At 28.3% G+C, this 61,581-nt stretch overlaps 3 protein-coding genes, 1 non-coding gene and 3 pseudogenes across 4 annotated transcripts; 4 read left to right on the top strand and 3 right to left on the bottom strand.

Annotated features, from left to right (window-relative positions):
• Positions 1-7,713: 7,713 nt before the first annotated feature.
• Positions 7,714-9,149, top strand: LOC126553435 (uncharacterized; annotated as a pseudogene).
• A 598-nt stretch (positions 9,150-9,747) lies between these two features.
• Positions 9,748-12,160, bottom strand: LOC126553431 (putative nuclease HARBI1; annotated as a pseudogene).
• A 3,116-nt stretch (positions 12,161-15,276) lies between these two features.
• Positions 15,277-20,515, bottom strand: LOC126553434 (uncharacterized; annotated as a pseudogene).
• A 3,826-nt stretch (positions 20,516-24,341) lies between these two features.
• On the bottom strand, positions 24,342-28,665 carry LOC114130656 (uncharacterized). The gene is made up of 11 exons (XM_050208600.1): positions 28,625-28,665; positions 28,427-28,540; positions 27,369-27,489; positions 26,993-27,232; positions 26,727-26,897; positions 26,441-26,651; positions 26,100-26,300; positions 25,927-26,013; positions 25,601-25,797; positions 25,090-25,541; positions 24,342-25,024 (listed from the first exon to the last, which is right to left on the bottom strand). The coding sequence occupies exons 3-10, from the start codon at positions 27,419-27,421 to the stop codon at positions 25,343-25,345; spliced, it is 1,359 nt and encodes a 452-aa protein (XP_050064557.1). The 5' UTR covers positions 27,422-27,489; positions 28,427-28,540; positions 28,625-28,665; the 3' UTR covers positions 24,342-25,024; positions 25,090-25,342.
• Positions 28,666-39,986: 11,321 nt separating this feature from the next.
• Trnak-cuu (transfer RNA lysine (anticodon CUU)) lies at positions 39,987-40,068 on the top strand. The gene has a single exon. It is a non-coding gene; the product is annotated as a tRNA-Lys (tRNA).
• A 435-nt stretch (positions 40,069-40,503) lies between these two features.
• Positions 40,504-42,490, top strand: LOC126553432 (piggyBac transposable element-derived protein 4-like). The gene is made up of 2 exons (XM_050208597.1): positions 40,504-42,153; positions 42,226-42,490. The coding sequence occupies exons 1-2, from the start codon at positions 40,632-40,634 to the stop codon at positions 42,336-42,338; spliced, it is 1,635 nt and encodes a 544-aa protein (XP_050064554.1). The 5' UTR covers positions 40,504-40,631; the 3' UTR covers positions 42,339-42,490.
• A 4,743-nt stretch (positions 42,491-47,233) lies between these two features.
• On the top strand, positions 47,234-49,670 carry LOC126553430 (ATP-dependent RNA helicase ddx23-like). Its single transcript, XM_050208596.1, has 3 exons — positions 47,234-47,573; positions 47,703-48,385; positions 49,467-49,670. Exons 1-3 carry the CDS (start codon positions 47,234-47,236, stop codon positions 49,668-49,670), a joined length of 1,227 nt encoding a protein of 408 aa, XP_050064553.1.
• The last annotated feature ends 11,911 nt before the right edge of the window (positions 49,671-61,581 follow it).

The raw sequence follows: 61,581 nt of genomic DNA, 5'->3' as shown, positions 1-61,581 counted from the left end.
AAAAATTTAAATTTCAAACACTCATAAAAATTTTTTATCTGAATCCGGTAGAGTTTTTTTTACAGATATTTGAAGAAAAATGTATGGAGAACCTTGTACCAAATTTTCAAAACTTAGTTATAAAAGAAAAAAATGTTATGATTTTTCAACTTCAAAATTACTTGCAAATTTTCGCGTTTTCGACAGATTTCGTAAAAATTTGAACTCTAAACTCTTATAAAAAAAAATTGTGACTAACGATTTTTAATTTTTTTTAGCTACAATAAAAACAACTCATAAGGAACCTTGTATTAAATTTTCAAAACTTTTTGGTCATCCAAAAATTTTTTATCGACACTCAAAAAAAAAATTCTCAAAAAAATCGAAAATTTCAGTGGTCTATAATAACTCAAAAAAAGTCAAAAATTTTTGAAAATTTAACTATATACAGATACTACTGACATTAACATTTGGTGAAAATTTCAAGTATTTTCAGTGATTAGTTTTTGAATTACAGCCATGAAAAAAAATCGATTTGGTCGAAAACTGGTTTTGCGTAAAAATCGCCGTTTTTCCGTCATTTTTTTTTTGTTTTTCTCGATTTTTTTGAAAACTGTTGGAAAATGTTAAAAAAAAAAAAATGAAAATGAAAATGTTAAAATGTTAACTTTTTACCTCTATAATGCACCAAGGATATTCACTTTTACATCGGAAACCACCCCCATAGTTTGAAATTGGAGCATTATTTCGACTAGTTATGCTGTACACAGACACAAAAACAAAAAAAAAAAAAAAAACACACACCATTGTAAAATCAATACATTCATCACTTCGTTCAGAATCTAATATATTTATATTGAAATATTTTATTAATCTCAATAACTCTTTATAAACAGTATTTTTGGTACTGCCTTTTGGGGCTAAAATAACCAAACTACTGGCAGAGCTTACTTTAGAACATGTGATATAGAACTGTCCATGTGAAAAACATTCTTCTCTCAAGTCAATCCCTGTCATGCTCAATGATTGTCCTTGAGACTTATTAATAGTTATAACAAAGCAAACTTTGAGTGGGAATTGTATTCTTTTTAATTCAAAGGGATAATCAGTTGGAATTTTTTAATTCTCGGGATTAAAACTATATCTCCTCTAGCGCTCCCAGTGATAACTAAAGCGTTTATTACATTTTTGTGCAGACCTTTAACTTGCAATCTTGGTTACTTTCTGATCCAAATTTTTCATATAGTTCATCATTGAGGTACACCTCAATAAATACCAACAATAATTGTCCGGCTGCCACCAGCTCACATTCGACAATCATATTAATTAGTTTTTATTAATTTGTAAGAATTTAAACAATTTTAGATAAGAATTAAAAATAACCGTACATAAACTGGTGTGTGCATATGAAAACGCATTAATTATTAATATTCGAAAATAATAAGTAAAACACCTTGTCCTCGTGTATGCGTAAATGCGTAGGGTATTTTACGACTTCATGTTATCATGTTTTTATACATAATAATTAGCTGTAATAATAAAGTGATAAATGTGTTAACACATAAATCAAGTTGTTATAGCAACCATTTATAAACAAAAATTAAAAACAAAATTTCCATCGTAAATCTCAAAATCCCCGTTTGAGCAACCCTTTAAAATGTGGATTTCGAAAAATCCTTTCTTAGTGCGCCCTTACATTGCTTAAGAAACCTCTGTACAAAATTTCAAGTCTCTAGACGCAGCGGTTTGTGTGTGGGCGTTGATGAGTGAATAGGGGCCGTCTCCTATATGTATATAGATTGTTACATTCTTATTTTCTCATTAATGCACAGCATTAATTAAAATATTACTATATCTTAAAAAAATCAAAAGTTTTAAAAATTATCGTTATACTTTATTATATTATTATTAACTTTATGAAAACTATTTTAAGTAAAGCATCTATACTATAATATACTAAAGTTAGGCTCTCCTAACCTTGTCTCTTTTTATAAAAATGTGTGATTAACAGTAATATAATCTATAATACGATAATAAATATTAAACATTTGTTTTAGTATCTATTCAAATTAAACTATTATTTTAAAATAATCGGTTTCGTTGTTTGTACGCAATAATATAGATCAAGAAAACCAAATCTGAGTACACCTTAAAACTTAAAGGAATAGCGATGAACAACTCAAGGACAGTGTACCAGACTATGCATAATGATTATTACAATAGTCGTCTGGGCAGAAATTTTAAACAATCATACTACGATTATTTCCCGGCCAAGGTGGATGATTGCTTGTTTGAGTATGTAGCTGATATAACGAAGACCTAAATAATAACAATAATTACATAAAACTTCGGTAATCTATATTTCACCAATACGCACATTATTTACAAAAATAAATTTGATGAAATTATGGAATATTTAAAAAATGGTTTTATTTAATTAAAAATGTTGATTAAAGAAACATTATACACATTGCATTTATAATAAATATTGTTATGTACTATAAAAATGTAAAAAAAAGCTTTATTATGTATTATTAAAAGAAAATAGTTATGAAATCGCTGTTATGATACAATAGTTAACGTAGGTGTATAGGAACTAACTTTTGATTTATTTGATCTGATTATGTTTGATTATTGACGAATGGTAAGTATAAAATATACATTATACGTCCAAACCGCCAAAATGCATAACTAGTATAATTGTCAAACTCGATGGACGATATTGACTTAGGAGGGAGAGTCTCGGGATCCAGGCCGAAAAAAAACAAGTACCCAACATAGAATTTTAAATTTCATTAAATTTTCATCATTGATAGTTTATACATTATAATTTGTTTATAATAAATGACGTGTAACTTCTATGTTTATTAGTGTGTGTATAATTGATATATGCCTGCCGCCTTGTATGTTTTTTAGATTTTAAATATAGCGAAGAAATAAATAATTTCTATTAGAGATATGGGTGTGATAATGAGTGTAATAGTAATTTAAAATATGAATTATAATGTTTGTAGGAGCCCAACAGTGTAGGCTAATCGAAAGACCACTATACTCCGTACCACGAGAGAACGCATACGACTCGCGCATCCTCCCGTGTCTCTCTGCTGTCGAAACCGATTTCCCTATGGCAGAGTAACGTTTGGGGATGCGCGGAAAAACCAATTTTGGTCGGCCGCCGTATGCGTTGTCTCGTGGTACGGAGTATAGGTGATGTCCGAGTACAAATTTTACAGTTTTCTTAACGATTTGTAAGGGGCATGGTTAGGCAACTAAAAATGACGACGTCTTATATATTTTGAGCATGCAATATTATGTGCATCATTGACAACGACGACGTAAAGAAATGGAGAACAAGGGAATTAGGATTCACCAGTTTAGTTATGAGGGCGATCTCTGTGGTCGAATCGATCTTGTGCAATGACCACAGAGCTTAGCAAACAGATGACTTGGTAAATCTTTACAACTAAACTTAATTCTACTAAAGTCTGTAGGCAGCAGACTGAAGTGGAAATGCTGACGACCTAGGCAGCCTCCCACACACCACGGCGAGTGCTGTAGGTCTGTCGCGGGAAGCATAATTTGACGATTTGACGGTGGAGTCCTGAAGTGATGTGCGTGATGACAAAGAAAAGACCAATTATAAAACTAGATGGATTTCAGTGTGTTGTGTGGATTGGTTACAGATCGTGTGACTATGTGTGACTACAGTCGCAAACGACAAATCGAAAGATTATTAAAATAATAAACCACCAATGACTATTTGCCGTAATGGCAACGAAGAAAAATACAATATGTATAATCTATATATATAAAACAGTAAACTGATTGACTGATTTTGCATAATTCATTTTTTCTGTGTCGCATCCTACTTACGGGAAATTGTGCAAATTACATTAAAACATAATATTAACTAGTAAGTAAAGTATGTTATAATGAATACCATTAAAATATATTTTTTATCTATACTTACTTATTATTATAAAGAAGAAAGGTTTGATTGTTTGTATTTAATAGGGTCCGAAACTACTGAACCGATTCAAATTAAATTTGGTGCTTTTATAGTTTAGATACTGACAAAGGACATTGGCTATTTTAAAAAAGTCATAACCCCAACCCCAGGAGGTGCTCAAATACACATTTTAAGATTTTGATGGAAATATTAGTTATTTTATATTTTAGTTTGGTTGCTATTAGTCGCAATAATAATATATTTTATAATTATTGTCGGCGCTAATACACTCATCTATATCTATACAGGGTGATTTTTTTATCGTGAACCAATTAATATTTCGGGAAGTATTAGGAATTTTAAAATAATTTTTTTTTTAAACTTTCTAGGTTTTTCTATTTTACATTTTGTTACAATTTTGATAATTTTAACTTCCTCCCTTACTTGATAAAACACTATCCACTTTCGATTTTCAAATGGCAATACCTATTTTCGATAACGAAAATCTTTAGGCATACTGAAAAAAATAATTTTAACGTTTATAGAATTTAATTTGAGAAATCCGTTTAAGACTTATTAATGCTTTGATATTCGTTCAGTTTACTGCTACTGGGCAATTCCTTAAGCCCAACAGTAAAAACCAGAAGTCAAAACGAAATTTTATCTCAATTTCACAATACCCATAACGGTCATAATCGATAATAACAAGATTGATAAACAATAATATTAGATAAAAAAAAAGCGTCCCAAATCTATCATATCTTCACTCCCACCTGAACACCAGCTACCGAGTGTCATTGAACGACTATCCAGCATTGCTGCAGTGCGGCTGTATGCCTGTATCAGCTATAAAGTATAAAAATAACATTTTACAATTTATAATTATGGTTACACAATAAAGCACTGGTTACTGATTCCTGGTATAAGGTCTTATCACGTATTAGTAGATAAACGATAATAAATGCCGGCATTCCGGCAAACTGTTTATTAAAACATGTGGTTTTTGATTAATCGTTAATGTTATTTTCCCATTATCAAATATGGAATATTAATCATTAATTAATTAAGTACTATTCTTTAAATGTTTAACCAAAGAATACGTTTTAAACAAATACTAAATTATGTGTATCATTTAAAATATAAATTTAAAGTTTGCGCCAATTATTCCAATGCATACAGCATACCTATTATACTTTTTGATAGTGTTTTAATGTTGTAATTTGGTTAATAAATTTGAATTTAATTAAAAATATACTTCTGTCCAATCAGCAATATTATTATGTATATGGGAATCAGATTTCATACTTTGCCGACAACTTTATTTGTATAATTTATTGGTAAGTTCAATCTAAAATTAATATATTAGAATTGCATTTTTTTACTAAATGATTTATACATATTATTATTAATAACTATGGTTCTAATATTTTAATTTTATTTCAATGGCAATAAGTAAAGTTTATATAATTAATCAAAAAATACAGTGAACTATATGACTAGGCAGCTCAATTTGACCAGCAATTAATGCAAATTTACATTGCTTACTGTCTACTGGTATCTGATGACTATAAAGAATAAAATATCCATATTTCTTTACATATTATATTTTAATTTTAAACAAGCTAAATAATTTATTATGTAAGTATGAATTTTTTTTCATAAAATAAATAATTTGATGTTTATCATAATTTTTGCTTATTTTTAGAAAATTAATTTTTTTCTTTCAAATTTCAACTGCAATTAGTAGTACTAACTTTTAATTCAAATATCTATAACAACATTGGATGAACAATTACAATACAATTCGTAATTTTGGTTAGTCACAGCAAAGTACATCTCAGCTGATAACTTCATAAGTATGAATAAATATTTTTTTTTTTATATGTAGAATAAATCACTTCTATAATTATTTTAATGTCGTTTTTTAGTTGCATTCAGATAAAAAAAAAACATCGCAGCATCAAGACCAACTATTTCTACATATGTACAATTTTTTGATTGTTATATTATTAGTTAATTGTATGTTTAAATAATTAGTTTAAGTTATTGATTTACTATTTTCCATAATTAGGGCTATGGAGTTTTTATTAACCTAAATTGGCAAATTAAAATTTTTTTTATATGATAGTGTCATTTTTATGCAATATTAAAAGATTTTTTTTTATTAAGAAAGACAATATTTACAATCTGTACACAATAATTACAATAAGCAAATTAGATAAAAAAAAAAGAATAAAGTAACATGAATATCGTGTTGAGGAAGAAAGATTTTTATAGCATAAAATATTAATTAAAAATTAACATAATTTCAAATAAAAGTATAAAAATTAATAATTTTTTAAAACATCCATAGCCCTAAAAATATGTTGTAATCTAGAATAGATATTATAAAGTATGTTTAATGTTCATTTAATTGTTATTAATTTATCTAGGGTAGTGGACATGTTAAGTGTTAATATTTTTTATTAGGTATGACCTTACCCAAATTCTGCAAAAATTTGCATTACGGAAATTTGTTCATACTCTAGTAAAATTATTGATAACTAATGTGTTTATTGCCTTCGATAATTTAATATTGAATTAATGTCCATTATTAATTGGTCTATTCACACACGAGATAGTTTTAAAAATGCAAATTATACATTATACAAAAAATATATCACACTATCACAGAATACCTAATATTTATAAAAGGAAAATCAGGTAGGTACTATGAACAATAAGCTTTAAAAATGTGTAACTAAAAAAAAAAAGAAATGTGTGAATAGACCTTTAACTACTTTAGTTTTGTCTTTAAATCCTGAATCCAAGTACATAAATTTTACATTAATTGTACCTATCTGTATTTATGAATTATTTTTCTAAATACATAGAAATTGTTGATTTACTTTGTTTTAAAATGAATAAATGTTTTCTGTTTATTATAATCATTTACTATACTACCTATACACCATATTGTTTTAAAAAAATATTTATTTTGTAATTTACTAGTCAATCTGATATAGAAATATAAATTATATTAATATGTATTTATTATGTATAATTACCAATTAATAAACTTAAATAAATTAAAAAAATTATACAATATAATATATAATATTTGATCAATGATATTTTAGTTGTTTTATTATAGCATTTGTATATTATTATTAATTAAAAAAAAAAAAAACAGAAATATTATGAACAATAAATCGAATATTTCGGTAAAAATCGATTAATTCGATTATCGATTAAAACCATAATCAATTGATAATTAATATAGATATCGATTGTTTGGTGAGAATGGTGTAGTAAACCACATATTCTCGAAAAGATCGAATAAACGTATACATAATTACTCGTATACGAGCAATTCGTAACCTTTGCTCGTCTACGTTCATTATCTCGTATTCTTGAACAGCATACGAGTAATCTAAACGACCAATTCGTATACGAATAAATCGAACGTACAAATCATTAAAAGTGTAGTTGGTAACTCTGTAAAATGTCAATCTTATCAAAGTTTTGGTGGGTTTTTGAAATATTTTGTACGTTATTACAGCCGACCGGCGTAGTCATGGCACAGCATTTTAGAATAAATGTGGTAAATGGTAATGATAATAGCTATAATTATGAATTATTGGCTCAATATTTTTTTCTTTGATAATTATTAATGATTACTGATTGACGCTTACTAAGCAGTAAAACTTTAACTCATCGTAAATTGTTCCTTGTTTTTCTATTATTTTTTTATTACATTTTTTGGTTTTACTGTACTATTTGATTGTTTTACTCGTTTTTCTACAATGGATACGAAAAAATACAGAAAGCCGAATACTACAGATAAACAAAAAAAATTACTAGTAGACGTCATGGTATTATCCAGAACTGGTGTCTGGGAAAAATACCTCGAAGTCTACAGTAAAACAAAGACAAAAGCTGTGGGAAAGAATTTCAGAAGTTTTAAACTCTGAAGTTGGTCCAAATAAATCTTGGAGTGAGTGGAGAAAGGTATGTATAATAATATATTGTAATTGTATTATATAGTTGTGTAATGATTTTTAATAGTTTTATTATTTTTTTTTTTTTTTGCTTACTCAGACATGGTGTGATTTAAAAACAAATGTTAAGAGTAAGGCAGGGTGTAACAGAAAGGAAAAGAATAAAACTGGTGGTGGAGAAGTAGATTTAGAAGTGTTTAGTGAATTTGAAAATAAGATATTGGAACTGATCGGTCCGACAATAGTTGAAGGACATAGTTCAGTGCAAGAAAGCACTGCTGATATTTCGTTTTTTGTACCACATTTGTAAGTTTATTATGTAGGCTAATAATGTACTAATGTAGTTGCTAATGTTATGTTAAATACTAATCTTGTGTATTATAGTAAATTGTATTTTAGTTAGATTCTTGTTGAGACAAAATGCTAAATTTCCATAGGTGTTTTAAAAGAACAAACAATATTAAATTATTTGGTAACAAATAACATTTATTTAATTATTAGATTAAATTGTATATTATTAATTATTTTAATATTAACTATTCAATTTTATAGTGTACAAAAGATCAACACAAAGCTTAAATGAGTCAAATATAGAATTGGTCAATGATATGCCTGCTATGATAAATGATGTCTCAGATGATAATATGTGGAATGATGGGTTTGCTATATTTAAAAATATATAAATGTATGTCGTATAAGTGTAATTTTTAAAATTATTTCTTTTATCTCAGTTGCTTGACTCAAGGACTTGAAGATCTTTTATCTAGTGTAGAAGATATAAATAAAGTGGTTGATGATAATTGTGCTAATGACCCTATAACAAATGGCCCAACCGTATCACAACCATCAATTAGGTTTGTATAGTTCTAATAATTATAATAAAATGTTCTTACATACTTACTTAAAAATGTAAATTAAATATTAAACGTATACATATTTTCTAATTAATTAAATTAATTTGTTCATAGAAATGTATATAGCGGTAAAAAAAAATCAAAAATGAACAACTTGCAGAATACTGTTGCTGCCACAAAATCATTTGCTGCTATAAGCCAAAAAAAAACAAAAATTAAGGCCAATTATTATGAAAAAAAATTAATATTGCTGGAAAGAATTGCTGCAGCTGAGGAAAAAAAAGCTGAAGCTTTAACGAGTATTGCTCAAAGTCTGGAAAGTAGATATAAAATTTAACTGCTTGTTAAGCGCTTATTTAAAATTGTTTATTTGTTTTCTTCTTCTCTTCTTTGCTTAACTATTATGCTTTATATGTTTTTTTTTATTAAAATCTTCTTACCTTGACTTTTTGGTTTTTATCTAATATTAATTATTATCGGGTGCTTGAGTATAAAAATATTGAGTTTATATGTTTTTAGGGTTGGTAGCTTTGAATGTCTAAATTGTATGCTTGAAAAGAATATTTAAGATAATTTAATGATGATTTTAACTATTTTTGAATTAACAGTTCAAATTATATATTAATATATGTTAAATACAGTGTTGGGTAATACAAATAATAATATACCTACTATATATTATTAGTCATTATGGACTGATTTTAAAATTCATTTTTAAAAAGTAACTTAATTTATAATGCCTTATTTTTTGTCTTTTGAATGTAAAAGTAACATAATTTTAATAGTTTTCTAAAGTAATTTACCCAACACTGGTTAAATGTTAATAATATATTAATAAATTTTATTTTATAATACTAATAATAACATAATATGTATAAAAACAAATAATTAGAATAAAAAACACAAATTTGAAGAAACATTGTTTATTACTAAGTAAGGGGTAAAGGGGCTTACTTGTTTTTAACAGTATTAGACACTGCATGCTTGTTATAAAATGTATTAATACATAATATAACAAAAAATAATGACATTTTTAATAGATTTTTATTAATGTTAGATTTTATTTTAATGTCTTGTAAAATATGAACGTATGACCAGTTGTTGCATACGACGACCAATTGTTAAATGTTGACCTACTTCAGGGTCAGGATTAATTTGTGCATCATACATTCCAAAGTCGACATTTGCAGGATCATCAGGTTCATTTATTGGAACAGGTATGTTTTCATTAATGCACATGTTATGGAGAATGGTACAAGCTATAATAATTTTTGATGCTCTCTCTGGGTGATAGTGCAAAACTCTATGTTTCAGTAAACATCTAATTATAATTTAATAAAATAAATGTTTGAATTATTTATACATTATTTATTTAGCCTAAAAAGAATATGTACCTAAAGCGCATTTTCAGAATACCATTACATCTTTCAATTGTTGACCTTGTACTTGTATGCCAATTATTATAACCAGCATCAGGAGAATCTGGCACTGGGTCACTTAGTGGCGTTAAAAGCCAAGATCTTAGTGGATATCCTGAATCACCAACAGAAGATATTTTACTGAATATATAAAATGTATCTTATACCAATTACAGAGAAGATTGGTAATTTATACCTAAGAGAAAATATGATGAATGACCATTACTATGTAAATTTTCCATGTACGTTGATACAAACTTTGACGCCATATATAGGAGTCATGAGTACTACCAGGAAAATTAGCATTTACGTTTAAAATTCTAGCATCTGAATCACAAACCTTGAATTGTATACTTTTTAATGAAATGTTAAAGTAATAGTATATAGTATTCAAGAAAGTATTATCTACCAGGTAAGTATTAGGTAAGTAGTAGGTAAGTATTACACTTTACACGTCAATAATAAATTTAGTTAATAAAAAATAGTGTTTTGTGTAATTATTTCAGTTACAACATACAAATAATAATTTTATGAATTTCCCATGTATACAAAAAGTTATTTTTGAATGTACAAAAATAAAGGTATCTGTTTTATTTTAATAAGATTCAAGCTTTTCATAACTTATATTTATTGTTATTTGTTTATGATTTAAACTAAATTTATTACTGTATTAATTATAAGGTTACTTTAGTGCCTATTTTTATTACTTACTAGTTGAGTGTTTATACTGTGATATCCTTTCCTGTTCACGTAAATATGCTCCGGATATAGTCCATTAGAATTAGGTGGAAAAATTGCTATATGGGTGCAATCTATGCAACCTATAACTCCCGGTACACCAGTTTTTTCGTAAAATCTAAATATTATTATTAAACAGTTATACATTTTTAGTATAACTGTATAGGTAATTGATATTCAGTTATTATGGATATAGGACATAGGTATGTCGTATAAGTGAAGACCGATATTATATTAGGTACCCATATTTAAGTATTAAATCATTTAAATTGATTTTTTTTTTGTGATTATTTAATTACAGTTATAGCCTATATAGGTATTAAAATAATAAAGTATTTATGTAGACCCCCCATGCCAGTACCTAATGCCTTAAATCTTGATATTTAAATAATTTAGGTATAATATTCACCCTCTCCTGATAGTATTAAGTTTTTCAAAACTATCTGGGAAATGGATGTAACGCTTGACAACATCAGATATATTCATTGCATCAGTGACCTCAGCTATGCATCGACTCACAGAAGCTTGGCTAAAGCCTGAAGACCTGTTATCTCCTATATCAAGTTGATAAGATCCACTTGCAGAAAATCGCAATGCTGTCAAAACCTATTAATAATTTAAAATTGTACATCAAATTGATTGACAATTTTTATTAGGTACTATACCTACACCTACTTTAAACGTAGAAAAATTACTTATTAAATTATACCTTTCTTTCTATTGAAATTGACGATTTTCTTGTTGGTTCAGACATATAAGGCGTTAATACTTCAATGAGTTCACCAGCCAACCCTTTACTTAGGCGGAATTTTTTAATAAACTGTTTATCAGATAGTTCTAAAATTAAATAAGAGCAATAATAATTAACAATTAAATAAAGGCTGTGTTTAGGGTCCCAAACAACCGTAGTTACAGTGCTGATTTTATTTAAATTCTTAACTTTTCCCGGGAAATAACGTCAAAAATCTAGCCGCTAAAATATTATATTTATTTTACTGCCGTAATATATATATAATTTATTTAATGAATATAGTCAATAGGTACCATATTCAATATGAAATAAATTTTAAATATTCTTTAAAATTAATTATAATTTTTGTAAAAAGGACATAATATATTGAACGAACCTTCAAAAACACTTTGAGCTTGGTAAAATCGACGAGGATGATTATCTACTGCGTCTAACTCTACAAATTCTAATTGCTGTAACATTAACATTTGTTCAAATTCTTGAAAAGCCATCGTTTAAATTGGGGTTTACACTACAGGTAGGTAAATAAATAACGAATAAATAATTGAATTGAAAAAATGATTCAAATTTAAACTTTTAAACTTTTAATTAACGTTTATTGTTTGGTAGGTGTAAATACGTTTTGATTAAAACAATAAAATCAGATAGATAATGATAATAAAACGTACGAACACTCTATTCGTATGGTGGATAAGTAACCGTAAGAGAACTACGAATAATTACGTATACGTATGTACGATAAAAATTCAAGAATACGGTTTTTTAATATACTACGTAAAAATGGTGGTTTACGTACGCTTTGGTCGTTCACTTTTCTTACGTTACATTCGAGAATAGACCAGTAGTATCAGTAGTATCGTTATTTAAGTATGTTTGCAGTGAGTGGTCATTCTATTTATCTCTTTTTCCGTGTTCCGGCGGGAGTGAAGATAGGATGCACTATTTTATCAAATAGTATTGTTTATCAATCATGTTATTATCGATTATGACCGTTATGGGTATTGTGAAATTGAGATAAAATTTCGTTTGACTTCTGGTTTTACTGTTGGGTTTAAGAAATTGCCCAGTAGCAGTAAACTGAACGAATATCAAAGCATTAATAAGTTAAACGGATTTCTCAAATTAAATTCTATAAACGTTAAAATTATTTTTTTCAGTATGCCTAAAGATTTTATTATTTTATTTTATTGTATTTTAGGTTATGGATAAAATGTGTGTTACCAATATGAGTTTTATTGAATACTATTTTTTGATATTTTTGATAATTCATGTGTGAGGTCAAAATTAGCAATAAGTTCCGAAATATAGTATCATACAATTTTATAATTTATGACAATGCTTTACACTAGATGGTGCTGGATCAAATTGTTGCTTAAAATTAGTTGAAATTTAAATTTATTTGTAAATGATTCTATACCTTTGGGAAATATTTAATGCAATTTGCAAAATTCTTTCATATAGAAATTATTCATTATATTATCATTCAATATATAAATCATAAGTCATAATCATTTACAGAATCGTGACATAAACATTGATACAGCTGCAGATGTGCAAGAGAGCCAAATTAAGATAAAAATTGAATCGATATCATTGGTAAGTATCAATAATTACTTGACCAATTAATTTGTTTTGTTACATTCAATTTTTGTAATGGCCCACGCTGCATTATGCCAGCAGAGCCTCAAATCTATCAGAAGTCTACTAAAAATACTCAGCTCGTAATTGAAATTTTCCATATAACTTACTTTACTAACTACTTACTATCTATGACGGTTTTCTCGGTAAACCGTTGGCCGAACGAATATTTTGCATAGAGGTCGATTTGTTCTCTGAGGGATTCTACACTAGGATCAGTTTTTCATTTTTCCAAAAAGATCAGATAGCCTGATTATATTAATTAAGTCTGTTAGCTGTTATGTTCATTAATATTTTTGAAATAGAACCAAGACACAGATTACAAATTTTAAAAAAAACTTTTGTTGTTTATTTATAATTTTTTATAAATATCTTAAATTCAAATATGACAATATTTATCAAAACCTTAAAAATGTTCAAATTGATTATAGTAAAAAATATATATAAATAGTTTAATTTTTATATCTTAAGATTGAAAAATTGAAACAAGAATTCTCATCAATACATTGATTATTTTAGTCAGCTATCCATATGGGCTACAGCATGTTTTGTAAGCTTTTCATTGATGTGTTTAAAAGTTTAATGATTCGTATTTATAAACCATACCTTATACCATATTATGTGTCAGTTCACCTGTAAATTGTTAGGGGTTATAAAGCCCTTCAGAAGCAAAAAGTATGTGATTCACATTCATACTGTTATTTAAAAATACTTAAAATATACTACTTATATAATAAAAATAATATAATAAATATAATACTTAAAACACAGTTTTTTTTATGGCCATTCACTTTTAATATTAATAAAAATAACATTATTTTTTAATTTCCAAATCATATTTTAAAAACAATGTAATAGGTATGATACCTTCTTAATTATACAATTTTTCTCTTAATAACTATTATATTTTTGAAAAAATGTTTAACGTTTTACTAAATAAAATAATTCAACAGAAATATAGTTCTTGAATAGTTAGATGATGTTTACAGCAACTAACAGCTTTTTTGTTTTGTACTAATATACATTGTTTCATCCTCATTGTAACATAATATTTTAAGAATTTGGAAGTGTCTCGTCTTAGGCGCCTTTATTGTTAAATAAACCAGCAGTAGTCTATAAACTTGCAAGAAGGATGTAGGTTGATCATTTGGACCAATAGGTTGGCATAGTGTACCGTAAGATTGCTACAATTGAAGTATAAACATTAATATATGAATTTATATTAACTATTCAAAAGTTATTTTACCTCCAAAGAATTTTGGTTCATCTTGTTTTGTTGACATATTTAAAAACCACACGTTTGCAATAAATAATTTGTTGAATCCATAGGCGACACAAAACCCATATAACATTGATTTCCCAATCATTGAGCCAGAAAATGGTTTTCTCTAAAACATAATTAACAAGATACCTATAGTGAGATATAACAATGTGATGTTAGGAAGCAACAAGTAAAATTATTGTTTATTAATATAGTTGAACAAACTTATCTTTATTACTGCTTCAGATGCCCTCGCTGGATATATGCGGTATTTGCGATTTATAACATCAGATAGTGAAATAAAAATATTTGAGAATTTTTCAGTATCTTCACTGTTTGAACTCTTCAACGCATTGATTGTTTTCTGTAAAAAAGTAATACATTTATTTTAAATAACATTATGTGTAGTAAGTAGATCTTAAGGTTATTATATAAAATATTATTTATTTCTTAACTTCTTGAACAGTTTCATGGGGAAAATGGTAAGCGCTGCGTATCCAGCAATAAAATGTTAACACGCACCATATCAAACACCAACCGACCTGTATGTTTTATGTGTAATAGTGTTATAGTTCAACTAGCAGTGGTTAGGTTCGCCGCGCAAATACTAGTGAGCTATGTGGTGTAATGATGTGTAAGGTGTGTATATGAGTATATGTGTGTGGTATAGATCGGTCATGAGAAATAGGCTGTTTAGTTGATCCAGACCCAACAATAACACACCTCCTACAGTGATAAGTACAATTAATGACATAGCTTATTTATTTTTCGTAAGTGGACAAGTAGAAAATTTACAACATACTCAGGGATAGGCTCCAATTTGTTGTTGAACATAGCCATCATTTCGGTGACCAGTCCTCCTCAAAAACATCAACAGATCACCGTCTCTGTTTAGTTGCTGTACAGATTCTGCAATAATCCTTGTTGAATTTTCTCTTTCAGATCTGGAAGTGCCATCTCTGATCTAAAAAAAATAAATACATACAGTTGATATTATTCAACCGCAATCAAAACAGCAATTATTTTTATTCAAATATTGATAATAATTAAACAATTACCATGAGATTATTGATGCTTTGTTGAAATTCTACAAAGAACTGATTTTCCACAATAGTCAGTCTTTCTGTTTAAAATATAAATAAACATAAATATTATTATTAAAAATATAATATCTTTGACAATAATGATAATTTAAAACAATTTGCCATGCTAGAGATACTTTTAAAAGCGACACTTATTTATCAACAAGCATGGTACCATGCACAGTCTAAGGTGACAATAAAAAAAATAAATTTTATTTCTGAAAGTCCCACCAGCTTAAATTGTTTATCAATCTAATAACAAGGTTCATAAAAAATTTCAATTTTTACTGGTTGCGCAACTTGTTTTAAAAATATAATAGATATTTCAGTGTATCAATAAAAAAAAATATGTATTAATATTAAAAATAATATAAAAAGTAGATAGATAGATAGATCATCATAATTGTACAAAAAAAAATCATCACACAAACTGTCAATCATCGATTGTAGATTTATTTGGATTTGGATACTTCTGTCGGTGTTGTTCAACTACTTGCAAAAGATACTGCTTTTGTTCTTCTTGATTGGTGATTATCCCATTGAAAGTTTGAATCAACGAAATCCCACGTTCAGCTGCATCATTTACTACTTTCAGATTTTGAACCCTTTTACAACCGTCAACAAAATCTTTGTTATTTTCCCAAGTATCTGGATTCTGATTTAAGAAATCTTGGGGGATATCCAAGGCTGTAAATAACTTTAGGGTATTTTTAGATACAAAATCTGACAATTGTACTGTTTGAACTGCATTCGTCTCAACTGTAATACGCCGTAAAAGAAAGTCAGCTCCTTTTTTCTCTAATGATTTAACCATATGAACTTTCATCTCAGAAGTCACTTTGCTGTCAAAAAAGGCTAATCCAATAAGTGTCTCACTTAAGTACCATAAATGCCTTGAGAAGCTTTTGGAAGCCGCGTCGTTTATAACTATATTTGATTATTTATAGTTGTCGAGTTCCTTTAAAAGATTAAGATCGTTATAAGGAGCTAGTTCTCCGCTAGAAGCAGTATACCAGTACTTAATATAAACTTGTATGACAAAAACGTTGAAGGCTTCAAGTGCAGATAATTCTCTAGCAGTTAGTTTGAACTGCGATCGAAATAAGAAAATTTTCAAGCTATAAATTAACTTTGCCATCCATCTAGCTCGATGTAAAGCTCCAGGTCTACGAATTTTAAAATCTTTAGCAGTTTCATCTCCTAGAAATATTAGGGAAAGTTGCAGCAATTCCTTGTAGTCATCTCTGGGCTGAAATGTCGCTAACTGGTCATTGATAAACTTGACAAGAACATATTTTTGTGGATTTAATTTACTAGCTACTGTATCTTCAATTATTCCACTTTCGTATTTTTCTACGTCAATTTCGTTCCACTTTTCTGAAAATCGTTGAAATATTTTGATATTAGGACCACTTGAAGCTCCCATTAACGCATTAAATACACTCTCAATAATAAGTTCCAGTATGTGGTGTCGACATGCTAAACTGAGGAGGTCTCTTTTCATTTTTTTTTCAAGAAGTACACACGCACCGGCCTTTACTCCACTGTTACTTGCTGTTGTATCAAAGGACATAAAATGAATGCGTTTAATTAAACTCCATTCTTCAAGTAACACAAACACTGCAGTTGCTTGGGCTTCCCCGTTCCATTTGGAATTGTTGGCACACCAAGTAATTTCATAATACCATCCCCTGATACTATAACTGCCAGGCGATCAACTTTATCTTTTGAAGTTAAATCTGGAAGTAATTTTCCATGTATATTATGCCCTAATGATTGTACCGTAGTGGATAAAACATACATTGCATTTCGGTCACTTACTTTTGTTCTATCTAGAGCAGATGCTACTCTAGAAGTTACAATATTTGAATTAATTAAAATATTAACCTTCGTGGGTCTATTATTTTTTTTTAACCTTTTGCTGGAGGGTACATACAACTCATCATTATCACTACTGCTGCATTGAGAATCATCACAATCAATATTATTATCATTTAAATTTGATATGTGTGCCTCTTTTTTTAAACGTTCAGTCTCTTTTTTTTTTTCAACTCATTTTGAAGCTGTCGCTTTTTGGTTCGCTCTTCTTTTTTTGAAAGTTTCATATCAATTGGACCCATACTTCCACGTCTTCCTTTCTCCCTCTAAGCAAAAAGAAAATCTTTGTCTTCTTTTATAGTTATGAGATTTAAAGCATTTTTATGAGCAATGTCAAATAAATTGTCAAAGTCACTGACGAAAACAGATTCCGCTTCTAATTGTTTTGATGTTCGTCGGGAAGCACTTTTTTTAATACTCTGCCACTTACAGTGTATTTTTTTTATTTTTTCAATAACGTGGCATTCTTTTTGCGTGGGAATTTTAGCTTTTTCCCAAAAAGCACCAACTTCCCTTGCTGTAACTGTAGCACTAGATTGAATAGACATTTTTTCGTATTTGTGCAAATGAAAAAACCGTTGAAGTATTTGTTTAATAGACGGAAGTTTACTGCCAGTGATGGATTCAAGTGTCCCCCCCCAATTAACCAAATTCCACTATCTTTACTAGTGCTAGACATATTATATTAATATCTTAAATATATTATATAAAAATGTAATAATATTCATTTAAATTAGTAAACAAAAAGACCAATAAAAACTCGAATGTACGAACTGGCTACTGACGTACTGTGTATTGACGGCACAACATACACGAGACGATACCAATAAAATATATGAGTAAAATAGTACGATAAAATAATATTCATTAATATAACAATGTTAATGTGTGAGCCGGTGTACTACGAATGATGTGTAATCGGCGAGTAACCGCCGATAACACGAGCGAAATTGCGATATCTATGCTATTAATAGCTTCGGAAAATAAAAGTGTTGCGCGACCTCTAAATTTCAACCGAATGAAATATAACTTTCATAAAATATATATTATATCAAAATAAACATTTTAGGTGGGTGGGAAAAAAGAAATATTAAAATTTTTTTTTTTCTATACAATCGATTGTCACCCTAATTGCACACCATTAACAAAGCACAAATATTCACAACACAACTACTATTTACATATTAACCTAATCTCTATAATGGTGTTAAATAAATTTTACACCAGGTTAAGCTTATGAAAGCAATAATAAAAAGATAGAGCAAATAGAAAAAAAATATTTATTAAATTAAATACAAATATTGATGACACTTAATAATTTTGTTTTTAAGAATTGATGTTACACTGTCGATTATTTTAAACATGTACCTAACAATAACACAAACATAAAACACATAATACATACATATAACACAAACATTTATGGGATAATGCAACATAGAGAACATAGTATGGTCAGTACAACTAAGATAACTCACGAAGAAAGTCCCAAATATTAGGGTGGCATCCAATTTGAGTGAGCAACGTTGCATGGAAGGATTCTAAGTAATTGTTGGTCCGGTGATCTTGACCAAAAACACTTAAAAATCGTGGACCAATTTGCAAAAAACAATATGGTAAATGTAGTCCATCAGGAAACGATTCATAACCTCATTAATTTCGGGAAATTGTAAGGTATAATTAACAATCGTATTTAATCCATCTTCCATACAAAAATTAGGGCACCCCGGATGACCCCTTTCAGCCGGTAGATGAGGCAATGCTAGTACCCGAAATATAAAATATAATTGAAATACAATAATATTAACTTGTAAAAGAGAAAATCAAATTTACCATTCTAAAAATACGAGCTGCTACATCATGCCTCTTCACCAAGTTCAAGACACCATTCACTTTTCGGTAACAATATCTAACTATAACTATAACATTAAAAATAAATATCATTAAATTTATCTGACAAAAATGATTAACAAAATGTGTTTGTTTATATTACCTGGGTATAATGGAACCAACAGCATAGTAAGTTACTGTTAGGGAAGATTTGCTGGACAGCATTCATAAGAGCACGCTCATAATCAGTAACAAAAGGATTCCATCTTAATTCAAAGGTAGAATATTGCTTATCACAGCGAATAACGCACAATACGTTTCCTCTGTCTCACTCCCCAAAAGGACAAAGACCATTGGAAACGCCTAAATTGTAAAAAAAAATATATATTTAGAGCATAGTTATAAGTAATAACAAATAATATAACTATAAACAATTGCTTACTACGCTTTTGTAGAGAATCTGAAATGTCAGGAAAGATCGCAAGTCCATTGGCACTTGAGGTAGCGTCTTATACGTACCATCTATTCCGACAATCTCTACTGTAGCCAACTGTTCACGATACTTTTCAATTGCCGAAGTATTCGCAAAAATAATTCCAACAGTTACTCCATTTACATTCAATTCTTGATTGAAAAAGGCAGTTGAACGAATTTGGAATGTTGAGGCATAATTTGCATTCCGGGGGTCTCTCAACATTTCTGCAAAATCGTGCATGTCCTGAGGTAATTGTGGGCGTCTCGATAGTCTCATCCTTTTTGTTCTGGCTTGTGTCTGGAGGAATGTATAGCGAATGGCAGCCTGGGGATGCCTACCAAAAGTTAAAAAAAATTATCATATAATTAGCATAATTTATGTATTTGTATTTCAACACAATAATTAAGTTAATTAACTTACCTAATTATTTCGCTATTATAGAGACCTCGAATTGATGGGGTTGTGATTGTCCGATCAATAGCGTTCCTCAGGAATGGCACATTTAAATCAATTTCATTCGGCTCATGATTGTGTGGAACTACAATCAAAATTTGGTTGTCCATCTCGTTTCTACTGATAGATGCTGAACCATGACATACAGGACGATTGGGATTTTTTTGACGCTCACAAACCAAAGTTATTCTATTGATGAGTAACTTTTTTTTATAATATTTAAATCCAAAATTATCAACATAAAATTTTGAGTTGAGCCGAATGCCAGGGATTGTCCTATATGTTTTTGCTTGTTGTTGTTGTTCTTCTTCTCCTTCTTCTTGTGGCTGATTTTCTTCTTGTTCTTCTGCCTGTGGCTGATCTTCTTGTTCTTCTGCCTGTGGTTGATCTTCTCCTTCTTCTGCCTGTGGTTGATCTTCTCCTTCTGCCTGTCGTTGATCTTCTTCTTGTTCTTCTTGAATCTGAATGGCAGCAGGACGTTGGGCGTAGTTGTGGTCTTGTAGGAAGAGGTTGAAATTTGGAACACCGACTTCTTCGTGATTGGCTGGAATGACATAGTCATGATCTCTCAATGCCATTTTACTATGCTAAGCAAAACTTAAAAAAATATTAAACAAACAAAAGAAATATATGTATAAATATAAAGTCGGTTGGTTTTAAGAAAAACCTTTTATATATACTTATAGGCAAGTCACAGAGATTGGTCTTGAGAAAAACCGTTTATTTCTTTAACTTACAGTAAAATCGCAGAAGTTAGTCTTAAAAAAAACTGTTTTTTTTTCTCGTAGGTAAGTGGCAGGTAAATGGTAGATATATCAGGCTATATAATAAATTAAAAAATTTGTATTAGTATCAGTCATTCACAGATATGATAAAATATCTAATTAACATAATTATTTATTTTGTTACATTTACATAATATTAACAACTCTTAAAATAATTCATTCATAATTATTCACTTTACATAAACTGAAGCTATTTCAGTTAGAACACATAGGTACATAATTTAGGTAATAAAAATAGAGATTAATTGTTAATCTTATTTTCAGTGTCTTCCACAGTTAATAATTCATGAATTATTAATAAGAAAAAGTTTTAAGTTATTTGATATGCTTTATAAATATTTATTTAACAACATTGCACATTCTTCCAGCCATAACTGCCATGCAATTTTCAGACATATTCAATTTTCCTAAACAGAATAACTGTATAGTTATTAAATATTCATAAAAATATGTGTAACTGTTTAATAAAAAAGACAAAGTTATGGTTAAGTTAAGTATTGCAAATTTTCAAGATGTCATCAAAATAGCTATCATCAACCAATGACCATCACAACAAGATCCATGGTGTTTACTGCATTCAATATATTTGAAGAGATTTTGTAAGCAGCATTCAGTATTTTCAAATCTGTAATTATAGAAAATTAGAATATTTAAACATTGTAACAATCAATCTGCAGAATTTTGTTCAAGTAATGATGACCAAAAGCACTGGTATTTAATTTAGATAGTGGCAACAGAAAAACTAAGTGATTAGTGATAGTTTTAAAATAATACATTATGATCTTTATTAATCAATATAAAATAACAATAATAATATTAATTTATTTATTTCCCAACTATAGTTTAACAATTTATAAGATAAACAAAATTAAATTGCAGTTGTTAGACACTTCTAAGCCATTGGCTGTGTTCATAAAAATATTAAAAGCCTAAACAATATAATAACAACAATAATTAATATATATAATAATGTTGGTTAATACATATTAAAGAATATAAGTAAAAAGATAATGAGCAACAGAGCATGAAAAATAATTTTTGATTTAAAATAATAGAATGACAATATATTTAATGTTTAATGTAGTTGGATAAACTTATGTTAAGCTAATTATATTAATAATAATAGTTTTTTTAAGATTATGAGGGTTAATTTTAAATTTAATAACACCTAATGGAAATTTGAAGTGTGTTATTTGTAACATGTAAAGTATTATATTATTTACATTGTAAAAATAAGGAAATTATTTACTTTATAAGTATAATGATATATATTAAGCTGTTAATGTACAAAATACAAATAAATAATTATGTTGAAATTGTTTTACAAAAACGTGGTATTTGAGTCTATAGTTACGTAAATGTAGTACTTCCTAGTCGAAAAACTTATTAATTAGGAGTTCACATGCTATTAAGAAATATTTAATATTATCTAATAAACAATAAGAATAAAAAGATATATTACAAACAATAATTCATCTAAGAACATATTATTAAGGTAAAAATTAAAAAAATATAAGTTTTACTTACGTTAAGATGAACCAAATACCAACTTCCTAATAAAAGCGACAAACGTAAAATGACCGTTAAAACTATTATAGACGATTATTTGCTATTTGAAATTTTAACGGACGAATAAATAATGTATCCGGTGCTGGGGACCAGGCTGAGGAATTCTAATACTCAAAAATTGTAGTTGAACTGTTTACAATGTCGAATAGTTGGTAATAATTTGAATTTTTGTATTTTGAGGTTAGTGTTCGAACTCTGAATAATCGAAAATTCCTTATCACGAGGCCGAACTGTACCGAGTGTGTAGCCGTTCTCTTACAACTGATAAGAGCTGAGAAAAAAAAAGAAAAACTTTTTTAGACCATGGTTACCAACACTAAAACTTAAAATCCCTATATTATTATATTATCATTATATTATATTATTATCATTTATAAATTTATAAATAGCCAATATTATTAACCCGTATAATATAATATTATATTATTATCCAAGTCATTAAAATATTTTATATAAACCATTTGACATTTCTAACAATACAATAATAACCAAATTTATTACATTTTTGAAGTTCCGATAACAGTGAGTTATTTAAGTGGTTTTAAATTTAATCTTTTAATCTTTAGGACATGATATTATATAAATACAGAACTCACATTTTAGTATTTCACCTTCACTATTCTATTTGTTAATTGTTAGTATGCCGAAAAGCCACTATGGGAACTTTGGACAATGCACAGACGATACAAAACAGGTATTTTATATTTTATAGTACAACAATATTATGCATAGTCGATTTTGCTTTGTGGGGGTGGCTATGCCGTTTACTATGTTAGTGGATGGATGTTTTTTGTTGATAGTTGGGTAAGGTTAGTCCTACTAAGTCCTAGGGTAAGCTTAGTTTTTTAAAGGTCTGTCCAAGTTATGTAGTGTATGGGTTAAGTTGTAGTTTGGTAGTTGGGGGGGGGGGAGTAAGTCTTGCCAAAGAGATGGATAAGGTCGTGGTTTGAAAAGGAATAAGAAAGTTAGTTATGTAAAACATTTTTTTTGGCTGGGATTTTATGGAGTCTTGTATGACTATTTAAAATATACAGAAATGAGGACAGTTTTTGGCGATGGTGGGCCAATTAGATCCAAAATAATAGAATAATAATAATAGTATTAGAATAAATAAAATAGATGAACAATTAAATTTTTTTGGTAAAATATAATATCCAATAAATTAAATTAACATGTTTAGATTTTGGTTAAGTGTGGTTACTTTTTAACGTATTATAGATTTAAATTTTTTGACTTTGATTATTTTACTATGGCTATACTATAGTTATACATATTATTTACTTACTTAAGTTTAATTATATAAACATAGTGAAGTTAAAATACGGTATTTTATTTATTTTTTGTATTATACCGTATTATACCTTGTATTATGTGTATTAAACTTTGTATAATATGTAATACTATTGTATTTAAATATGGTATATTATTTTTTTGTATTATACCGTATGTCGGTATTGTACACATTTTATATGGTATAAAATCCTGTATTAAAATATATGCAAATTTGAAATTACATACATACAATTTAAACTTGATTACTCAACCATTGTCCATTTCCCATTTGAAAATTGAATCTTATTAATACAAATAAGAAAAATAATATAAATTAAATTCAAAAGTGATAACAAAGTCAACAAGTAAAGTACCTAATAATTAACAATTTTAATAAACATAAATTACTCTTTTTGTTTTTTTTCTAAATAATAAATAAAATAAATGTTTAATGTTTAATGTTTAATGTAAAAAAAGTAACAATAGTAAATAGTAATACTTAATAGGTAATAGTAACAATTTTAACACTTTAGTCTTTTTAAATAATAAGTAAAATATTAAATAAGTAATAACTGTTTAATATAAAAAAGGTGGGTAAGTGGATGTCGCTCTGCTGTACAGTAGGTAAAAATTGTAAAAAGTCTTGATGTATAAAAATTAAAAGTTCTAATAATAAAAGTGGTATAAATTTACAAGTCTGAATATAAAAATATTAATAAATAAATAATATTATAAAAAAAGTAGTATAAGTTATATTATTTTTACAAGTCATGATTCTGTATAAAAATTAAATAAATAATAAAAGTAATATAAATAAATTATTTACAAGTCAACTAACCAAGTAACTTGCAATTGTCAAACATTCATTACCGATCCTAATAAAAATATAAAGATTATTATAAAAATGATTACATAAAAACACGGACACTCTAATGAAATACAAATAATATCTTTTATTGAGGTCGAACTTGTTTTCTGTAATAACCATCCATCAGATGGCCTGCTGTTCTCAAAAAAGTTAGTAAATCTCCATTCGCACTTAACAGATTTATGTACCCTTGTATTTTGCTGGTGACTTCTGATCTATCTACTCTAGATAGATGACATCTTATCTGAAATCATATTTAATCTTATAACTAATATACTATGTTTCTATATATTTTGTTTAGAGAATCACCTGGAGATTCCTGCGAGCTTGGTCTATTTCCAAATAATATTGGTTTTCAATTATCAATAGTTTCTCTAGAATAACAGTAAGTCTTCAATTAATACAAAGAATCTAAATACTTTGTTGCTATAGTTGATTAATAACTGTGCAACAAATAACACCATCACCCAACATATCAGTGCACCACTGCATCCACAAGTCTTCATAGGGTACTTGTTGATTTGGTATGATATATAATAGGTACCTACCTGATATACCTACCTTATATTATATTCCATTGATACCCATTCACATATAGAATCACAAATACATAATATGTATTAATAAAACAGTATTCACAAACATGAATATATAATGAAATTAATATACGCAAGAAATCCCAGATATTGGGGTGTTTTCCAATTTGTGTCAGCAGTGTGGCGTGAAATGATTCAACATAATTGTTGGTACGAATCTCTGACCTAAAACGAATTACAACAAATGACACTAATCTGTTATGTTATGTTTTAAGAATTCTAACCCAAAGACACTTATGTTTACAGCGCCTATTTCTGTAAGCCAAAAGTTCTGTATGTAGCCAAATAAAAATGGTTGTAAGCGCTCTCGAGTTACTGGCTGTTGGACGTTGACATAATCTACAATTGTTTGAAACCCATCAAACATTGTAAAATGACAATTTATTTGGGCTTCAGCAGGAAGGTGGGGTAGAGCTAACACCTAAAACCAAAAACACAATGTTAAACTGGACAAAAAGCCAACGGGAAAAAGACGGGCGGTGACCCAGAAAAAGATGGTTGGATGTAGTGGAGAAGAAACAAAAACAAGAATAATTAATCATAATATTACCATGCGTAAAACTGTAGCTGCCTCGACAGTAGTTTGGAATAGATCGAATAGACTATGCATGCTTCTTTTACAGTACCGGATAACAGACTACATAATTTGATTTGAGTCCAATACATTAATAATAATAAAACAATTCATTAAAAATTACAGAGCATAAGTTTATTTTTACTCACTTGGCAGTAGTGAAACCAACATCCCTGAAGCTTGGTATGCGGAAATATTATCCTCACAGCATTCATTAAACCTCGTTCATAATCAGTAATTATAGTAAGTCTGTTGTAGTTCAGTGGTAAAATTTGTTGTACAATTCTGAGGAAAGACTCATAAGTGGACTGGGTCATCCTTGTGGTCAATGCGTACACCATTGGAAAAGACTGAATAGAACAATCATATACAATTTTTAAATGTATACACATGATGGAGGGATGGCGGTGAACACTTAGAGAATATTAAGAGCCAGATGAAGAAGAAGTGCATACACAATTAATATCTATTTACAAAAAACCTAACTTACCACATTTCTGAACACTATATGGAAAGTAAGTAGGCAGCCCTTTCTCAAATCGGTTGGATTTTTTGGAACAGTCTTAAAAGTTCCATCTACTCCAGCTATGGTGATGGACTGAAGTAGTTCTCCCCTATATTTTTCAGTTGCATCAGTATTTGCAAATATAACTCCTAATTGTTCTCCATCTACCATTAATGGAAAATCATGTTGGAAAAATCTAAATAATAGAATAGTATATGAATATAATAAAAAGAAAACATACATTTGAAGTTGTAACATAAAATTTACAAACCTTGATGATGGGCGCTGCAGGGTTGAAACATAAGGCATAGCCTTTGGTTCATTAAGGATATGCGCCAACTGATCAATTGTTTTGGGATTTACTGGGCGTCGACGACGTCTCATTTTATTGAGGCTCGACCTGGACTGTAAATGAGTATAATCATGTGCACCTTCAGGATTCCTATGACATTTATAGTTATTAAATTAAAACTATAATACACTATTAATAAGAATTGTATAATTAAAACATGAAATATTAATCCAAAAAGTACTTACAACACTACTTCTTGGTTATATATCTGCCTAATAGAGGTAGCTAAATTGCCAGTACTCGTTCCAGCCAAACCAATAGACCGCCTTAAATGAACCATTGGAATGTCCACATTCGGAGGTAAATGGTTGTGTGGGAGTCGGGTCATTATTGTACCATTACCTTTTATAACATCTTCAGACCTAACCCAAGCTGTTGATGGACAAAATTCAGCGACATTCTTCTGATTTTCACAGACTAAATATCTACATAGGTAATAGTAATATGATAACTAATATTATATTAAATAAGTAAATGATGAAGCATTTATATTAAGATCTGTGTAGATTAGTACATCGGTTTGTGCTAAATGTCAGAAGTATCAGTTGTACTTGTACTTACGTTTTATTGTTCCTAGCACCATTTTTGTAATATCTGTATTTTAGATTGTCCATAAATACTTTGGAGTTTAACCTTACACCAGGTAAAACTGTGAAGGTTTCTGCTCTCTGGCGTTGTATATCTAAAGATTCATATTGTCATATTAATTTAGTTACCAATTGTATCATAGCATCGTTATAGATATTGTTGCATATAGAATTAGAGTATATTATAATATAATTAGTGTTGATTAAAAAAATGATTTTTAAAAAAAATCGAAAAAACTGTTTTAATTGTTTAAAACATGTTTTTTTAAAATGATTTTTTCAACTGTTTTAAACATGATTTAATCGAGTTTAAAACAAAATAAGTAATTTATTTTAAAAAAAAAATTATTTATTTATAATATCTTTTTTTTTTTTATATTATACAATTATACAATTTATACATTTTAATATTTTATAATTATTAAACACTTGTAACAAATAATTAAGAAATTATGATATTAAAATATTATGTTACCTATCAAGTTGATATTAATTTATAAATTATTTTATCATTTTTATTTTATTTATTGGTATGTAATTTTAATAATTCTATTTCTAATTTCTATATAGCTTATGCATTACATTATGACTTGTTAAGTGTTAACTGTTATGACTAAACAGTATACATTAAACAATACATTTTAATATTTTATAATTCTGTTGTATAAGTTTCAAGTTTGTGTTATAATTTGTAAATGAAGTAGGTATTAAAAATTAAAATTAAACAAATATATTACCTACACAACTACAGAAGTAATAGAACCATAGAAGTAAAGTAGTATACTGTTAGTAATTTGAATAAGTTAAATTATTATTATAAATTTATAAATTTCAAATTTGTTTATGAAAAAAAAAAAAAAAAAATAGGATTTGCGAGTATGAACTTATAAATTATAAGTTATATGCACATAAATTATGTTTTTCTGTTTTAAACAACTGTTTTTTTTATGTTGTTTAAATCATTTGTTTTAAACAAAACCATGTTTGATTAATAAAGATGTTTAAACATGTTTTTAATGTTATATAAAATACCGTTGTTTTCATCTTCAATATCATCTAAATCATCTTCTTCCTCTTCAGCAATAACGTCTAAATCTTCATCCTCTTCATCTATTACAATTTCCAAATCTATATATTCTTCATTATCTGAACCAATAAAAAACATGTGAATATTTAATTTGAGAGTTATAAAGTCAATAAAATTGTAATATATAAATAAATAGTACTTACTACTCAGTAAGTAATCGTGGTCGAGTAGTGCATTAAAAGCCATTTTTTTGTAATTTGGCGGTTGAATTTGAATTTGAATTAATTAATTAATTAATTAATTAATTAGACGATTAATCAACAGGTGATAGAGAAAATAAAAAAGTTCACACTACAGGCTGGCACTAAAACTGATATTAAATTATTATTTTGAACATTGACATTTTTATCGGTTGGTAATGTTGGTATGAGTTTATTCTTTTTCTTTTTCCCATTATCATTTGTAAGAGAACGGCTTTTGGCCCAACTGTACCCATCCCGGTCGATGTCGGCGGCGGAGCTTTTTTTCGTTGGTGGGGCAGGTCAGTATCGTCGTTTTGTGGGATGATACAATATATTCGGGGAGTACAGTATTGCCTGCGGGCCGAACCGGCGGACGCATAGAGTATATAGAGGCGCCCTAATTGAAATAAAAAGAAGCCCAAATGGAAACAAATCAAGGTAGCCAAACTGCAAAAAATATTTTATTGTATGTAAAGTATAGTACAATATTTATTGTACTTTAATTAGTGACATGACTACCTGTCCTGTCTTTAGTACATATTATATTAAATAATATATTTATATTTTATATAATTAACAATTACCTAATTGTCCTAATTACTAATTAGTAATTACCTATATCATGGCGTAGTATTGATATTTGATATTATTCACAAATTAAATAGTATAAAAAAATAATAATACCTACCAATTGTTTATAAAAATACTAATCATTAACACAACAGAACTAATTGGAGTCTGGAGAGGTGAGAATTTTAAATAACTTTTAGTACATAATAATAATAATACACATAAATGTTTATTAAATTATAAATATTAAGTATATAAGTAGTACAAATAATAAAAATAATAATACATGCAAATGTATATTGAATAATAATATGATAGGTACCTACAGTACAAATAATTATAATAGTAATAATAGGTAGGTAATTCTTAATACTAAAGAATAAAATTATATAATAATAGTAATAACAATATTATTGCCCTTTAAACAAAATCATTTTATTGTACCAATGCCTTAAAGATAAATTTTCACTTGTTTTTTTACAGTTATATTTTATTTTTATGTCACAATAAATAGAAATTACTGATTTAATTAAAAGAATAAGGTGACTAGATAAAGGATCATTGTCATATTGATGATTTAATAACGTTTTAAAAGGGGTATTAGTTGTAAACGATGATAAAGTTTTGTTAATAATTTGAAATTTATTATGATCTGGATATTGTTTCATTATATTTTCTGTTTTTAAACATATAATAATAACATCATCAGAAGGGTAATATAATTTTTCTCCACGATCTTTGAGAGCTATAAGAGAGTTTAGATGACACTGTTTGGATCCTACCAGTACAGTGGTACACATTTCACACTTTATTTGTACAAGTAACTTTTTAACAACAAAACCAGAAATATATACAACACACTCATTAACAAATTGATTGTAATTTAAGTGGTTATTTGTATATAAATAATCATGATCTAAAATATTAATATCATTTATACTATTATCATTAGTTTCAGGTTTTAAATGTTCACATGTACCATCAAATGTTGTATCATTTATTATATCCATAGGATTCTTATGAGAAGTAGAAACACAGTTTAAAATCATAATATTTTCAACAGGAATACAATTTCCCAAACCACTTTCACGAACTTCAGACCTAATTAAAATTTTTTAAATGCACTTTTAAATTGTCTAGCAGTTGGGTTGTTGTTGCAACCACCAAGAGATCTTACAGATCCGAAAAAAAGCTCCAAATGGTCTTGACTCAATCTATACATAGGTAAACTTTCAATATAATTATTATCTATTAATTGTGTTTTTTAAATCTATTAGGCTATTAAAGCATATTAAAAAACCCAAAAACCCAGTTTTTCTTTGTGAATTTAAAAGAAGTTCTCCATTTGGATATTTTAAACCTTCAAAATATGAAAAAATATTATTTTTAAATTCTTCGATTTCACTAAAATTGAATTAACAAAGTGCTTTTTTTTTACCAGTAGACTTGATATTTCTTGAATTAAGTATATCAAAAGCATCATTAATTATTCTTATAAAACGTATAGTACCATCACAATCTTCAAAATCTTTTAAGCTCAAATTATTCTGACAGAAAAATAATGCATCAGCAACTGACTTACTTAATAGTTGAGTAGCCAACTTAACTTTCATTTTCATTTTAGAGAAAAATACATGCTGATTTTTTAACTTGTTAGCTAAATGAAAATGTTCTGTTTCTTGAAGTATTAAAAGTTTTTCAACAAAAACAAAATCTATTTTTTTCCCTTCATAATCAACTAAAACTCTTTTTTCAGCAAAAGTGTTTCTGATTAATTTGATCATATGAGCAGGATCTGGTATTATAGCTATTGGTAAATGATTTTGTAGAGTAAAATTAGTCTTTAAGCTAGGTACTCTTAGATCACAACCAAAGTTTTTGACCATTGTCAAGTTTGAAGGACAGCCATCAAATGTAAGACTAACAACTTTAATACCAGTTGAATAAATTTGTTCTAGACATTGTTCAACAAGATTACCTTTTTGCATACTGGATAAATGATCGCACAGAAAATAAGCAACAGGTAATTTCCATGATTCAGTTATAGAAACTAATAAAAAAACTAGACATTCTGTTGCCATTTCCAAACTTTCGTTGTTCAATTGTGCACCAAAGTCTACATATCCATGGTATTTATAACCATCCCATTCAACGTGTTTTCTTATTGCTACTTCGTCTATTATCAATGCACAGTAAACTGGATTAGCCGAATTATCACATTTCAACTTTAATGTATTTAATGCTTCAATACAGATACCCGGTTCAGCATTAACACTTGCATACCACTTAGAAAGTGTTCGTGGATGGGGTAAAACTGAGTTGAATTGTTCTCTTACAAATGAATATGCACGAGGGGAAAAAAAATGTAATGATATAGAAAATCGTCTCAAGTCAGAACTATATTTTCGTGTTTTTTTTTTATTGTTATTTTTTTTATGTAAATTTTTAATTAAGTCTTTATTTTTACCAAAAGAATCAAATAATACATTACCTTCATCTTGCTGTAATAAATTATTTTTGGTTAGTGTACTTATAATTTGTTTCATGCTTACGATTTTTCTTTTTTGTCTTCTAACTGACTGATTAAGAAGCTTAATCTTCTTTCCTTTAATCATATTTTCATGATATAAAGTTTTTAATGAACGCTTTAAACATATTCGTTTTGGTGTATCATTTTTGTCTATTATAGTTTTTTCAAGGTATAACTTCTTATTCGACTTTCTTTTCAAAATAAATTCTTCAGTTTTTACTGGCGTACATTCATTGGATACTGACAACTCGTTTATTCCTTCAATATGTGATGAAGATAAATCCTAAAATAAACAAACAAAATATTATGAAGTCAGTACATATTTGAATGATATATGTATATATAGTATATACATATATATATATATATTTTAAAATATTAATAAATTTACCTTTACAATGTATAATCTTCAAATTGGATTATTTGAAATAGTTAAATATATTTTAACTATGAGTTCAAAGTTTATTTTATTTTTTGTAAGTTTTTAAAAAAATATATGATTGTGCAGTGTACATAATTTAATTATTATTTATTATATATTATAAACATGATAAATATAATAATAATAATATGAACAAGTTTTTAAAAAACTAATATTTGTATTTAGCTTTAACTTTTATCTCAATACAAAAAAATTACCTGGACTGTTGTTTTGGTAGTAATTTGATGGTTTAAATCTAAATTTATCTCCATAGACTCTTTAGTCATAATCATAGACTCTTCAAAATTATTTTGTTTATGTACCTATATATTATGTACAAGGATACATCTCATTAAGATAAATATAAGTAGAAACCACTAAAAATGTTATATTTATTACCGTTTGTTGTATATTCAATGATGTCAAAGGATTATACAACTCAGGATAATTATCTTTTGCCTAAGAAATATTCATAATATGTATACACATTAAATAGTTTATAACCACTCCAACCAGCAATATATAATTTATTAAAAGTATGTAAATATGTACAATAATTTTTTTACAAAAAAAATTTGAATGCTTATGTTATAAACTACTTACATGTTTTACTCGATGTATTACTATTGATGGAACAGAATTTTCTTTCAAACGAACTGATTTATTATAAATGTTAAATAAGTGTTTTTCAAAATGTAGTGAACATACTACACTACTTTTGCTGAACTTGGAGTGAGTAAAACCATGTTCTTTTTGTCCAAAATTCAACCACAATGTTGATATATTGGTGTTTTTCGGTATTCTTTTGTTAAAAATAATATTTTATTTTATTTTACATTAAAACAAAGTATATAGTTTACCTAAATAAATTAAATTTTACCTACATACCTATGAAAAGTTATATTCTTTTTAATAGAATTTTCATTGTAGGATCTACTGCAGAAAACACAACTCACCATTTTTAATACAGTTTTTATAGTATATTATGTAATATGTAAATAATACGTAAATATAATACTAATATTACTAAAAAAATAATATATATTACTAATATTATTAGTATTTATGTATAAATAATAGTAAATACTATTATAATATAACAATAAAAAACTACTAGTTGTATGTAAATATGTTATACTTATAAACAGGAAATGATCAATATTTTAATCATTGTAATACATCAACTCTTTAAGTTTATACTAAAAATAGTTTCAAAGTTGAAAGTATTAATATTTATTAAATATTCATAATATTTAATTGGAGGGACATTTGACCATAGAACTAAAACCATAAAGTATATATACTCTATGACTAAAACATGGAAATTAGCGCCATCTACCAGTTGCGTTGTTAGTTATTGGAAACAAAATCTAATTTGGTTTGCTTCACATCATTCATAATAATTATTATGATAGGGCGTCTCTATATACTCTATGGGCGGACGCGACGAAAGCGCTGGAGGTGACGGGCGACGGGCAACCGCGGCACGTCGACGACGAACACTGCATGATGAAGGGGGAACGGGGAACATTTATTGCATAGCACTGCGGTCATTTCTTCATTAGCGCGCGATATTCATAACAATATATAGATAAGGTATGTTTATTAATGGTAATATAGGTACAGGTATGTTTATGATATTAATAATATTACTGCAAAAAATTCTGTGACGTTACAAGGTACTAAGTTAATTATTTATGTATAAAAAAGCAATATTATCAGTTCATATTAAGTAAAATAATAAAATTATATTGACTTATCTTTAATAACAATAGATCGTAATTAGTAACTCGGTAATATTTTAAAAATTAACCTCGATCGTTCAATGGTCAACGCTATCGATTGTAATAATAATAAATAATGACTTAATAAGCATAAATGGTTAATACGTTTTTTTTTATTTAGTAATAATAATTTATTTATTGTTATTTAATGGTAAATTTTATATTATTATTATTATTATTATTATGTATTTATTTTTAATTACAGTAAAATACAACGAAATGTAATATCAAAAAGAACACGTATGAACGTAATTGGAAGCGGACTTATTCAATTAAATCGGTTTAACAGGTTAACCGCTATGTGTACCATTTTTGGTACATGGTTGATTTGCCATTCTTGCTAATCCAAAAAGTAGCGAACATGCCTTATTTGCTACGGACCTAAAACTTTATGAAAAAGTTTGATATTTTTATTTTAGTTTATTATGTGATTAAATAATGTGTTTTTATATCGAAATTAATGATTTTCAATCGTGTACCAAATATGGTACACGTAGCCCCCTGGGAAAGTCAGAACTAAATATAATTCAATAATTAATTATAATTTCGTTAGTAAAGTAATATCGTTGAATAGTGTAGTATACCTATATCTCGATGGTACACAAAAAGATTAAAGAACAATTCACACTATTTTGGATTTCTTTATTATACACACAAACAAACACACAAAAATAAGAACGTGTGCCGTCTCTCACTCGAAACCCGCACTGTCCCTATTCTGTGGTGCTTACGTCCTTAAATATTATTTTACAATGTGCTGCCTCAGCTCATTTGCTTCATTGGCCTAATATTACGCAATTTAAACAAAGAAGTAACGTTTTTCTATTATTATTTGTTGGCACATACAATTTATTTATTTATTTAATTATTAAATGCCACATACAACACTCCTTTATGTTAAAAAAAAAAATATGTCCTCATATTTTAAATTTAAAACTATGCAATGTTATGTGTACAATTATAATACAAAATTAAAAGCTAGTTGTATTACGTATTTTTAAGTGTTTGGAGTGTGGAAAGGTAAATAGGAATGAAATGTATGTTTTTGAGAGGAAAACTTTTGGGATAGGGTAAAATTTATAATATTTCAGAACCTTCTATAACTGATAATTGATATTTTTTTTTTATTTATCCATTTAAATAATAAGTGATTGCTTCAAGTTATTTGTCATCAGAGATTTGTTATATTTAATAATTATAATTTTAATGCTTAATTGTTTTATCTCTCTTTTTCATCTTCTTGTTTGCGGTGTTCGTACAATGATTATTTTATTTCGTCTATCGAGCAGTTTTCGAAATTATAAGGTAGGTGTAATATTATATATATTTTTTTATGAAAGGATGTGGGATGATGGGAAAAATTAGAAGAGATCGCTAGACGGAGTAAAAAAAAACAAGATTGTGGAGGTTATTGCTGAGTTTACTATTTCGTTCATCCTTTTCGTTGTATTGTGTAGATTGAATTCTCTTGTGGCTGCGAATGTTAATGTTTAGTAGTCTTGGTGGAGTATTGGTTGACCGTCGTGTATGCTTTCATTTTGGTACCGATCTCGTATTAAATTGGTTTTACATTTTTTTTTTTAAATAAAATAATATTAGTTATTTTATTATTATGATACATTTTTTTTTTTTATATCTCACTGTTTACATTTTTGTGAAATTGATTTTATAAGTGTAAGTATTGATTTTAGTCTTGTGAAATGGATTATTATTATTTTTTTTTGAGTAAGTATTAGTGATAGTATTGTTTATATTTTAATGTAATATTATGATGTTCGAACATATTTGTAGTTGGTCTTACATTGTGATATTTGTTCAATTAATTTTGTTTTAAGTGTAAAGAGTGTATTAATTATTTGTTTGTTTAAATTCGTTTAATTATCTTTGAGGAATAGGAGGAGGCACAGTTAACATGTCTATTTTAATAATAGCTGGGTATATTTTATATCCTATGAACCCTATTATTATGGTAAGCCCGGATAACCATGTGAAATAAATTATGTCGCCTAAGAAATCATCAATAAGTGGTTGTGGCATTTTCTTTAGTATTATATCATTAAAGTACTTTTCGGGGTCTTGTATTTGTTTTGTTACGTGAAAGTTAGGAATTTCCTCGATCCAATTTTGATTTAAAATTTCCGTCAGGTTTGAAAAGGAAATACTTTCTTTTTTGTTCTCATGGTTTATTTTTAATGATTTAATTTTTGTCCATGATACTGGTAATACCCTTTTGACTGAGTATGTATTTAAATTGTTGGTTTCGCAAGGGTACATTTTTGGTATTAAAATGATATCATTTCTTAATAGTTCATAGTTACACGGAAAGGTTATTTTTATTAATCCTGGGTGATTGTAATTTAATTTAAGTTCTTCTGTTTTAGTTATATTTAATATTTCTTTTTTTATGCTTAAGGTAGGTTGTGGGTTAGTTATGGCGTATGTGTTTATTCCTATTTGTTTTATTATTATAGAGTCGTCATCATATTGTTTAATGCATTGGAAATAGCAGTATTGATTAATTATATCTAATTTTTTGTTTTTGAAAATTGCTTCTACGCATTTTGGGGAAAGAGTAATATCAGATGAAAATTTTGGAATATAACATAGGTCCGTGTTTGGTGGGTCGCAGTGTTGTAGGCCGATTCCTGATATTATCCTGTGTTCACCATTTATGGAATTTATTGCTATATATGTTTTTTCTGAGTATATAATACAAATAGACTCGTGAAACTTAAAATGAGTAGGAATATATTGATATAGTGTCCATTTTGCCGATTTTTCTTGGATAGGTATTTTGATTTTAATTAGAATTTTCGATTTTGAAAATTGACATTCGGTAATTGGTAAATTATAATATGTATGATAATGTTCTAATGGTATAGTTAATTCATATCCATCTCTTTCGATTGCTCTTTTTAATTTTGTTAAATCGTTATACAGTATTTTTGATTTTATGATCCTTGCTGGAATTTTATGTAGCTTACAGTGTAAATAAATATTTGTATCTCTTTCATTGTTTGTAATTTTTAGAATTGCTGAAATTAAATTGTAAATTATTTCTTGGATACCTTGGACCATATTCTCCTGATTTGTTTTTTCTTGTAAGTTATTTATATTTTCTTCATTTATAAATTTTGAAAAACTATCCTTTAATAATTTTATATTGTTTTTAGTATTTTTTGTGTATTTATTGAGTTCTGTAGTTATGTTAGTTAGATCTTTATGGTCTGATGCGAAAACGTTTTTAAATTTGTTAATTTGTTGATCTAACAATTCTTCATTTGTGTAAAAAGTTTTTAATTGTTTTTCTGTTGCAACATTACAACAGAAGTGATATAAATTCCCGAAAAATTGAATTCCCCTTTTAGATCTACTATTTAATAGGCCTTTATTAAAATCTAACATTTTTGTATCGCTTTCTCTTATGTTTTTATTTATGGTACTTAATATATCTATTGTTTGGTTCACAATGTTGCAGTAGTTTGTGTTTTTATTTTCACAGTAATTTTCAACCCCCCAGTTTTTTTTTATATTTTCCAAATTATCATCTGGGTAATCGTCTTGCAATTCCTGTGTGTAGATTAGAGGAATGCTTTTGTCATATAAAATGGCCTCTGGTACCTCGTCAAAAAAGGCTCCAGTAGATACAATTACAGCTATCTCTTCTTCTGCGTTAGCATTGATGAGTACCGCAATGACTGTGAGGATTTTAAAAAACATCTAGAACCAAAGACTTAATTAAACATAATTATAAAATAATTTTCTATTGCTCCGTATGTTAAACGATCACCTATATACAATTATAATATACCTGAGTACATCAGAAAATATTGTTATAATATAAGTATATTTTTTTTTTTGGTATTAATTATTTTTATAACTTATACTAGTTTCCTTACAGTACTTATAACTAAAGTTTACTACAATGAAAAATTTACTATATTAAAACGCTAAAATGCTGTATAAGGTTTTAATTTTAAAGATTATTGTCAGCAATTTAGTTTTTGGTTTGTTAAATTAAGGTATATTATTTTCCTCTGTGTTTGATACTTCTGTTTCATAAAAAGGTTTTATTCTTTGCACGTGTATGATATCTATGGTTTTTTTTCCCTTTAAAATTAAATCTACTTTGTAATTTACATCAGATATTTTTTCAATAATAGTAAAAGGACCTCTATATTTGTTAGCTAATTTCTTTGATTTATCTTTTTCGTTGAAATCGAATTTTATTAATACTTTTTGTCCCGGTTTGAAATAAATATTTTTGTGACTTATGTCATATTGTTTTTTCTGAACAGCTTGTTCTTTTTCGACAATTTTGGGAATAGTGTCTCTAATTTTCTGAAGTTGCTTTAGTGCTTTAGTAAAGTCAAACAACTCGTCTTCCGTAGTTAATTTATTATCTATAGGTTGGGTTGCTTCTATACCGTGAAGTAAATAAAATGGGCTTACTTTTAATCTCGAACTTGGGCTAGTATTATAGGCAAAAATGATCATTTTATAATATAATGACCAGTCTTTTTGATTTTCGTTTACATAATGTGATAAACTATTACAGATGATTTTGTTCATAAGTTCGGTCATACCTTGTGTCTGTGGATGATACGCACTAGAGAAAATTTGCGTTATGCCTAATTTTTTACAGGCATAGTCTACCTCTTTGTTTTTGAAATGGGTACCCCTATCGCTACAAAAATATTTAGGTACTCCGTAAGAAGTTATTAAGTCCATTAGAAAACTTATTGTTGCTGCTCCGTTTGCATTTGAAACAGCCTTTGCGAAAGCCATTTTTGTGGCGTTACAGGTAGCAACAATGAGGTATTTTTTCCCCCTAGAAGCGGGTAACGGTCCTAAATAATCGAATGTTAGTCTTTGCATTGGCTTTCCTGAAAGTAAGGGTATTGGTTGTAGTAAACCGTGGCCTTTGCCTATTGGATTTTTAATCTTTTGACAAGAAATGCATGTTTTTATAAAATTTGTAGTGTCTTTTATTATTGTGGGCCAATAATATTTTTGTTTTAATTTAGCTAAGGTTTTTGTAATTCCGAAGTGTCCGCTAAAAACTGATTCGTGGTAAGATTTTATAATAGTGTTAGTCAAGTTTTTTGGTATTACTAACAAGTTATTTACTCCGTGAGGTGACCAATTTTTAAAATATAGTAGTTCCTGTTTTATTATATATTTTCTAGATTTTTTATAAAATTTATTTTTTTTATCTCCACGTAATGATAAAATTATACCGTTGCAAAATTCGTCTTCTGACTGTTGTGTTTTTAATGTCTCAGGTTTTATATTGTCGGAATTAATTTCGAAATCTGTAGAGTTAGCATTAATTTTGTTTTTATCGTTCTCATTTAGTATATCTGTTATTTTTGTTGTATAAACGGGGTAACGTGAGAGACAATCTGCCGCCGTGTTCCATGAGCCAGGGCGATGTTTTATTTCTAGGTCAAATTCTAATAACTTAAAAATAAATTTAGTTATTCTGGAAGATGGGTTCTTCATGGTTTTATAGAATTGTAGGCTTGAGTGGTCACTAAAGACTGTTATTTTCCTTCCTATAAGGTATTCTCTAAAGTAATTAGTTGCAAATACTACAGCCGACATTTCTAATTCCGTAGTGGTGAAATTTCTTTCACCCCCTTTCAATTTCCTAGACGCGTAACTAATCGGGTGTCTTTTTCCGTTTTCATCTTCCTGTTCGAGTATTCCAGATAGTCCCTCTAATGAGGCGTCTGTGGTAACAAAAACAGGATAACCGTCTTTGAAATGTGCCATAACCGGTGCCGTTGTTATTGCCTTTTTTAAAGTCTCAAAAGATATTTCTTGTTCGTTTCCCCAATAAATTTATTTTCTTTTTTTGTCAAATTAGTTAAAGGACTTGCAATTTTTGCGAAATCTTTAATATATTTTCTGTAATAACTAGTGAGCCCAACAAACGCTCGTACATCTTTAATTTTTTGTGGTATTGGAAATTTCACAATTGCTTCAGTGTTCTTTCCGAGATCCTTTTCGTTCTACCGGCTAGCTCAGTCGGTAGAGCACGAGACTCTTAATCTCGGGGTCGTGGGTTCGAGCCCCACGTTGGGCGCCACTGTAGTATACCTATATCTCGATGGTACACAAAAAGATTAAAGAACAATTCACACTATTTTGGATTTCTTTATTATACACACAAACAAACACACAAAAATAAGAACGTGTGCCGTCTCTCACTCGAAACCCGCACTGTCCCTATTCTGTGGTGCTTACGTCCTTAAATATTATTTTACAATGTGCTGCCTCAGCTCATTTGCTTCATTGGCCTAATATTACGCAATTTAAACAAAGAAGTAACGTTTTTCTATTATTATTTGTTGGCACATACAATTTATTTATTTATTTAATTATTAAATGCCACATACAACAATAGTAACTGTCAATAACACTATTTTTGACCACTCGTTGAGTGCGTTTTCATAACTGATAATGATTTTGTATTATAAATTGTAAAATATGATTGTTGGGAAAAAAGTATATTTTTAGACTTGTATACAAATAATACCTATTGAATTGTTATCTGTTATTTAATTATTTTTCTGTTCCTTGATAGTTGTTAGTTATCGTATACGCGCGTACGTGATCGTTATTGTTTTATAATATTGCGTGTGTAATAAATACAAAATGAATCGTAATGAAATTTCTAGTTTGTTAGATTTATCTTCAGAAAGTTCGTTTGATGATACTGACGAAGATCCCAACTGGAATGATGAAGATGTGTACAGTAGTTCCGAGGATGAGTCTTCTGCTTCTCCTGTAATGCGTGGAGATGGTAATGATTGGAATATTAATTTTATAGACGAACAACCAAATTCTAATGTAATTTATAATCCAAATAATGAATGTGTTGGGATAAATGAGGATATTGTTGAAACAATGATTGACTGTAGCCCTTATGATTTTTTTGCATTATTTTTTGATGACGAAGTTTTAAAACTTATAGTACTCGAGACTAATCGGTATGCAAATGATAAAAAAAATGCATGCAATCTATCTCGTAATGCTCGAATAAAAAAGTGGAAAGAAACCGATGTAAAAGAAATTAAAACTTTTTTCGGTTTAATTATATGGATGGGAATGGATAAAATGCCTACCATAGGCCATTATTGGAGAAATACAACGTTATTTTCGAGCAACATTCCTCAATATATGTCGAAAAACCGTTTTGAATTACTACTAAGTGTATTACATTTTTCTGACAATAATACAGCTACATCTAATAACCGTTTGTATAAAATTCAACCACTTATTGATTTGCTTGTCTATAAATTTAATGCAGCACTTATACCTAATGATTCAATGTGTATTGATGAGTCAATGGTTCCGTTTTCGGGACGACTGTTATTTAGACAATACAATGCATCTAAAAGACATCGCTATGGTATAAAAATTTTTAAATTGTGCACTACTGATTTTTATACTTCAAAATATAAAATTTATAGTGGAAAAGAAGCTTCCGACAATACTTCAGTTGCTACTAAAGTGGTGTTTGAACTATTATCGGACTACTTAGATTTTGGACGAACTTTATATGCCGATAATTGGTACAACAGTATAGACCTTGCTGAAAAATTATTGGATAGAAATACTCATTTGGTGGGAACTTTACGAAAAAACAGAAAACGGATTCCAAAAGAAATAGTGACAACAAAATTGAAAAGAGGTGAAATGATAGCTAAACAGAATGGCCTTGGTGTAACAGTTCTAAAATGGAAAGATAGAAGAGATGTTCTCATGATTTCAACTAAACATGGTAATTCAATGAACGAAGTTCAAATGAAACGTGGAAAAAAAATAAAACCTAATGTGATTATTGATTATAACCGTGGCAAAGGATTGATTGATGTAAGTGATCAGATAGGTTCTTACCACACCTGTTTGCGTAAAGGAGTAAAATGGTATCGTAAAGTAGCCTTTGACATAATATGTAATACAGCATTAGTAAATGCATTTAGTCTTTACAAAGCAGTCACCAATAACAACAAATCTATTACACAATTTAGAGAAGACATTGTTCTCGACATGGTTAAAAAAAAAGAGGTCAACTCGCAACAAACATCGACAATTATACCACACCATACTTTAGTCAAAGATAAAAAAAGGGCAAGATGCTATGAATGCTACAAGCAATGTTGCCGTGAAGAAGGTAAAACATTAAATTATTGAATATTATTGGGGCGATGTATATTTCTACTATTTTGATTTTATTTTGTTATAGGCACGATCAATGCAAGAAAAAAAGCAAAACGTGTACACACAAAATGTGAAGTATGTGAACGATATTATTGTCTACAATGCTTTTCAACGAACCATAATATTAAAGTAAAATAATCATTAGTTATATTTCTAATCATAATATATATTATAAAATGTAATATAATTAAATTATAATTATAATATTATTAGAATACATACATTATTTAAAATTAAAATTGTTTTTTTTTTTATTTTTTTTTACCTTAAAAAATGAATTTATAAGATATCTATGGGCTGGTCGAAAATTTGTTTGTCTGGTGGGCTACGAAATATTTTCCTGTGTTAAAATTGTATTTACGTGTACCATAGTAGGTACACTTAACACTTTTTGGCAAAGACTCCCGTGTACCACTACTGGTACACAAAAACTTATTGAAAAAACAACAAGTGTACCAAAAATGGTACACGTGGCGCTTTTGGCAATGTACTGAAAAATGACGTAGCAGTTAAACTGTTAAAAAATGTTCAAAAACGTTTGTTTTAAAAAACGATTATAATTTCATAGACTTTAATCAATTTTTTGACTACGGTTTTGAAATGATTGTTTGTAAATTAAAAAAAATGACACAACAAACTAGTATTAAATTTAACTTATATCTCGACCGTGTTTATGTACATGTATTAACACAGGAACACCGAGATATTTCATTTAAAACAATTTAAAACAGTAAATGTGTTGGCATCAGGGTCGGACTGGGAATTCGGTTCAGCCCGAGGTAATGAAATAAATCCGGCCCTCTTTTCAGTTCATCGTGTACTTTTTTAGTATGTATGTATTTTCCATGAAAACAAAACAAAATAAAATTTAAGGGAATCAACTTTTCTTAAACAGAATCAAAACCTCCTCAAATTTAAAAATAAATATATGAGGATATCAAATTAAGAATAGGCTCATCAAATTAAATGAATTTTTTTGTTTTTGAATTCCACTTATGGATTTTTCTTAGCTTGATAATCGTACCTATGTGATAATTATCATATTATATAATAGTACTTATGTAAACATTTTCAAATTAAAATAAGAACAAATTAAAAATATTTTAAAGAAGTATAATTAGGTATTTTTTCAATTATGTTTTACTAATTAACAGTATTTATTTTAATAAGCAACATTTCTATTCAATTAAATAACATGTTTATTCTTAAGTTTAAAATTTAATTTAACAACATATTTTCTTATAATGGCATAAAAATAAAATCATCTTAGCCTAAATTGTCTCAAAATATTATTTCAAAGTCTTTGACGATTTACACACGTAAAATCTACACAACAATATAATAATAATGCCCTTGTGGCTCACAATAATAAAAAGATAATGTAATTAGTAATAATATAATAATATGGTGTGGCGATTAGCACCCACGCAATGTAATATAAAGTATAAGTAATATATAAAAAAGAAGGTATACGTGGCGATTGGCGCCAGTGACAATCACAAAACTTTTTATAAAAAAAATACGATTTTATTCGGTATATTAATATTGACGGCGAACTATCTCACACGACGGACGGCGAAAGACAAGACATTGCGGCGGCGGCTGTGTTAAGCTCACGAGCCGGCGGCAGCAAATAACGCGCCGATACCTGATCTGCATATTATATAATTCACAATACACAAATATAATTAGAACAAAAATAAATATAAAATTAATGGCTGGTGAGCGCGATTGTTTGTGTGTGTGTGTGTCGATCGGCTGTTCGTATTTTGCATTATTTGCTTTTATTATTTTATGCTACGGCGGCAACAATCGGGGTTTTCTAAATATACTTAGAAGTTGTTATTAGTTTCGTTTATGTTTGCAAATGTATTATATGTTTGCAAATTTAACAAAGCAATTTCCGAGTCATCGTATACATCAATTGGTGGACAATAATGTACAGATAATGTGGTTGTATTACCAGATAAACTTAAAGTAACTGATTCTTGCATTGTAAAAAATTAAGACATAAATGTCCACAATTAAATGAATTAAAATCTTGATAATTTGTGTAGTTATATTTAATTTTGTTTCCTTTAAAATAGTTTTGTAGTTCAATCGGTGGAGGTAAATCACCGAAGCTATCAAAATATTCAACCTTATCTTTATTTTATAAAACGCTACCCAATGACTTCCATTACCTGAAGATAAGTCTAAGTTTAATATATCACATTCGATTGCGAGAGGTTTTTTAGGTAAGTTATCACGTGAAAATACTCCGCGGAAATGACTGATATTAAACTTTGTAACGTATTTTATAATATCTCTAGAAGTTAGTGGTCTGTTAGGTAGCGTATTCATCAGTTTTTTTTCCTTGATCCATTATTATTTAAATATAATCCATTACCTTTCTTTCTTTTTGAATTTTGTATTGCATTATACACACTGGCACTTCCAGACTTAAACTACCAAGTGCTGATAATCCTGCAAAAATAAGTATTAAGGGAATTGCACCACCTGACTGACCTGGTGTTAAAATCAACCTTTTACCAACATTTTTTTTTTTTTAAACGTTATTTTTTTTTCGCCAACAGTATACCATTTATTTTATTTTTGTAGTACGTTTCCGTTTACGTTTACAACCCATTCCTATTTTTCTTTTAGCTTTCATTGCGTTTATTACGGTGTACGCAACGATTTCTCTTTTCTAGGTGTATCTTTTGCTTTAAATCTTTCCCAAGCCTGAAGTTCTAACACTTTATGGCTATCTTCTAAATGTTTTCTAGTTGCATGCAAAATATCGTGATCGTATCATGCAGTATCCAACGGGTTTATTCCTTTATCACCACAATCTAGTCACTTTTTTTAATTTTGCACCATGTCAACAATACTAATAGTTTGAAATACGAGCTTCAAACGGATGACTATTTATAAGTGAGTTTACAAATCCTTTACCAATCTTACCTGATTTACACTTATGAGTTGAAGGTATCATTTATAACTGATTATAAAGTAAAAATTCATGAGTATTTATACGAAAAAATGAACTTGATTGAGCAGAAAGATAAATTAGATATTACAAATGTCGATGTTCAGATAGAAAAAAAACCATCAAAACATAGATCATTATACCTGATACCATACGTGCTATATTAGTTGGTCCTAGGTTCAGAAAAACTAATATAAGTATAATTTAATAATTTACCATGAAAACGGTTAAGATTTGAAAATATTTATCTATACTCTAACTCAATCACGAAAAATATGTTTTGTTAAAAAAAATAATATATGATATAAAAGGTGCTATTTTTTTCAATTTTTACAAGTGCTGATAAGTTATAAACCAAACTAACTAAAAAAATTCCATTATAATTTTTGATGACGTTATATGTGGTCCGCAGTCAGTAATAAAGAATACTTCCAATTTATAGACTGTTGTATTAAGCAATACTGTAAATTCGTAGTCACGGCATATTGTAATAATATAAAAATTAGAACATAGGAAGTATTAACTATAAACATACACTACGTAAACATTTTTAAATAGACACTATTTTAAACAATAATTAACATAGGTATAAGAACAATAATTGTAATAACTTTTAGCATGTAAGCAATAAATATGTGTAAGTAGGTTAAGATATGGATATATATATATAGGGTTATGATTTTATGAATAAAGAGAGACCAGAGAGTGAGTGGTCGTGTGACTCGGCCACTGCTTAGGGCTTAGATTCTCTAAAGTGTAATATTGAATTCTGTTGTGTGTTTATGTCTATATGTACGATTTGATCGGCGTATACGACAAAGTGGCGCCCAACTAAGGCTCGTTACCTACCGAAGTTTAAATTGTGTGTGTGTGTGTGTGTTTTTACATTTTTGTGTGTACAATTGTCTGAACATACGAACATTTTATTTTCGTTATTTTACGAAACCAAGTCTGCGCGTATATATTTGTGTATACGATTGACTGTATATCGGATTTGAAAGTTTTTTCGAAGTTGATTTTCGACAACAAGCTAGGAAGAACGTTTTCTTCTTCTAACACAGTCAAATTCAACGACATTATTGAAGCATTTGACGGAAAGCAGAGGAAGTTCCCTGAATCCAGAACGCGGTCAATCTCGACAGCAACATCGTTCAGAGCGATATCGAGAACATCAACAGGGGTAAGTATACTCAATTTTACTTCAAAGAAAATTTTTTTTTGTTGTTGCACACATAATATTTTTTTTTTTATATATTAGAGTACCCATTATACTAGAAAAATAATTCCAAAAATTCTTCATACTGTAAAATTTTTTTTTTTCGAATGGATAAAAATTTTAAATTTTAAAGGACATGAGCAAAAATAACATCTTAGAATTTTCAATAACAACGTTAACAGAGATTTACAATAAAAAAAAACCAGAGTTAATTGACATTTGTATATCACAAAATTTAAAATCAACAGGAACAGTTCGAGAATTGAGAGCTCGTTTATCAAAATATTTTAAAGGTAACATAGAACTTGACGATATTAGAGAAACTTTAACAGAAAGAGAAAAACAGGCTGTAATTAATATCTCAGTGGAAAATAGAATCAAAATAGAAGGTATTGAGCTTGAGGAAAATTCAGAGGAAGAGAATGACTATTATAACTTAAAAACGAAGAGGAAGTAGAGAAATCAAAACAATTATATGAAAATATCAATACCAAAGCTCAGGACATAACTAATACAATCGAAAAAATTATAAATAACGATAAAAATCAATACATAAATAACTCTGACAACATATATGAATCATTAAATTTTAACGAACAAAACACAGAAGGAAACAGTAGTGACAATTTCGATAGGTTTAACATTTTAAATAAAAGTTTCCATAACAAAGATAAGAATATTCTCCCAGAAAATTCAGAAAAAGAAAACAATTTAAATACTTTAAAAATTAGCAATAATACTTGTGAAAATCATATTACTTCTGACAACAAAAAAAATAAAGAAGTGTCATTCGACGATAAAAATAAAAAAAAACAATCATCTAACGAGTTAAAAATTTTACAAAACATGACCGACAGAAAAAGAAATTTACAAATGACACCCGACTATTTTACAGGCAATGAGGACGTAAAAAAATTCTTAAAACAATATTCTATGATAACTGACTTTAATAACTGGGACGAAAAAGATAAACTAAAATTTTTACCAATGTTTGTAAAAGGAACTGCGAGCAATTTCTTAGACAATTTAAATAATTTAAAAACAAACTGGACATGGAAAGAGATAGAGGATGCGTTTATTGATCAATATCTACCTATTGATTACACTACCATTTTAAAGACAAATTTAGAAAATAGGAGACAGGGAGAATCAGAGTCAGCAACAAGTTTCATGACTGAGATCGAAAGTTTGTGCAGACAAATTGAAACTCACATGAAAGAAGAGGATATATGCATTTACATTTTAAAAGGACTAAAAGAGAATATTTTACATACAATTTCTATGCAAGATAATACAACTTTAAAAAAATTAAAAGAAAATCTAAAAAAATACGAACTTATGCAACATAGAATTAATAACAGAGGCCCGACAATTAACAATTACACTGACTTACTAAATTTACAAGTGACTAAATTACAAGAGTTTCATAAAAATAAAGAAATAAAAAAGAACGAGGAACACACTGAAAACTTATTATTAAAAATAGAACAACTTACGGAAGAAGTTAAAAGAATGAATATGCTGGGAAAGAATACAAATAGATCTGTAGATTTTAGAGAAAATAGATATTATGACGATTATGAAGACAAGAGTTACTATAGAAATAATGAGACAAGAGGCCGTGATTATAATAGAAATAAAGATTACTATAGGAAACCAGAATATAGATACAAAAGTCCATACCCAGGAAGATCGCGAGAATCAAGCAGGGATTCAAGAAGATATAATAGAAACCGATCTTTTTCGAGAGATAATCAGCGTAGAAATAGAGATAGATCATATTCAAGAGAGAGACCAGACTCACGTGAACAAAGTTACACTAGAGAATCACAAAGAGATAATTATAAGAGACAAGATAGTCGAGATAGACAAAGCAGATCGAGGACACCGGAACAATATAGAAATAAAGATAAACAAAAAGAAATGAGAGGTGAAATGGAAAATATAACGTGTTATAAATGTGAGAGAAGAGGACACTATGCAACACAGTGTGATAATGTAAAAAACTAAGAGAGACCGGGTTTGAAGCAAAAATCGGACAACAAACTCGGGAAGAAAAAAAACAGTTTACTGAAATAGCAAATAAAGAAAAAGAACAACATATACTTTTTGTAAAAAACTGGTATGATAATATACAAATAGGTCACATAGAAAAAATTAACCAATATAAAAAAGAACTTGAAAACAACCTCGGACAAAATAAAAATGAATTATTAACAAAATTAGATAACATTAAAAAGAAAAACCAGGTTTTATCCATAGAAATACAATTTCAAAATAAAAAAAAACAAGCAATAATAGACACAGGTTCAAATATATCTTGTATTGAGTATTCTTTCATAAAAATAAAAATTTAATAACACCAGAAAAACAAACAACTATTACAGGAGCTGACAACTCTATTCTAGAAAATATGGGTACGACACAACTAAAAATAAACATATTAGGAACGGAATACGAAATTAAGGCTTACGTAATCAAAGGTTTAACATGCGAATTTTTATTAGGTAATAATTTTTGTTTGAAATATAATTTAGTTATAGACTTTGATAACAAAGCAATAAATTTTAAAACGGGAGATAGTATTAAAATGGAACAAAATATGGGTTGAATACAATGGGATAACTAACATAGGAAAAGAAAGAGAAAATATAGTAGGAAAAATATAGTAACTCAAGATATTTTAATTCCACCGAAAGTAATAACTAATATACAAATTAAAACGGATATAAAAATAGACAATGAACAAATGATTATAAATCCAGTGAATCGCTTAAGTCAAAAACATTATTTAAAATTAGAAACAAATAGTTTAAAGAAAAATGAAACAACTATTCCAATTTACAATTTTTCAAATTTATACACAAAAATATATGAAGGCACGGTAATAGGTGAAATACAACAAAATACTAACGTTTTTACAATAAATAATTTTCCAAATGAAATAACCGATAAACAAGGGACAGTAATACAAATATCAAACGATTTAACAAAAGAACAAAAGGCAAAAGTATTGATTTTAATATCCAAATATAAACATTTATTTACTTCTGATCAACTTGATTTAAATTGTGCAAAGGTAGAAGAATGTGAAGTAAAATTAAGTTCGGAAAATCCGACATTTCAGGCACCTTATAGAGTTTCACCCGCGCAAAGAGAAAAACTTAGACTTTTAATTGACGAAATGATTAGAGCCGATATAATAGAACCTAGCAAAAGTAATTATGCAGCGCCAGTTTTTCTTATACCCAAAAAACAAAAGGGAGAATATCGTTTTTGGTAGACTTTAGGAAACTCAATGAACAAACAATAAGTGATAGACATCCAATACCACGCGCCCAAGATATATTTAGGGCGTTAGAAGGAGCAAAATATTTTTCCACAATAGACATGGCACAAGGCTATTTCCAAATTCCGGTAAAACAAGAAGACCGCTCAAAATTAGCTTTTACAACAGATTTCGGGTTATTTCAATTTAAACGGATACCACAAGGCTGGAAAAATTCAGCGCCTATTTTTCAAAGAATTATCAATCAAACTTTTAGCGAATATTTATATAGGTCTATTGTAGCATATTTAGATGATATATGTTGTTTTGCTGACGAATTCGAAAAAGCATTACATAATTTAGAACAAATGTTTATTAGACTAAATGAGACAGGTTTAAAATTAAAAACTAATAAATGTCATTTTTTTCAATCAGAAATAGAATTGTTAGGACACAAAATATCAAAAAACGGTTTAAAACCATTAGAACGAAATATAGAAGCCGTAAAATTATTTCCAAAACCAATAAAAATCAAGGACGTTAGAGCATTTATTGGACTCTGTTCATATTATAGGAAATATATTAAAAATTTTTCAAAAATAGCTAACCCACTCATAGAAATCACAAAAAAAGATGTAGGATTTAAATGGGAAAAAGAACAAGAACACGCTTTTGAGTATTTAAAACAAGCCATTACTTCGGCTCCGGTATTAGCACATTTTAAAGACGGGAGAGAAATTTTTATTACTACTGATGCATCATTAGAAGGACTAGGAGGCATTTTAGAACAAGAAGACGAAAACGGAAAAAAACACCCTATAGGATATACGTCAAGAAAATTAAAAGGAGGGGAAAAAAATTTTTCAACTACAGAATTAGAAATGGCAGCTGTAGTATTTGTAATAAATTATTTTAGAGAATACTTGTTAGGCAGAACATTTACAGTTTTTAGTGACCATTCTAGTTTACAATATTTTAAAAACATGAAAACTCTCATCTTCTAGGATAACAAAAAGTATTTTTAAATTAATTGAATATGATTTTGTAATTAAACATAAACCAGGCTCAGCTAACTTAGCAGCAGATAGCTTATCTAGATTTCCCATACACCTAACAGAAATAGAAAAAATTGATAATAATGAAAAAGAAATGTCTATAGAAATTTTAAAAACTGAACAGTCTAAAGACGAATTCTGTTCAAATATTTTAAAAGGTCTTAAAAGTATAGGCAGTGACAAATATAAAAAAAAATCACGAAGATACTGTGTGATAGATAACGTACTTTATTATAAACAATGGAATAAAAATGAACTGATCAAACTTATAGTAATCCCAAAAAATTTAATTAATTCTATTTTAAAAGCCTATCACGAATCAATATTTAGCGGACATTTCGGTATTACAAAAACACTTGCAAAACTTAAATTAAAATACCATTGGAATAATATGATCAAAGACACTACAAAATTTATTAACTCTTGTGTTTCGTGTCAATTAGTAAAAAATCCGATAGGAAAAACTCCAGGATTATTACAGCCGATACCAATAGATTCAGGCAAACCATTACAACGGTTAACCTTTGACTATCTTGGACCACTTCCTCCATCTCATGGAAAAAAATACTTAATAGTAGCAACATGTAATGCAACAAAAATGGCTTTTGCAAAAGCCGTTGCAAACGCAACCGGGGCAGAAACAATAAAATTTTTAATGGAATTGATAACATCATATGGAGTTCCCAAATATTTTTGTAGTGATAGAGGCACTCACTTTAAAAATAAAGAAGTAGAAGAAACATGTAAACTTTTAGGTATTACACAAGTATTCTCAAGTGCTTACCACCCACAAACAAACGGTATGACCGAACTAATGAATAAAATAATATGTAATAGTCTTACACATTATGTTCATAAAAATCAAAAAGATTGGGTACTCTATTACAAAATGATTGTATTTGCATATAATACATGTCCAAGTTCTAGACTTAAAGTTAGTCCTTTTTATTTACTACACGGTATGGAAGCAAACCAACCAATAGATAATAAAATTATACCAACTAGTGACAATTTCAAAATTAACGATTCGTTAAGAAAACTACAAGAAATTCGTAAAGAAATACCAGAAATAATAAAAAAAGAACAGGAAAAACAAAAACTTGATTATGACAAAACCCATAGAACAATTACCTTTGAACCAGGTCAACAGGTATTAGTAAAATTTCATTTTCAGGAGCCAAATAAAACAAAAAAATTAGCTCATAAGTACAGAGGACCATTTAAAGTAGTAAAGAAAATATCGGATGTAAATTACAAAATAGAATTAATATTGAATGGAAAACAAACCACAGATATTATACATGTTCAAAGATTAAAACCATTCTCTAACTAACTAAATAAAAACCAACTGTAAATAAAAAAAAAAAATATAAGTAAGAACTAACAATAATTATAGCATAATATAATAACTAAATAATAATAAGAGCGTAACAACACCTTTTTTTTTTAATCATTTTGCGTTTTAGAATATGTTTCAGTACACAATAATATGTATGTTCTTCCTGAGAACATGTAGTCCAATGGAGCCACTGAGTATCACTGTATCATCAGGGGCATTTTTCAATGAAATCAAGGAAGCGATTACCTACGATAAGAGCATCCCTTTAATATACACTCAAAAGACAATAACAGAAGAATCCAACTTTTCAAATGACTTATTGGAAGTAGAAAAATATTGTAAAAACAAAAACACAACTTACTGTCATACTCTAAAACAATGTTCTTCATTGTTAAACACTCTTAACTCTAACATAGACAAAAATAAAAAAAACATGGAAAAACTAGAAGAAATAAGTAACAATAAAATCAAAAACTATAGAACAAGAAGGGGAATACAATTCATTGGGGATTTTTACAATTTCTGTTGCAATATAGCTACAGAAAAACAAATAAAACATTTTTACACTAACGAAGAAAAATTAAAGGAACAAGCCGATAGACTTAGAGATGTTTTCGTATCAGATCATAAAGATCTAAATACTATTACAACCCAACTTAACAACTACACAACAATAACGGCGGGTAAATTAGAGATTCTAAAGAAAAGCTTGGAACAATTTTACGAAGAAGAAAGGATAACGGTTTGTTAGAAAATGCAAAAATAGATAAAGAGATTAAAGGGATACAAGAAATCATTTTTTATGTAATTACAATGTTAATAAAATTCATAAATTATGAAAGGGAATCAAGTACACACTTACACTGCAAAATAGGGAAAATTCCTCCAAGACTCATTAACGTAAACATACTATATGACGATTTACGAAAATTAACAAAAATATTAAAAAAGGACGGATATGAATTAGCCATCTCAACAGACGACATTTCTTCATACTACAACATCCCAATAACAGAATGTCAATTTTCTAAAACAGAGATTTTAGTAAAAGTAAAAATACCGATCCGAGAAATAAAAACCAATTGGAAACTTTTTCAATATATCCCTGCCCATTTTAAATCAAATAATTCAACGTGTATTATATATTCCGAAAAAACATACGTAGCGGTAAATAAAATAAATAATGAACATAGGATCATTTCAGGAATAGGTCTACAACACTGTGACCCTCCTGTTACAGATTTATGTTACATTCCAAAATTTTCTTCAGATATATCACTAACGCCAAAATGTGTCGAATCAATTTTCAAAAATTCACCCCTAAACGAAATTAACAAATACTGTTACTTCCAATGTGTAACACAAGACGAAAATGACGATACAATAATTAAACAAATAGGCATTCATACTTTCGCAGTTACAAATCCACAACCAACATTATTTATTAGAAACGGGATCGGGGAAAACACAGAAATACAAGAACTAAAAATTAATTATGAACACCCTGGACTAATTAAAGTAAAGCTACCGTGTGACCACGAACTATTACAAAATAAAAAGGTAATAATCCCAAAAATGTATCCCTGCGAGTTAATTAATACAAACACACTAACAATACAACGAGTGTTACCAATATCTTGGACCACTTTAAAATCTTTAAAAATTATACACGAAGAACAAAAGGACAAAATGTTTTTCACAAATTTAACTGAAATACTAAATCATGATTGGAAAAAAAACGTCCCAAACTTTCATATAAACAAACAAATAAAAGACCCCGAAGAATATTTCAAAGAAATTGTTTTAGAAAAAATGCCACAAAGACTAATAAATGACTTTTTGGGAGATATTATGTATATTACATGGCTATCCATATTAACCATAATCATACTATTTACCATCTATAAAATATATCCAATAATAATAGCAGTACAATTAATGATGACAGCACACCAATTACCCCCCCCCCCTATTCCACTTAGATGATACATTTAAACTTAAAACATACAACGTTAACTAATACAAATACATACATTTCATATTAAAATTAAAATAATAAAACTAAATCCACAGGAATCGACAGGGACGACAAATTCAATAGCGGCAACCTCCAACACAGACAAATCGCTAAAAGAAAAAAAAATTCATATATAATCACTGTATCAAAATTAATACTATTATATTCATATGTACTTACGTATGTTTAAACATATATGTAAAAAAAAAAAATATATATATATATATGTATGTAAATAATAATGAAAGACTATTACATAATTAAAATTTTTCACTTGTAAACTAGCACACAACTAGTACAAACAAATTGTTTAGCTTATAAGAATCATTCAATTGTATGCAAAATATGTGGATGTAAACGAAAATTGTATAAAAAAAAAAATAAAAAAAAAGAGTGTAATAAGGTTATGAAAATTATTTATGTATATACTAACTAATATAACAATAGACAAAATATGAAATTACAGTAAAGTCGTCAGTCAAATAAAAATCATCATTCGAACTCTACACAAAAATTTAACAAAATAAAACAAACATAAAATAGAATTATTAACAAAGTGCCCCACGAAGACGCCGCAGACGGATCAAGTTAATGTCCACGTGGTACAGACCGCGAACGTAGGACATATAAAGATCACTGGCGTCGTTATAGTAATCCAACACCGCGAGAGACCGAATAATCACATCACGTAAATCATGTAAATCATTTACGTCCATGAAAATATAATGGCAACGAACACGTAAAGGTCGAACAATCCTAGCACAAACACGAACAACAGGTTTGGGACACATGATGGACAACAACAGATGAAAGAACGACGCAAGAATAAAACATGACAACAACACAAGCCTACTCAGACAGAAACTACCACAAAAAAAACGCAACATAAACATATTTTATGATAACAACTAATCAAAATATTCCTTCCATTTAAAATATGAGGACATATTTTTTCTTAACAACGGGGACTGTTGTATTAAGCAATACTGTAAATTCGTAGTCACGGCATATTGTAATAATATAAAAATTAGAACATAGGAAGTATTAACTATAAACATACACTACGTAAACATTTTTAAATAGACACTATTTTAAACAATAATTAACATAGGTATAAGAACAATAATTGTAATAACTTTTAGCATGTAAGCAATAAATATGTGTAAGTAGGTTAAGATATGGATATATATATATAGGGTTATGATTTTATGAATAAAGAGAGACCAGAGAGTGAGTGGTCGTGTGACTCGGCCACTGCTTAGGGCTTAGATTCTCTAAAGTGTAATATTGAATTCTGTTGTGTGTTTATGTCTATATGTAAGATTTGATCGGCGTATACGACAAGACATTCAGGTGCTATTTCAGTATTTTATTAGCACCAACATATTCTAAAATACCAAAACAGTTAGTAAGAGATAACTCAAATTTTTTTATAATACTAAAACAGACTATACAATTTACGACATATATTCAATGATCATTCGTCTACAGATATGGATTTCATTGAATTTCGGTAAAATTTGTCCCATTTATTGTTGGAATCATAGTGATTATTGGGTTTATGGTTATTGATAAAACTCGGAAATGAATGAAGGAAGATATAGATGTGTTTTTCACATACTTTTATTAAAATAAAATAAATGTAAGTAAAATATAAATATAAAGTATAACTGAAAATATACATTGTGTTGTCAATAGTCATACGATACAGTTATATTCACATTATTATTTGAAATGATTAAGAAAAAGTTTTATTAGAAATTTAATAACCTCAAAAAAAAATATAAAACGAAAAATAATGGAAATGAAACGTGGTATCATAGATTCCGAAAACTATTTTCGTGAAACATTTAAACCAATAATAGAACCATTGAGCAACCAAACAGAAAAGAATACACAACCGGCTGATGAAATAAACCGGAAACTTCAGACGTTAGTGATGATGATAATGATAACGAATTAAATTCATCATTTTCAAATTTTTTCAATAAACGTCCTACATCAAAACGATATGATAAATCATATGGTATGTATTATGATAAAGCCAGTGATTCATATAAAATAGGAGGCTACTCTGTAACTTTTAGTCATGGTAACTTACAGTTTTTAATAATAAATACTATCCATGGACTGAAGGACTATGGTCTTTACTATGTGAGAAAGAACCAAAAAATACAACTCTACAAGATATGGAATCTTATTACGACATTTTAAAAACTTCACGAGCTCATTTAAAAGCAGATGGGAAACCTAAAACCTCAAAGTTTCATAAATGGACGAATGTTGTAAAACCTCTATTTGATAGAATGAAAAATGAGGAAAAGCAATTAAACGAAGAAATAGATAAAATTAATAACTCAAGAACTCCTCGATTAAGTTTAGCACAAATTACCGATCATTTATCTAGATCTAACACTAAACGTAGTAATATTCATAATAATACAACTATACCAAATGATCCATTTGAATTTCGTCCAACAGCAAACAGTTCTATGACTACAGATCCAAAGAATGAAAAAATGTTTAATTTTACTGCAACCTCAAAGGTTAAGAGAGGTTCTGGTTTATATAAAGATGTAATACCTCAAACACAATTAGTTTATTATGACGATCCGAATGAACTAGTAACTAGATTAAATCTTCTAACATCATCACAAAATGTTGGTAATACTGGTGTCAATAATGAAATTATATCAATTTTAGAAGAATTACGAGAGAGAAATATTATAGTATAATGACAATCTTAACTAGTTTAGCTGAGGAGTTACATGGACCAGCGAGAAAAATATTTCCTAGACGAAGCGTAGTAACACGATTTAAAGATGATCTCTGGCAAGCTGATTTAATAGACATGCAACCACATTCTAGACAAAATAATGGTTTTAAATTCATTTTAATTATTATAGATACATTTACCAAGTATGTGTGGGTAGAAGCACTAAAAAATAAAACAGCAAAGGAGTGTACAAAAGGTATAATAAAAATATTAAAAAAAAATCAACCAAAATTATTACAAACAGATAACGGAACAGAATTTTACAATAATGAATTTCAAAGTATAATGAATAAGCATCATATTAGACATTATTCAACATACAGCAGTATAAAGGCTGGTATAGTTGAACGCGTTATAAGAACAATAAAAAATAAAATTTACAAATATTTTACATCAACAGGTTCATGGAATTGGATAAATTCAATTTTTAAATTATATATAATAATAATAATACAAAACATTCAACAATAAAATGTTCACCACACGAAGCTCGGATCAACCCGGTTACAATTAAAAGAAAAACATTACAAATTAATACATCAAATAAACTTAAATTTAAAATTAATGACAAAGTAAGAATATCTAAGTATAAACATAATTTCAGTAAAGGTTATACACCAAATTGGTCAACAGAAGTATTCACTATTTCTAAAATTTTAAATACAGATCCATTAACTTATCAACTAAAAGATAGTTCAAATAATATAATATTAGGCTGTTTTTATACACAAGAATTAAAAAAAACATTTTTTCCCGACACCTTTCTCATTGAACGTATTATAAAAAAAAATAAAAACAAATTATATGTTAAATGGTTAGGTTTTAACAACAGTCATAATTCGTGGATTGATGTAAACGATACTTTAAAATAGTAAATAAACGAAATGTATCAATCAATATTTATTATTTTAATTGTATTAACCATTTTATTATTACAATGTTTGGATCTATTTCATTTTTATGTTAATTTATTTCTTAATTGATTACCGAATGTTATAATTAAATTAAATCCGTTAATTTTTTTATTACCATATCCCTACTAATCTGGCAATCGATGTAAAACTTTGTCTAAAATAAAATAGAGTTCACTCAGATTTTCAATATCGATTTCTAATTTGGAATTATAGGTTTTGAACGAATATTCTAGGTTTGTTCATTTTGAAAAATTAAATGTTATACTGTTTAGCTAATTGTTTAAACATGCATTTTAGTAATAAAAATAAAAATAATGAATAAATAACGTTTTTTGTTTTTTATTTTTTTTTTTAATTGTATTTATCCTATATTTTATTTAATTAATATTATTATTTTTATTGAATACTATATCAATTTTACATCAGTCTGGTAAAATTACATAAGAAGATCCGGTTAAAAGGTTTACAATATTGATTCTTAATTGTAATGCATCAATTGATATAAACTCAACCACTTCCTTTAGTTACAAAATTACATTCCTCTTTGTTAATTTTATCAAACATTTTTTTAAATAAATTTTAGAAATTTGAATTTGTATATACCAACACATTCACTGTTTTAAATTGTTTTAAATGAAATATCTCGGTGTTCCTGCGTTAACACATGTACATAAACACAGTCGAGATATAAGTTAAATTTAATACTAGTTTGTTGTGTCATTTTTTTTAATTTACAAACAATCATTTCAAAACCGTAGTCAAAAAATTGATTAAAGTCTATGAAATTATAATCGTTTTTTAAAACAAACGTTTTTGAACATTTTTTAAACCGATTTAATTGAATAAGTCCGCTCCCAATTACGTTCATACGTGTTCTTTTTGATATTACATTTCGTTGTATTTTACTGTAATTAAAAATAAATAAATAATAATAATAATATAAAATTTACCATTAAATAACAATAAATAAATTATTATTACTATATAAAAAAAAACGTATTAATCATTTATGCTTATTAAGTCATTATTTATTATTATTAATAGCTTTCTCATTCATAGCGTTGACCATTGAACGATCGAGGTTAATTTTTAAAATATTACTGTGTTACTAATTACGATCTATTGTTATTAAAGATAAGTCAATATAATTTTATTATTTTATTTAATATGAACTGATAATATTGCTTTTTTATACATAAATAATTAACTTAGTAGGCTATAACTTTAAGCTGATCTGGTTTTTTTTCAAAATGTTTTCAGTACCAAATCTCTGGTTTATATATATATATATATATTCATTAATCTTATTCATCCATCAAGTGATATTATGAAAGGTCGTTCTCAATGTCGTTTAATTTTAGATTTAACGTAAGTCTGCGATATAGCTGTAGAAATTAAGTATTAAATCGACATGTTAATATTTGTTAAAATCAAAATCGATTGTAATTATTTTTAACGGATGAGGTTAATTTTTCAATATTACCGTGTTACTAATTGCGAACTATTAGTATTTTGTAAGAACTTATATTATTTTATTATTTTACTTAATATAAACTGATAATTGTTTTTTATACATAAATAGTTGAAAATACATTTCATTAATTTTACATCACTAACTGCGTCGTGTATATAAGTTATATCATGGTTTTGATTACAAATTGAATCATGAGTTTCCTTCAACGATAAAAATCTACCATTTTTAATTATATAACCTAATTTATGGTTTAATATAATTTCATTACTTTTAAAATTAATTAATTTTAAATAAAATACTCTATTATTATCAGTATCGTATGCAGTCATATTCAACATTATATTTGTATTAAAACCTAATCTTTGTAAAATATTTTTATCTAAATTACCATTCCATAGTAAAATAATTGCATTTTGATTATTAAAATCAAGATAGTTTTTTAAAAAGCTTATAATTAGGTTCGACGTTTTTGATTTCATAGCTAAATGTAATTCGTTTAATATAACTTGAAGCTGATCTGGTTTCTTTTCAAAAATTTTTAGTAACAAATCTCTAGTTTTTATATATGAATAATAGCTGACCCGACACGGCGTTGCCCGTGTGTTACTTTCTTTTTTTGCATTTTCGTATGCCGTGTGTTAATTTTTAATTTAATCTTATTGATAGTGCTAATATTACGTCGAATTCACAATTTAATTGTTTGTGTGTGTGTGTGTGTGTGTGTGTGTGTGTGTGTGTGTGTGTGTGTGTGTGTGTGTGTGTGTGTGTGTGTGGGTGTGTGTGTGTGTGTGTGTGTGTGTGTGTGTTAATTGTGATAGCACTATTAGATTCAAATAAAAACAATTTAATAACTTTATTAATTATTTAGTTTATTTTATTTATAGGATTTGAATATTGTTATTATTTTTTTATTATTATTATAGCACCTCCTTATAAACTACATTGGTTGTTCTTCTGTTTGGGGCAAGAATGACTAAGCTTGTAGGGGAACTAACTCTGGAGCATGCTTTGCAATTGTTTGACCAACCCTGATTTGACGTCTGTAAAATTGGCGCACCTAGAGCGAACTTCCCTCTCATCCTCTCCTACAAAATATATTTGTAAAAATTGGGCATTCTGATCAGGTTTATGCATGAGACTCCCTATCAAATGATACACCTGTCCTTGAACTTTGAAAGTAGGCATAAATCCTTCTGTTACAATTTTTTTAGCCCCAAATGATGTCATTTGAAAACACCCATTGTATTTTCGTATAAGGTCCATAAAATGATTATGATTGGGGTGTCTGTCCATAAGCAGGCTGTTGAGAGGTTCCGGCAAATGTTCAAAAGATGGAAGCTGCACTTTGCCATTATTGCAGCACATTCCGGGGGTTTCTTCTTTCCATTTTAGAGCATTGCAGTATTCGCACTTGTGGTTCATAGAACCAAGAGCTATATTTTTTTCTGCCTCATAAGCCAGGTCAGGATTGTAAGTCATTCCTGAATTGACCATTATTTTCCATGGAAGTGTCAGTCTTTCAACTTTCCGGCGGGGATTAGTATGCTCATATCGAGACTTAGCAGCTCTGCCTACCTCAGGATTATCTAGCTGGTACCTGGCAACTGCAGATCTGTTCACTAAAGGATTACGAATTGCATATGTCTTTGCCGCGTTTTTAAGTTGTTTTTTTCTTATATTGCTAGTGTATCTGGCACGGCGTTTTCTACCCTTCTTCAAGGATAAAGAGAAAGGTGATTGCTGTAATATGGAATCTCTCTGAGGGATCAATATTTCTGACTCATTAGGCAGGTATACATCAAAATGGCCCCTAGAGAGATTTTGCGTAAAACGCATCCTCAACACAGGGTAACCTTCAATACCAAAACGCTCATAGAGCTGATAATTGCGGTAAACTTCAAAAACGTAGTTGAACAATTGCCCAGCGGCCACCAATTCACATAAACCACCATAAGTATATAATTGAGACATGTCAGCAAAATACTCAGCGGAACTCATATAGTTGTTCCCATTGTTGTCGTGAGACATGACAGAAAACTCCGTCCAATTTTTTTGTTACGTGGCTCACAATAAGCTTGCGTATTTCTCTGGCCATTTGCTCAGTTCGGTACATAAGATAGGAGAGCGAATTAAATAAACAGCACCATCTCCTGTAATAGGTACAACGATGTGAGATACCATTTCCCCATTCACGTTTAAAAACTCGATGACAACGGTGGCTGATCGGTCAATGGTGGGGGGTGAGTAAGGCCGACGGAGTTGTAGGCAGCACGTATTCACCATTTCGCGTTATCTTTGTACTTTGACCGTCTACCGCCCGTACTTATTGTGTGTTGCAATCGCGAGTCGCC

Source organism: Aphis gossypii, unplaced genomic scaffold (assembly GCF_020184175.1).
Source record: "Aphis gossypii isolate Hap1 unplaced genomic scaffold, ASM2018417v2 Contig00246, whole genome shotgun sequence".
Taxonomy (NCBI): Eukaryota; Metazoa; Arthropoda; class Insecta; order Hemiptera; family Aphididae; genus Aphis; species Aphis gossypii.
The sequence above is the reverse complement of the archived record's forward strand: the minus strand, read 5'-3'. Positions and strand labels throughout refer to the sequence as shown.

Excerpts from the sequence above, each read along its gene's own strand:
- LOC114130656 (XM_050208600.1), bottom strand. The coding sequence starts at position 27,421 with ATGGACAATCTAAAATACAGATATTACAAAAATGGTGCTAGGAACAAT. Across the intron at positions 27,233-27,368 it reads GGTGCTAGGAACAATAAAAC|ATATTTAGTCTGTGAAAATC; the intron begins GTAAGTACAAGT and ends TTACCTATGTAG. Across the intron at positions 26,014-26,099 it reads GTTGGTTTCACTACTGCCAA|TCTGTTATCCGGTACTGTAA; the intron begins GTGAGTAAAAAT and ends CAAATTATGTAG.
- LOC126553432 (XM_050208597.1), top strand. The coding sequence starts at position 40,632 with ATGAATCGTAATGAAATTTCTAGTTTGTTAGATTTATCTTCAGAAAGT. Across the intron at positions 42,154-42,225 it reads GCAATGTTGCCGTGAAGAAG|GCACGATCAATGCAAGAAAA; the intron begins GTAAAACATTAA and ends ATTTTGTTATAG.
- LOC126553430 (XM_050208596.1), top strand. The coding sequence starts at position 47,234 with ATGACCGACAGAAAAAGAAATTTACAAATGACACCCGACTATTTTACA. Across the intron at positions 47,574-47,702 it reads TTTCATGACTGAGATCGAAA|AAAATCTAAAAAAATACGAA; the intron begins GTTTGTGCAGAC and ends AAAAATTAAAAG. Across the intron at positions 48,386-49,466 it reads ATGCAACACAGTGTGATAAT|GTAGAAGAATGTGAAGTAAA; the intron begins GTAAAAAACTAA and ends AATTGTGCAAAG.